The following is a 72,089-nucleotide window of genomic DNA, read 5'->3' on the forward strand; positions in this document are numbered from 1 at the left end:
TCTTCCCCCAGTTCCTAGCAAACACCAGTTTACTATCTGTCTCTATACACTTGCCTCTCCCGGACATTTCACACAAATGGAATCTTACAGTATGTGGCCTTTGGAATCGGGCTTCTTTCACTGAGCATTATGCTCTCAAGGTCCATTCACATTGTAGCTTGTATCTATTTTCCAATGGTTCAAATAGTATACCGTTTTTGGAGTATATCATTTTGTTTATCCATTCATGAGTTAATGCCTATTTGGGTTTTTGTGGCTATAATGAATAATGATGTCATGAGCATCCATGTACAAGACATATGGATGGATGTAAGTTTTAAATTCTCCTTGTTATAAACCTAGGAGAGGAATTGAGGGCTGCTTAAGTTTTTGAGGAACTGCCAAAGTGTTTAACACATCAACTGCACCATTCTACATTGCCATCAGTAATGAATGAGTTTTAATTTCTCCATATCATTGACAACTTATAATTACCTGTCTTCTTGATTGTAGCCATCCCAGAGGGTATCTTTTTGTGTGTGGTTCTGATTTACATTGCCCTGATTGAATCATGTTAAGCGTCTTTTGTGTGCTTATTAGTCATTTGTGTATCTCCCTTGGAGAAACATCTATTCAAATCCTTGCTCATTTTTAAATTGGGATGTCTTTATTTTTGAGTCATAGGAATTCTTCGTATAACTGGATACTAGACCGTTATCTACAGTGAATATTTAGAACAGTTCCATCAGCTCCCAGAAAGCGCTTGTGCCTGTTTGAGGTCAATTCCCACTCTCATCCTCAGTGCCAGGCAACCACAAGGCTTTGTGTTTTGGGAAAGCCCCTCCCTCATGAAATTGTCTCCTAAATATTGTGCAATTGAGATTTCACTCTGCCTTTTGGAAGCCCTTGGCTTAGCTTCTAGCATGCCATGTAGAGCTCTGGAGTTCAGCCAATGTCCTCGGAGAAAACCAGTCATGTATCTGGGGTGTCTCTGGTTTCCAGTGTGCCCTATGACCAAGAACCTTGTGGTTTTTCTCCAGTCGAGTTCCTCTGCATGGCCCAAACCCAAACCTCAGTTCCAGCAAATGCCCCCAGAGGAGAAAATGGCCAGATATCAGTTCACCTCAGAAAGACTTCGTCCTCTGAAATTCCAGTTCAGTTCGTCTTTACTGCTTCCATTTTCTCGTGTTTTAAATTTTTTATTTTGGTGTTTTAAGTCATTTTTCCTGGTCGTTGCAGCAGGAGTGTTGTGTTGCTGTGGCCTACTATATCCTACCCATTAATTACTGTAAGCTTCCAAGTCTTTGTATCTTCAGGCAAGTTTCCTTTCCCTCCCCCTTCCAGAAGCATTAGCTATTCGGAGACATAAATTCTTCCATATGAATTTTAAAAACCCATTTATCTAGTCTCCCCCCACCCCCAAATTGAGATTTTGTTGGACAATATATTGAATTTATCAATTACTTGAGAAAGAATTAAAATTCTTATGATTTTAAGTTGTCCATCCATGAACATGGCACACCTATCCATTGAACAGATTTCTATTAGGTCCTTTAATATTTTGTGCTTTCCTTCATAAAGGAATTATACATTCTTTGTTAGATTTAATCCTAAATACCTTACTTTTATCTTTTAAAGCCCCCTTTTTTAGGGTAATATGTTTGTTACAAATCCTAAAAGTTCAAAAATGAAAATGATACTTTCCCACCCATTTTCATCAGGTACCCAGTTTTCCTCCAGAAGAAACCAATGTTACTAGATCATCTATTAATCTTAATGTGGTAAATATTAGTCTATAGTAGTTACATTGATTTTTGTTCCTCATTCTTGTATCTAAGTAATCTGGCTGAATTTCCTTATTATTTCTAATAGTACTTTGTTTTGGATTTCTTTTATGTATATGCATTCACCTGCAAAGAACAATCATTTGGTCAATTCTCTCAGTGATTTTAATGCACTGGCTAGGATGCTGCTCAATAAAGTAGCTATGGAAAGTGGCTGGAAATAGCTGTGATAGAGGGCAATCCTGTCTTATTCCTGACTTTAATGAAAGGGCTTCTGTTTCATATTTATATATGAAATTTGCTGGAAGTTCTTGACAGATGTCTTATCAGATTTGTTAAAATTTTACCTGTTTCTATTTTGATGAGAATGAGTACCATTAAAGTTTTTATGAACTTATTTATGCACCAATTGAGACCATATGGTTTTTCTTCTTTAATGTATTGTGCGGAATCACCCACTTGTGTGGGAAAAGAAGTCTAAAATAAAACCCTTTTATCCCAAGTTATTATTTATTTTCATGAGGGGGGAGAAAAAAGAACCTTTAATGATAGTGAAAATATACTTTATTTTAATACAATAGCTGCCAGCAATATACTGGGTCCAGAGACAAAAGAAAAATACAAGCATTCTTCAATAGGCTTTCATTTGCCTTTTCAAATGATTTTAAAGGAAACGCTCCAATTCTGTTCAACATTATGACCGGGGGAGTTGAATTATTTCCCATGATAAAAATAAAAATTTGACAGTCCCAACATTTGATACTTTGTAAAGAATGGAATAAAAAAGCCCATATAGTATATAGATAATGAATGCTTCCCTCTCTTTGAATCAAATACTATTATAGCCAGTATAAGAAATTGGTTGATCAACTTGATGAAATGTGTATCAAAATGTTCATGAAAAAAAATACATATTTATCATGTTTACCTTGTAGATATTTTCTAAATGGATATTTTAAATGCTCAGAAATAAAAGTTATTTACATGCAACTCTGGAGAGACGCAAAACTCAACAGAAGTAAAACTGCCTAAATTCTAGAGTTGATTAATTTAGGGTAAGAATATGTGTCAGAAATGTTTTAATTGTATACAGATTGCCAAGGGCTTAAAGGTAAGTTGTCTAAGCCAAAGTTACCAGCTGCTAAAGTCTTATATTAATTTCATCACAAGACAACAATCCTAGTAAAAGATAACAGAGCTATACAGAAAAACTGCATTTACTTTTTCTTTTTAAAGGGAGTCAACTGAAATGGAGAACTTTCCAACTGTTGAACACGAAAACTTCACAGAGTCCCTTGGGGAACAGAGCTTCCATTCAGACTAATCTCCTTGTTGGTTTAAGTGAAGGGGGAAATGACTCAGTAGTTGCAGAAATAATAACAGATGATTTCCATTATATCAGCCCATACACACGAATTGTCGTGTAAACTTTTATCCCCAAATCTCCTAAGATTTAAGCTATCATCTCTGTACCAATATAAGATGGGGTAAAAGAGCATTTGCTGGGATCACCCTATTTACTGGCTGTTGTCCATTTGCCAATCTCAATTTCATTTAACTAACTTCCCTGATAAAAGTAATGAGGTCGTTCTACAGAGAAAAAAATCATTCTGCCTTCATCAATGTCGTAACAGTCTTACCTATTCCTTGGACATTGAGAGGGATGCATCATGGGATACATATTTTAAAGGTCGAGAACAATCATCGGATAAATTTTTCAAAGATAGAGAGTAAATATCCAAGGTAAAAATACTTCACAATTGAGTTTTAGACTGTATTTTTCATCATTCTATTCTAAGGAATGATGCTCTTTCCTCATTAGCTCTCTATTCCACACCACTGAGTCCACCATTCACTGGAAAGAACACCCCTTCTTTTGAATCTTTTAGCCGAATGCCAAGTTACCACTATTTAAAAATAGGGGAAGTGATGGTGGCTGTCTGTGTACTGGTGGCAAATGTGACACTTCTACCCAAAGAAGCTAATGCTATAGAATTTCTCAATAGATAACCTGTAGTACTTCTTCCTGGAACCAGAGAAATCAGCATCCAAAAGGTGGGTGCTCAACCTTTTGATCAGCAATAAAGAATTTTATCTCCCTGAGCCAAATGGATACAATATGGAGCTTTACTTATCTATTTGTACTAATTACCGGGAGGTTTAAAAAAAATGCAGTATGCTTATAAAAATCAGGTTGCTTCCATAAAGCCAGTGCTTACTAAATGTTAGCATGTCAAAGGGAGGAAATCATTGCCTTTTAAAGCAAAATCATTGCCTTTTAAAATTTCCAAAAACAGCCTGTGAGAAGTAGCACTTCTTAAACAAGTTAGGTAAAAAAAAAAAATTACTGAAAGTTTTCTAGTAACAACCCCATCTTTGGAGTAGTACCTAGAAAGTCCAATTGAAAAAAAATGAGTAAATACACAGCAAACTCCTTTTGTTTTCACTAAGTTCATCCTCCCTTGTTAGAGCACAAATACTTCCTGCTTTAGAACTTCAATTTAAGAAACAAACATGCAGAATGCTATTCCTCAACGTGGCTGTAGAAAAATCTAATGGAAGGGAACGCAATGGCTGATGTTAGGCAAAATTGCTGTAAATACGCACTCACCAGAACAACTGGAATTTAGTCGAAAAGGAGTGAGCCCAAAGACTAACAGTAAATGGGGGTGGGATGGGACAGCTGCTAATCTGTGTGTTTTGTCTTATTTTCAATATAGGATGGAGAATGGGTGTTTTGTGGTTTCCCACATTAAATAAGCTTTAGAAACAAAATTCTACTGGGTATTTTGACAAACCTTAATTTCTGCGTTAATTTTTACATTACTATTCATTGTACTGCTATAGCTAAGTCAACTAAGTATTAGTTTATGTAGTGTTGCTCAAAAGATCTACAAACAGCAAGATCTATGCTGACCTAAAAAGGAGCGTTTTAAAATAAAGAAAGCAATAATGTCCCAAATGAATGGCACTGGGCAAAGTACATCAGCAAACGCCACACTGAGACAGATACAGGGTGCCCGTTGGTTTAGCTTATATGGATAAAATGCTCAAAAAAGATTGAGAACATTATCCCTCCCTCTAAACTTTTAGCTTCTACATGGTGTCAGAGGTTATCATTGGTGTAAAGAATAAATGCTTTCGGGAAAAGTGAAAATCCACGTACAAAACAGAATAGCAAAATCTGTAGTGACTTTCTGCAGAGGCTCTCTCCCCTGGTGGTGCCGCCTTTAGTACATCTCCAGGATAGACTACACTGAAACAGAAGATTGTGCTACAGTAGCAATCCTTTCATATACTCTTACTAAGTATTATACAATTCCAAGAATACATAAATATCCCTTGTACCACGCATTATGCACCAGTTTGGGGCTGACTGATAAAGCCATGGTTTCTATTTTTAACAGTTAAACATTGCACCTCAACAGTCCTGCCATCTATACGCAGTGAAAGGACAAAATAGGGAGGGCTCTAGAGATAGGAAACTATCTCTAAAGTAAAAAGTTTGCGATGAACTGTCTCCAAATTAGAAGAGAGGAGGATTTGGGGTAGGGGAGGTAGGCAGGGTAAAATAATTTTAAAATAATACTGCTTAGGAGTGTATGTTTAAAGATAGCTACTGATCCATCCTTTATCCTAATCTTGAATAACTGCCATGTCAATGCAAAATAAAATTTCTATTTTATAGGAAGAGGAGCAGTCTGTTAGAAAAAGCATATTCTTAATCAGGAAGCGATGTGAAGACCTCTCTCGTAAGTGCTATTTTACTTGGTCAGTCTTTTGGCTACATCATTATATGCTATTTCAACCTCCTTATCACTGGGGCAGGTATTGGTGAACTCGTCCCTACTATAAGCATTAGTTAAGTATCTCCAGATGCCAGTCATTCTTTTTGGAATATCAAAGTTGCGATATTTTTTGGCCACCACCTGAAAGACAAAGAGATCAAAAGTTAACATTTATTTTCCATGTTTAACCAGAAACATCTCTAGATTTTAAGGAAAACTGATTTTGTCAAACTCTGAGAACTTCTATTTGAAAGAAAGCTTAATGTCCTCTATACCATTCTATCAATTTCATCAGAGAGGGGGGAGAATGAAGTTAGAAGTCACCTTCAATCTAACTAGAATCCTATATAATAAAAGGCCAATATGCAAATAGACCAAACAGTGGAACAACTGGTTGCTATGACGTGCACTGACCACCGGGGGCAGATGCTCAATGCAGGAGCTTCCCCCTGGTGGTCAGTGCACTCCCACAGGGAGAGCACCACATAGCCAGAAGCAGCGGGGGTGGTGGGAGTCTCTCCCGCCTCCACGGCAGCGCTAAGGGGCAGTGAGCCAAGCAATAAGGAGCAAGCAGGCGAGCAGTAAGGAACGAAGGGTCCCAGACTGCGAGAGGGATGTCTGACTGGAGTGGGCCTAAGCCAGCAGGCAGACATCCCCTGAGGGGTCCCGGACTGTGAGAGGGTGCAGGCCGGGCTGAGGGGAGCCCCCCACCCCCGTCTAGTGCCGAAATTTCGTGCACCGGATCTCTAGTTTGAATAATTACAAGGACTGCAAACCACACCAGAGATTCAAAAGTGTGACACTGACTGCAAACACCTGCTCTGGCCATTGGAAATCCCTGGGCAGATACATAAAACACACACACACACTATTTTAGATCTGTGTTTCTCTATCTAATCTTTACTGCACAACTAGTGTTTAATATTACTATTCTATTTAGCAGTGTCTTATACAATAAATGCTCAATAAGCATGTTTCCCTTGAACAGAAAAAGCCAGGTGCCCTAGCTGGTTTGGCTCAATGGATAGAGCGTCGGCCTGTGGACTGACAAGTCCCGGGTTCAATTCCAGCCAAGGGCATATGCCTGCATTGCTGGCTCAATCCCCAGTGGAGGGCATTCAGAAGGCAGCCAATCAATGATTCTCTCTCATCACTGATGTTTCTCTCTCTCTTTCTCTCTCCCTTTCTCTCTGAAATAAAAAAGAAAGAAAAAAAAGAAGAAAGAAAGAAAAAGCCAGGTGACCACAGAGCAGAATCTGATTACATGTCAGTTAGCAAACTCCAATCCAAAGTTACCTGTTACATCTCTGAATTTTTATGCAGTCAGAGAAAAATGTAATACTCCTCTTTCTCACACAGCTCAATTTTCAGACATAATTTCCATTTCGTTAACTCTATGATGTATAAGCCTAAGCAGCGTTGAATTACACTATTTGGGGGGGGGGGGGGGGGGGTTCCTAGTCATGTCAGAAGATCAGAGAAGTTGGCACACGAAGAAGTGCTGCCTTGGTACACAGCTGACGAGGTCGAGCGGCAATGAGACGCCACAGCCTACAGCCTACAGCCTACCTTCACGATGTGCAGTTTGGGCAGCAGGTTGCAATCAGCCAATGTCATTTCATTGCCATCCAGAAATCTGCGTGTGGAACACTTAATGTCCTCCATGCTGTTCTCATCAATTTCGTCAGGGAGGGGAGAATTCAGATACTCATCCAGCTTCTGCAGTGTCTTCAGGAGACCCCTCTCCAAGGCTGTAAGGAAGATGGGGATACTGTAAGAAGGGAGCTCACCCAAACCCCAAAGTAGAAGCATTACTCTTTCAGTCAGCAACTGTCAAATGCTCGCTCTGACACGAAGCACAAAGAACAAAACAGACAAGGGGCCTGCTCTCCTGGGATTACTTACACGGGGCAGGGGGGTGAGACAAACAAATCTGTTCAGATAAATATAAAAACAAGCATGACAGTTTCAGACAGCGGTATCTGTAAAATCTTGTTAATAGCTCAATAGCCCACATATGAACACATAGCATAGTTGATGTTTAAACTGGAAAGACTGGCCCTAGCTGGTTTGGCTCAGTGAATAGAGTGTCAGCCTGTGGACTGAAGGGTCCTGGGTTCGATTCCAGCCAAGGCACATGCCTGGGTTGCAGGCTCATTCCCCAATACGGGGTGTGCAGGAGGCAGCCCATCAGTGATTCTCATCATTGATGTTTCTATCTCTCTCTCCCTCTCCCTTCTTCTCTAAAATCAATAAAAATATATTTTAAAAAATAAACTGGAAAGATTGGTGAGAAAGAGCAAACCTACTAGTTCAATTCTAGGGAAGAAAATCCTGCTGATTTTTTACTCTCAATTTTAAGTCCTACTCGCCTAAGAATATTTGGATTTTTCACCACAAAATGTGTTGTTAAACCCCATTGCAAACAATCTGAGCAAAAAAACCTGGAGTTTTTGCACTAATATTACACAGGAAGCCAAGAACAGCGTATTGCATACTAACATGAAAAACAGAGATCAGATTAGAGCTGAACTGAGGGTGTCTCTAGACAAATAGATTAAGATGCTATAATTGTCGTGACTGAGAGAGAAGTGGGACAGAGCCAACCTTGTATATCTGGAGAGTCAAGTTAGTGGCCTTATTAGAGAGGAGGTGGGGACATCATTAGAAAGAAATATGGAATAAATATAGACAGATCATCTCTCATCCTTTCTTAACCTTCCCAATCCACCTTCACCTCCCACTCCCAGAATATATAAACTTACACAAATGATTACAGTACTTGGTTGTAAAAGAAAGTTAAATATTATGAGTTGACAACCTATTTAGCTATAAATTTGAATAAAGTTGGGTCTATTATTGAAAAAGGCAAAGTTTCCCATGCTGCCTATTACATATTTCACAGCAACATAAATATATCCTCACCCAACACTTTTTCTTCCAAAATGCTCCCACCTGCTCATCCCTTGGTCCCTTCAAGTAGTTCAGACAACAGACAATGGCCTTAACTAGATAAAAGGAATGATGGATTTTATACTGAAATAAGTCAGACAAAGACAAATGCAGAGATACCTCATCTGACTGAGTTTGCTTTACTGTGCTTCACAGATATTGTGTTCTTTACTAATTAAAGGTTTGTGGCAATTTGTGTTGAGCAAAGTTTATCAGTGACATTTTTCTTTTCTTAAAAAATATTTTTATTTATTTCAAAGAGAGGAAGGGAGAGGGAAAGAGAGAGGAACATCAATAATGACAGAGAATCCTTGATCGGCTGCTTCCTGCATATCCCCTACTGGGGATCAAGCCCGAAACCCCAGCATGTGCCCTGACCAGGAATCGAACCATGACCTGGTTAATAGGTCAACGCTCAACCACTGAGCCACACTGGCAGGGCTCAGTGCCATTTTCAACAGTGTTTGTTCACTTCGTGTCTCTCCGTTACATTTTTGGTAATTCTTGCAATATTTCAAACTTTTTCATAATTATTATATTCATTATGGTGATACCTGACCCATGATCTTTGATGTTACTATTGTAATTATTTAGGGGCACCACAAAACACCCCCATATCAAACTGAATTAATCAATCAATGTTGTGTGTGTTCTGACTGTTCCACTGACAGGCCATTCATTCCCCCATCTCTCTCCTCCTCGGGCCTCCCTATTCCCTGAGACACAACAATATTGACACAGGACAATCAAAAACTCTACAATGGCCTCTGAGTGTTCAGTGAAAGGAAGCATCACATTACTTCTCACTTTAGATCAAAAGCTACAAATGATTAAGCTCAGTGAGGAAGGCATGTTGAAAGCCAAGGTAGGCCAAAAGCCAGGCCTCTTGTGCCAAACAATTAGCCAAGCTGAGAATTCATGCAAAGGAAAATTCTTGACATTCTGCAGCCCATGGATCAAGGAGCAATTCTGACTTTCAAGTCTTATTTAAGAAATACATTTTGTAAAGCTATCACTGCCATAAATCATGCTTCCTTTGATGGATCTGGGCAAAGTCAATTGAAAACCTCTGGACAGGAGTCACCATTCTGGGTGCCATTAAGAACATTCATGAGTCATGGGAAGAGGTAAAAACATCACCATTAGCAGGTGGAAGGCGGTGGATTTCAGCCCCCCTTGCATGACACTGAGGGGGTTCAGACTTCAGTGGAGGAAGTGGCTGCAGATGTGGAGGAAACAGCAAGAGAACTAGAATTAGAAGTAGAGCCTGAAGATGTAGCTGAATCACTGCAATCTCACGATAAGCTTAAAACGGATGAGGGGTTGCTTTGAATGCATGAGCAGAAAAGTGGTTTGCTGAGATGAAATCTGCTGGTGAAGATGCTGTGAAGATTGCTGAAGTGACAACAAAGGATTTAGAATATTGCATGAACTCAGTTCAAACAGCGGCAGCAGGGTTTGAGAGCACTGACTAATTCTGAAAGAAGTTCTATTGTGGGTAATATGCTATCGATCAGCATCACATACTACAGAGAAACCGTCCATGAAAGGAAGAATCAACCAAGGAGGCAAACTTCATTGTTCTTATTTTAAGAAATTGCCACAGCGCCCCCCTCCCAACCTGCAACCACCACCACCCTGATCAGTCAGCCACCAACATGGAGTCAAGACCCTCCACTGCAAAAAGATTATGATTCATACAAGACTTGTGCCCTTACTAGATTACAGTAGGAACGTAACTTTTACATGTGCTGGGAAACCAAAAATTCATGCGACTCGATTTACTGAGACGCTCGCTTTACTGCAGTGATCTGGAACAGAACCCAGTGTCACTGAGGTACGCCTGGACCGTATGGTTTAACTTATATGTAGATCTAAAGAGCAAAACAAATGAGCAAACAAAACTCACAGAAACAGAGAATAGATGGATGGTCATCAGAGGGAAAGGAGGTTGGGGAGCGGGCAAAATTGGTGAAGGGGGAAACTAGAATTACTGTGGTGATTACAGCATATACAAAGATCAAATTGTTATGTTGTACACCTGGAAACTAATGCAATGTTACAAACCAATTTTACCACAATAAAAATAATTGGGATAATGATTATAATTGTCTAAATTTCCATGATAGCTAAAAATAACAGACTGCACACAAAAATTTTTAAATGCAAAAAAGGCAGTATCTAATCACTGAATATCTTGTAGTTTTTAATATGCTTTTAAAAAAATTTATTAGCGTGGTGACTGCCAGGCGGAGGGGGCTCAGAGGAGGGTACAGGGGGGATAGATGGTGACTGAAGGAGACTTGACTTGGTATGGTGAACACACAATACAGTGTACAGATGATGTGTTGTGTGGATGTGTGCACCTAAACCTGTATAATTTTGTTAACCAGTGTCACCCCAATCAATTCAATAGAAAGAAAAATTTATTAGTTATGTTCAGTCCTTGATACAGGTACTTTCTATTACTATTACATTTTAAAACATTTACATTTTAAACTCAGGGCTGGTTCACGTTAAACTAATAGTCCACTAAATCATGAACTTCTTCCTTGTATGATTAAATGAACAGAAGCATGGCCAGTAAGGAAGATAATACTGCCTGAATTTAAACATTGAAATAATGTCTGAAATGGACTTGAGTGGTATGGCAAGTCTGAGCAAGTTATTAATCTTCAACCTATTCTAAATTAATCCTTTTTATGAATTAATTTTCAAATGTATCCAATCCTATCTAATAATAGAGTAACATGTAAATTACCATCACTCTGCTACACCCACGATTGGGCGACGGGAGGCTGGGGGGCGGGACTCGGTGTGGCCTATCTGGCCATTGAGAGGCACGGATCCACTGCCACTGAGGGGGGCTACCCTGCTGTTGAGGTGCCTCTCAATGGCCAGATCCGCGGCCTGCCGCGGACACCCAGCTGCGCCTCTCAACGGCAGGGTAGCCCCCCTCAGCGGCCGCGGACCATCAAAAGTGGCGGAGCTGGGTGCCTGTCTGCTCCGGCACCAGCCGACAGGCACCCAGCTCCACCGCGAAAAGCGAAAGCGTGTAGGGGACCCTACACGTGCATGATTCAATCATGCACTGGGCCTCTAGTAGAAAATAAAATACCTTAAATTTCAAGGTTTATATCATATGATGCTTAGAATCCCAGATATAAGGCACGAACTAAAATTAAGATAACAAAACATTACAATTATTGTTCTTTCTATAATTTTGGACTTAGCACAGCTCCTGCAATCAAGTTCAATTGTGAAACCTGACAAGAATGTTGGGTAATTTTTCAAAGTTAAAAATGTCAGAATAAAGGATGTATTAGTGAACACAAAGAATGCTGAATTCGTTTGCTATAACTTTTATGTGGCAATATAAGGAATGGCCAACAAAATAAAGAAAAATAGAAGTATCGAAAGGCACTAAAGAGCATCATTTAATAAACAAGTTTTGAAGACAAACCATCACAAAGGAATTTGAGGTTGAGATAAAGAAAATGTAAAGATTAACCACTAGAGGGCAGTAGCTAGCCATCAGAAAGCAGCTCCTTGTCTTTTGTAATTAATAAGTAGCACTATTGTTCTCCAATACCCCTGCTGTAGTAACACTAGCATCTCTAAAAAGGTCTTTCAAAGGCTCTCAAAAAAATGAGTAAGTATAACAGAAGCCATACAGTCAGTTTTAAATTAATTATGGAAATCAAAACACCCTTTTTTGCCTAAGAGAACACAGCAAAATTTAAGATTAGCACACATGCACACACCAGGGTCAGAAGTATGGGGAAATGAATACTTTCACGTTAGTGGAAATATTAACTGGTATACGCTTTTGGAGAAGAAAGCGTTTTAACCTATTTGGAATCTAGTACAAGGCAGCATTGTTTGTTATAATGAAAAAAAAGAGAGAGAGAATCTCAATGTCTACCAACAGGGAAGTGGTTAAAAATCCATGTTATGAAATATTAAGCAGCATTTCTTAGAAAATGAAGTAAAGTTCGATATTTTAAAGAATTTCTACCACATAATATGTGAAAAAGACAACTGCATAATGTAAAATATAAATACACATTTATGTACGCTGCAAAATTACATAGAAAAAAGGATGTATACTGTTGGGGAAGAGATTATATAATGTGATTAAGGAGCACTGAAATTTTATTAAATTTATATTTATACTACTTGACCTTTTTAAATAAGCAGGTATAACTCTATTACCTGCATAATTCGAATGAGTAAACATAAGGCAGAGCCATTAAATATAACAAGACCCTAACTGTTGTAGAAAACAATACAATTCACAAAGAAGAAAACACAAATTATGAACGCTTACATGGATAAAACTATATTTTAAATCTCCTGCTAGTTTTAATAAAGGGTAATCTGACATAAACCATTTTTAAAGGCTAGGTAACACATTAGAGGAAAACAAGAGAAGTAGTGCGTATTTAAAGATGATTAAATATATAATGCAGTTTCATAGCTACAATGATTAGCAATCATCCTCTGATTCCACTTTTCCAGAGAGAAAGAGAGGAAGGGAAGGAGAATGAGTCTTGAATAAAAAGGAACTAATTAGAACCTAAAGATTCAATTCCTCCATTTAGAAATAGGAATTTGGACATTAAGGAATATGCTTCAGAGCATATAATGGCAGATTTTCATCACTAGTAAATTCAGGGAAATGAAGATTATTATAAATACCAAACAGACTAATAAATTATCTATTAGTTACATTTGGGGGCTTAATAAATTATATAAATTAACTGAGGTATAAACAGATTTGGGACAGGTTGTACCTAACCCATCCCCATAAAAGGAATTACTCATTAATCTCCTTTAATGTTTCAAAAGATTTCACAAACTCGTACTCCCAATCAACTTGGACAAGTTACCAAAAGAATTATATATTTTACCTATCAATCTCTCTATCTCTCAATCTATCTCAGGCGTCCTCAAACTACGGCCCGCGGGCCACATGCAGGTGTTTTTGCCGTTTTGTTTTTTTAATTCAAAATAAGATATGTGCAGTGTGCATAGGAATTTGTTCATAGTTTTTTTTTAAACTATAGTCCGGCCCTCCAACGGTCTGAGGGACAGTGAACTGGCCCCCTGTTTAAAAAGTTTGAGGACCCCTGATCTATCTATCATCAGTGTTTCCCTTTATTTTATTCTTTAAATCTTATGTTTACTTTGGACCCCAATCTAAAATACTGTAGCATCCAGGCATTTGATCCCTTACTTTGAATGAGGTCTTAAAATTGTCCAAAGCTTTGTAAAATATTAGAGTTTATAAAGTATTTCACAGGCTGGTAAAACTAATCAAAGACCTGCCTATTCTGACTTACCATATAACAAATCCATCTCTATGTAAGTTGTTCATTGTTTGGAGAAAAGAAGTTGAATCATTCATTTCCTATGCTTAGTTAAGGCATTTAATTGTGTGAGACAGATAATAGACTTGCAACAAATATGCATAAGGGAGACCAATTAAGATACAAAATTATTTGGAACATTGTTTTTTTTCTAAAGTCTCATGGCCGTGACAGGCCCCTGTGGGGAGAAGTTGCTTGGCAACTGGAATTCTTATTTACCAACAGGTAATTTAATATAAGGCCTTCTAAGTTATGCACAGTGTAATCCACTGTTGTTTGTTATCGGTTACAGAATTCTAAGGACAGTCAGTAAGCATAGGTGGCTACTTAAGACAGTTAACAAATTGATAGGAAAAAATAGAATACAAAGCTATACCTAAATGACTCACTCTCTGCCCTCAACCCCATCCACCAAAGCAATTTTTTTAAGCAAACACATTTTTTTCCTCTCCTCCCACCAAGTGTCAAAAGAAATTCAACCACTCCCCAGCTTCCAAAAGCCACAAAGAGAAATAAAAACATTATGATTTAACTAAGAGAGTTCAAAGAACTATGCAGCAAGAGTATCTGGGTATAAAAGACAGTTTTATGAAAAGAAAAGGTAGAACAGAACAGAAACGGTGGACAGAACGTGCTCCAGTGTAACTGTTTACTTAGTGTATAAAATGCTTAGACAGAAACATTAGTCCGAAAAAAAGCCAATTACTAAGGAGAGTTGTTCCCAAACCTCTCAAACACATTTAATAGATGTAAGCCAGGCCCGAGCACTCACCTTCTCCCTTTTCTCCTTCACTGTAGAAAAACATTTCATGCAGTGAATATTACCCCAGGAACCATTGAAATTCAATACTAATTTATAAAATGCAGCAACTTTACATTTTAATAATATTTTTTAAAAGCCTGAAGCCTGAAAAGCTTGGAAATCTGTCTAAGTGATAAGGAAATTAGCAACTGTTTCAATATTTAAAAAAATGTTATTCTTGCTTAACCAGCTCTGATCCCCCACCCCACCCCGCTTTCGTATTCTTGGCCATTTGCTGCCATAAACTCCTACCCAAAAGAACCCCTCTAGGGTATCCACAGGGTTAGGGACAAAAAAACAGCAAGAGGCAGATCACTCACTTCAGATCACCCTACACTCGGAAGTTTCTCCCCCATATTAACTTTTGTAAGGGTGTCCCTGAGCAAGAGAAATAAGATGTCAGGAATCTTGCTAACAAGTGCCCTGTTGTGTTGTTACCAAGTTTTCCTACTTTGAGAAGTCATTAGTGACACAAACAGCTTTTTATTCAAAAAGCACACAATGTATATTTTATATATTTAAATCTCACATATTCATATATTTCTTTTTTGAATAGGAAAATATATATTAAAAAAATTCAACAGCCTACAGGGGTGGGGAACCTTTATTCTGCCAACGGCCATTGGGATATTTGTAAGATTATCTTCGGGCCATACAAAATTATCAACCTAAAAAAACAGCCTGTTATATTTGGTCAAACATTTCATTAACTCACCCCTAATGCCTTGGCAGGGCCCGACCAAATGATTTCACGGGCCTTTGCCCGCAGGCAGGACGTTCCCCACCCCTGTACAACACTGGTGGAGTCCCTGACCAGGTAGCTCAGTTGGTTAAGGTGTCAGCCCGATACACCAAGGTTGCTGGTTCCATCCCCAGCCAGGGCACAACAAGAACCAACCAATGAATGCATAAATAAGTGGAGCAAAATCAAATCTATAAATAAAAACAAAAATTAAAACGATGATTAAAATCTTTAGGAGCTAGCTTTTTGGTTATTGTTGTTAAGTCTTAATTAAATACGAATGCTCTCCCTATACAGTTTGCTTAACATCCCAAAGGAAAGAAAAAGGGAAATTAGTGAATGGTGTGGCTAAACAGGTTCATTAAATGGGACCTCTTTCAGCCCAGCCGATGTGGCTCAGTTGCTTGGGCATCTCCCATGCTCTGAAGGGTTGACGATTTGATTCTGATCAGGACACATGCCTGAGTTGCAGGCTTGATCCCCATAGGGAGCAATCGGGAAGCAGCCATTCAGAGGCAGCCAACTGATTCACTTTCACATCAATGTTTCTGTTTCTCTCTCTCTCTCTCTCTCTCTCTCTAAAATTCAATTTTTAAAAAATGGAGAAAAAAACACACACACACAAAAGGACCTCTTTCAAAGAGGCTTCCCTCCGATATACCAAATATAAGTTTGGTGAATGAAATAATGAGAGAGTGTGTCCTTTTAATAAATAAAAGAAAATCACATCCCTATTACCTAAACCATTCTCACCATGAAAATATGACTTGAAATTAAAATCCTACTTTTAGGATGCAGAGAAATTTGGAAGGCTGGTGAATCTAAAGGCTCTCTTAGAGCAAATCCAAAAATTGCTCTGTAAGGGGTAATTAGCACAAAAATCCACTGAGGCTGATTTTAGAATGCTGGCACCTAACAATAAACAAGATTTAGTAATGGTTTAAATTAAGCTCCATCAATCCATTGTTTTTGATACGCCATTAGTTCTTTGCATAGCTCCCTTCACACAATATGAGAACAAATTATCTCAATAAACATTTTACCACACACCTATTATATTGCTAGGTACTGTCCCACGAGCTAGAAACACAGAAAAACAGCAATTTAAGGACTTAACCTGGTTTTCCTCAAATCTCTGATCAACTGTGAAAGCCAGTTTTTAACACATATGGGAATAATGTCTGGACTCCAAAGTATTCATTTATAATCATTCTCATAATAGGGGTTGTTGTTTTTGTGCAGTGATAATCCAAACATTCTTTTTACCTTCATTAGCCTCTGGCCTGGAATTCTTAATATATGCAGAAAACTTGGCAAAGATGTCCATTCCAGCAGTATTTGATTCTGGGTGCTTTGGCGAAAGCTTTAAGTACCTAAATGGAAAAGTGACAATGTATTATAGATCCCCTAAAGATACATTAACATAAATTCCCTCCATCAACAAACCATTGTGCTAGCAGTTCCTAGACATCTTTTAACAGTTACTATTACTCTAAGAAATACCATCATCTGTTTTCTAGGATTTTTTTTTTTATAAAGAGTAGTTACTTTTTTAAACATTTTTTAAAATGTATTTTATTGACTTTTTATAGAGAGGAAAGGAGAGGGATAAAGTCAGAAACATCGATGAGAGAGAAACATCAATCAGCTGCCTCCTGCATACTCTCCACTGGGGATGTGCCCGCAACCAAGGTACATGCCCTTGACCAGAATCAAACCCGGGACCCCCCAGTTCGCAGGCCGACGCTCTATCCACTGAGCCAAACCGGCCAGGGCTAGGATATTGTTTTAAATATATTTTTATTGATTTCAGAGAGGAAGGGAGGGGGGGAGAGAGACAGAAACATCAACGATGAGAGAGAATCACCGATTGGCTACCTCCTGCAAGCCCCACACTGGGGATCAAGCCCACACCCTGGGCATGCGCCCTGACTGGGAACTGAACCCCGACCTCCTGGTTCATAGGTCAACGCTCAACCACTGAGCCACGCCAGTCGGGCTGTTTTCTAGGATATTTTTAAGATTTTTTTTGTCCTTAGGAAACAAAGCTCTGCACGGTGTTTTTGTTCACGTATTAATATTCTTGGCAATCCAAAGGCATCCGCACTCCACCTACGTTTTACAAACTAAAACGCTGAGGAGACTGTCTACTCGTTCAGAGACTTGTGCCAAGCCAATGGCACTTTAGAAAGAGATCCCTAGGGCGGCGCTAAGGAAGCTTTCTGTGATGATGGAAATATTCTATATCTGAATTGTCCAATTCCGTATCCCATTAGTGGTATGTGGCTATTTGAACATGAATTTAGAGTAATGGCAATTAAATAAAGTCAAGAATTCACCTTCTTCCAGCTGCAGAGCTTTCTTAAATAGGAATGCTAGCCTGAAGCTTGGTGTCTGGTGCCCTGAACCAGCCCGTGCAGCAGCGCCAGAGAACCCTGACCGCAGCAGAAGCCTAGGCTGTCAGCATCTTGTTCATCCGGAGGGTTAGGGACAAAAACAGCCAGAGGCAGACCACTCACTTCAGATCGCCCTACACTCAGGATTTTCCAAAACCTCTCGTATATTACATTTTGTAAGGGGCACTGAGCAACAGAAAAATAAGATGTCAGGGATTTTGCTAGCAAGTGCTTAGTCGTGCTGTTACGAAGTTTTCCTACTTGGAGAAGTTATTAGTGATACAACAGCTTCAAAAAAAAAATGACATAAACGTGTATTTTACGTATTTCAATTTAAAACACACATACCCATATATTTTTTCCTCAAATTGGAAAGTAGATGTAAAAAAGTTTAACACTTTGCTCTTTCCTCTTGCATCAGCAGCTCCAGGGACTCAGGGCTAAGGAATTCAGACTCATAGAACCACTTTAGGAAAGGTTTATCAGCTAAAAGGCCCTCCAAAACTCCACCGGAAAATGGGCTTTCAGGCAGTAAAACTTTAGAAAAATATCTTATATTGAACTATAATTTAGATTTATTTATATATTTTAAGGTACTGTCTTATCACTTTTCTTTAAATTAAAAATGAAGATGAGGTATTTTTTAGATAGAAATTTAGTTCAATTGCAAGGTGTGGTTTCAGGTCAGTTCTTATAGTCATATTTTTTACACTTTACTATTTTGAATGCAAGAAATAATATATTTTCTAAAAATTGGACACAGTAGCCCCCAATTTGGCTTAGTGGATAGAGCATCGGCCTGCAGACTGAAGGGTCCTGGGTTCAATTCTGGTCAAGGGCACATGCCTGGGTTGCAGGCTCAATCCCCAGTAGGGGGCGTGCAGGAGGCAGCCAATCAATAATTCTCTCTCATCATTGATGTTTCTATCTCTCCCTTCCTCTCTGAAATCAATTTAAAAAATAATAAATAAATAAAAATTGGACACAGTATACTATATGGTCAAGAAGAATATAAAATATCTATGGAACATCTATATGTTCAAGCTATCTTTCTTTGTTAATATCTCTCAATTTTTAAGCTTAAAGATTTCTCTTATAAACAAAGTTATTTAAGTAAGTACTTTTAGTGAACAATTATAGTAAATTAATTCCTCCCGAGCTTTTATATATACATATATATATTACGTATTTTTGTTTTTTTCTCCTATCTATAGAAAACCTTATCCACACACACACGTTTTGTTTCCCTGCCTGAGCTGTTACAGTTAATCCCTTCTTCAACATCCCTGGGTTTCCCTTGACTACAAAAACAACCAACTTCCAACTTAAATGCTTTCACCACTGGTAACACAGTACCTTCATTGACTCATGCCAACAAAAAAATAGTGCAAGGAACCTAAGTGCCTACCCAAATACATTTATGTCCTTCTCCAGCCAAGTTTCCAAAATTAGTCTTCTTTTCCCCAACCAGTATTTAGCTGTACCAACTTTTTCTACTGAAGTAAACTTCATAATTCTCAAAATAACTTACAGGAAGGCAGGCTGACATTACAGATCGTGTATATATTCACTATTCACATATATATATATATATATATATACACACACACACACACACACACACACACACACACACACACACTTATTCTAATTATTATCTATTATGTGTCAGGCATTGTACTAAGTGTTGGGATGTAATGATGAGCATTTCTATATGAGCATACTTAGTTGAGATCTGTTTTGATGAGCACGTAAGAATGAAGGACTGTCAATCAGCATATCCTTATTCATATGGAAATAGACGCTATTAAAATTTTTTAAAAACACTGTCTCTAAAGCAGGTTAAACATGCCCTGTTTTTCCCTTCCAAGACAAACCATTAAGTTTATGTGCACACAATACTACAGCTACAAGAGACCATCTCAATGTTTCATTTTGCCTAAAAGGAATTATTTTCCAGCCCCAAAGTCACTGGATTAATTAAACGTTTTCCCAAACTAAAACAAACGTATTTCCTCTCCTCAGGTACAGTGTTGTTAAAACACAAATCAGCCCAGCTAGTGTGGCTCAGTGGTTGAGTGTTGACCTATGAACCAGGAGGTCATGGTTTGAGTCCCATCAGGGCACATGCCCAGGTTGTGGGCTCGATTCCCAATAGGGGGTATGCAGGAAGCAGCCAATCAGTGATTCTCTCTCATCACTGATGTTTCTATATCTCTCTCCCTTCCTCTCTAAAATCAGTAAAAATATATTTTAAAAACATATTAATAAAAAAACATAACACTGGATTTTATTAAGTCAATTATTATTAGTTTTAGCAGATAGCTTGATAAAACAATAATTTTCAATTATTGTAACAATCATTTTAACATTTAACAAAAGGAAGGTAACTAGTTAATAAAAGGCTATGTGTCAACCATAGAATGGACATGAGCATCCAGGGTATTTAGACTTTTAGATTAGTCCTTTACTCTGTATTAATGGTAGACTAGCTAATAATATTTCCATCATTTTAGGAAAGATTTCATATATTTTCTCCTTTCTCGTACTAATGTAAGAATAAAGTCTGGTTATACAGCTTATTAAATTATCCTTATAAATTTGTCGGCCTGTGGACTGAAAGGTCCCAGGTTCGATTCCGGTCAAGGGCATATCCACAGTAGGAGGTGTGCAGGAGGCAGCTGAATCGGTGTCTCTCTCATCCATGTTTCTAACTCTCTATCCCTCTCCTTTCCTCTCGGTAAAAAAAAAAAAAAAAAAAAATCAATAAAAAAAAATTTTTTTTTTTAAGAAAATCACAGAGGTAGAAGAAATCAGCTCAGGAAACAAGCTACAAAGGCAAAAGAAGGGCCCCTGGAACTTAAGAGACAAGGAAAATGCCCCCAAGGGAAGAGGGAGGGGACAGGTGGAGGCAAACTCTACACAGACAGCAGCACTGGGTCCTCAAGTCTTTTTTTTTTTTTTTTTTAAATATATTTTTATTGATTTCAGAGAGGAAGGGAGAGGGAGAAAGAGATAGAATCATCAATGATGAGTGAGAATCATTTGTTGGCTGCCTCCTGCATGCCCCGTACTGGAGACCAAGCCCACAACCTGGGCATGTACCCTGACTGGGAATCAGACCCTGACCTCCTGGTTCATAGGTCGACGCTCAACCACTGAACCACACCGGCCTGGCTGGGTGCTCAGTCTTGAGGGTATTTATCTGGAGGTTGCAGGGGAGGATTCCAAAAGAATATTCAGCCCCAGCTGGTTTGGCTCAGTGGATAGAGCATCAGCCTGTGGACTGAAGGGTCCCGGGTTCAATTCCAGTCAAGGGCACATGCCCAGGTTGCGGGCTCGATCCCCAGTAGGGGGCGTGCAGGAGGCAGCCGATCAATGATTCTCTCATCATTGATGTTTCTAACACTCTCTCTCCCTCTCCCTTCCTTTCTGAAATCAATAAAAATATATATATTTTTTAAAAATAATATTCATCAGCTTTCCAGGTGAATAAATTCAACTTTCATTGCCTGTATTTCTCATTTTTAAAAAAGGCTTCATAATACCTTTGAGAGCTCTTCTCCAAAAGTATCTAGCTTTCTCTATCCTTCTATCCTTTTATCAGTAAGTTAGCCAAGTGTATAGTCCTGCTTTAGTTAAAATTCCAAGTTTCAAAGCTTTTTGGGGGCAGGGGGTGGGATGGAGGAGGCAAAGTAGTTCCTTCATTCAAGCAAGGGAAACTAAAAACAAAAACTTTCTCTTATTTCTTCTATGGGTAAAGTGTTTACCCATAGAAGAAATAAGAGAAAGTTTCTTCTTAAAACCTATAGTTACACTGACCAGCAAAAGCTGCTTGATTTAAGCTTTTCGTTAGTCTGTAAATTCAAAACAACTCTAGAATAGACAGTTGCCTGTATTTATATTTGTCATGACTAAATCAGAAGTGCTCACATAAAAACACTCTGTTCTCATTATCATCAAATGCCAAAACCATTTATTAGAAATGCTAGATTTTCATCTACCAGCTTGTGGAACAATTCTGCCTTTTCGCCTCATCCTATTTGGAAACAAGAAGGCTTACAATTTTGTGAAGAGGATCAGCCAGAGTTAAGGACCTGAGGTCTACCTGCTCTAAGTGACAGTGCGCAGGATGGTGCCTGAATGCCACAGAACAGTAAAGGGAAGGGAGAGGAACGCATGCCACAGTCCAGGAACCCGCCTCCTCCTAGTCCTCCTCGCAATACAATTCTGCGTGACAGAGACCACTATGCCGCCTGCTGAGCAGTTCACATTACGGGTCGCAGCGCCCACGGAAGGGAAGGAATTCCCAACCCAAACATGCTGTTGCAATGCATATAAACAAAAGCTCCTCAGAAGTTAAACCTCACCTACTTTTTTAAAAGGACTCATTAAATTCAGTTTGACAACCACCTTCAGTCCAACCTGCTCATCAGAGGAAAGGAAATTTTCTAGGATTTCTCTTCGACCCTTCCTTTAAGCTCGAGCTAGCCTTCAATTTGGTACTCTTTAAAGCACAACCCCACTTAAAGACACATTCTACCTCTTTTATAAAAGTCAAACTCAACGAAATGAGAATCAGAAAGAAGACAATAGGAGAAACATGGGTTTTTGAAGTTACATAAACCTGGCTTTGGAAGTAAGTACGTCAGCTCTGCCACCATTAACCTTAGACAAATTGTTTGGATTACTCATCTTCAGTTTCTTCATAAAGTCTTTGAGAGGATTGAGATAATCCACAAAATAACCCATAATGCACTGTACACAAGGCACATAATGGTACTTGAATGTTAGTTAATAACAGCAGAGGTATTAGCAACATCAAAACACTCCTTTCTAAATTAAGTGAATTATAAAACTATTTCAAAACTCTCTTTAGATTATAAGCTACAACATAAAAACAAAGAAATTTCCCTTAGAGAGAATTTAGCACACTGTGAACCCTGTATAACAGAAAGATCTCCAAGTTTTAAATTAAATTATTTAAACTGAAAGAAAAGACTATCTCTGGTTAATGTATCTCTATGAATACATCCAAACAAAATGAGGCTGAAGTTTCTATATATAAAAAGCAAAGTGAAAATGTTTATTTCCAAGGTCCAATTAAAAAACTGATGTCTTACAGAGGACTGGACGTCAAGAAACCAGAATATGCTGATATTAGACCTATTATCTTAATGTCCATTTCCTCTGAGAAAAACAACAAGAAGGTCTAATAAAAATTACTTTTGTTGTTGTTGCTGTTGATGAAGAAGACTATATGAAAATATAAGAAAATGTCCATTTGACTGAAATGGTATATAAAGGTATCAGCATACTGATTTTAAAAACAACTATCTTGGGAGAATTTACACGTTAAACACTGCAGACAAAATACAGTTTTCTTCACAGCGGATGGCAAGTCATTCAAACAGTCCCTCTGTTTATAATTTAATGTTGGTACAATGATCTACAGTTACAGGAGAGGAAGATCACTTTCATTACTGTCTGAGGACAAGCAGACAAATGTGGAACTTCCCTCGGAGCTGACAGACTTTAAGAATTAAAAAGGGATCTAGTAGGTTCTATGATGCAACATTCTTTCATAAGTTATTTCTACTAAGTTGGATATATGGTCATAACAGCTCCTTACTGATATGTATAAACCTACAATTTACATTTTGCAAATACAAAGATCCTAGTTTGGATTTATTGGTATTCTGCTTATATACAAGGTCTGGAGGAAAAGTCAAGATACAGTTTTATTAGTGTTGGTCTGAAGAAACTTTACTGGGAATGGAAGGAAGGTTTGGACTCCTGATAAGTAGAGGTAAAAGAAGTTTGAAGCTCTTAGAAAAACAGGAAGGAAGGCAGAGGATAAGCTTTTATAATACAGGACTAAGAAAATGAAATTTTAAGCTAGTATAGAGGCCAATGCTGCTAAACAGAGGCCAATTCTGTTCACAATGGAAGATGGGTTAGATACCTCAGGTCTCCAAAAGAAACACTATTGATACAAAATTAATCTTCTGCCTAGAATGATTGCCACTCCTTCCCTCACCTGCTGAATGCCACTTTTTTAAAATTAAAGTTTAATTCAAGTCATCTCTAAAGCCTTTCCCGATTGCACTCACTTTCTTTCCTTTTTGCCATTTAATCATTTATTTTTCAGTTACAGTTGATCCACTCACTTTCCCAAACCACCACCAGCACTACCACCATCCATATTTGTGCTGCAGGAACTAGGTCTTATTCACTATTGTGTCCACAGGGTTTTGTTGCCCAATAACTGTTTGCACAGTGAGTGAATGAATGAATATTGAGTCATTAGTTATTTTGGAAACCTCTGACTCAATAATCCCATTTCTGGGAAATGTATCTGGATATAGAAGATAAATGAGGGTAACTAGCAAGAAAAGGGGGGGGGGGGGGGGGGAGCTGGTTCAGTTTTGAAGATAATGAAACTGGAAAAGCCTAAAAGAATTCAGTAATGCTTTAAACCTATGCCAAGATTACAGTATGATGCAAAACTGCCTATCTGAAACTTAGCTAGTTGTCATGAGAGTTCATCTAGTCTACAACTGTACTTTACATTATAGGAAACAGAACTATAAAACTGTTAACCATGTAGGACCTGGGGATCTAGAACAAACACCTCAAAGAAGTACATAAATACAAAATTAATTCCAGGGACACAGTCTAAAAAGTCAATTCCCTTGGGTGGTAGCTTCAGAACGTTCCCTTTGAAATGACCTGGTAAGAAATCCCCAGCAACCTGCACCACACACCTGCTTATACACCCAGGCTGGGCTCAGTTTAAATCTGTCTTTCCCCTCTTTTCTCCTCCCTAAACTTCTCTTTCAACTTGGAACCAATATCCCTCAAATAACCAGTCTTTCCTGACCTATCTCACATGCCCCAAACCTACTTACACCATGACATCTACAGCTTCCTACCTAATTCTGACATCTGTGTAGAATTAATTATAATAAATGAAGAGAAGTCCTAGTCATTCCAACTTAACACTGTGAGAATTTAACTCAAGTACCAGTCAAGACAAAGCTTTAAAGAGATGGAAGAATTTCCATGCATTTTTCTTTGATACTCACTTGGGAGGGCATAAGACTTCTTCAAGAAATTCTTCAATCTTATTTACATCCGTTTTGACTTCATTGTTGAAAGTTATAAATGGTGGATGGGTCCCAGGAGCCAAGTTCTGCAGGTCTACAGGCTTCCTGTTAAGCAAAAACAGTGGTCAAAATTGGACAGAAGGTGTATCAAGTCATCAAGCAAAGAGAATCTAAGATTCTTCAACTTCTAGTTCTCACCTGGCACTCTGAGGCCTCAGGTGTTTTGTTTGACCCACAAAGGCTCATTTTACAGATGCTTTCCAAACACTTAACATTTCAGGAACTGCAGTGTGAGATAAATGAAACTGAACTGATAGGCAGTGGCTAAAAATGTATAAATCTTTGGTTTATATCATGAAAGGCCTTCAATAAATATTCCACAATTCAGTCAAACTCATTCAAACGTTTGCCTTGAGTGACATATCTAGGAAAAGCAAAGTACACAGAATTCATGCTTCAGATAAGAGCAAAAAATATACTTCAATGTTTGTGGGATTTTTTTCCGTTCTTTTTTTAATGTTTTATTGGTTTTAGAGAGGAAGGGAGAGTGGGGAAGAGAGGAAGAGAAACATAGATGTGAGAGAGAAACATCGATTGGGTGCCTCACACATGTACCCGGCTGGGGATCAAACCCGCAACCTGGATATGTGCCCTGACTGGGAATCAACCAGCAACCTTTTGGTACAGTGGATGATGCTCAAACAACTGAGCCACACCAGCCAGGGCTGGATTTTTTTTTTTTTTTAATGTTTCTTATCAAGTAGACCTTTTTTTTTTTTTAATAGTAGGAATATTTTAGATAAAAAAATATATTCTGTTCTCTCCCATTTTGTTCCCAGGTGAAGAAAAGGAAATAAAGAGAAACAAACCATAAACAGAGAGAGAACGAAAGAAATGAAAAGGAGGAACCTTACAGGAGCTAATACTTTAAGCAACTTAAGAGGCTTAACGTCGATTAAAATTTAATTGGGTACACTTGCAACAACTGGGGGACGTGGGGCTGGTGGCTCGGTTCCAGCTGCCTAGTTTAAGAGGAGTGCAGCATAGCCACAGGACACCGAAGCTGATTCTTAAAGATGACCTGTCTGCAATTAGTTGACTCACTAAATGGAGAAAAAAATACTAAGTATGTAGAACTTCCCCTTTCCTTTTGAAGGTGCTGAGTTTCAAGGCATAGTATTAATTCACACAAGTCAAGAGAATAATGGATACTACAAAGCAAACGAGCAAAAACAAGTTAACATCACAAATCCTTTATTTATTTCGATTTATTCCCTATTACTTATTCTTCACTAGCTTTGCTACTTTCTAATAGTAAAGCCACTAACAGTGGATTGTGGACTCACCAACACACACACCAGATCTTAGTTACCAAGCATTTATCTATTTGTGCCAGTTCAGTCAGTTAAAGGATTTTATTTATTTTGATCAATGTGATATACTGCTGATCTTTTTGTCTACTTTAATGTTGGTTTGTGGCGCAATTGTTTTAAAACAAAACAGCACCCATGAAAAGGTTTCAAATACAGCTTCTATGATTCTTAACAGATTTTATTAGCACAGTTTACAAGTAGTTTATATTAGTAACAGAGTTAGAAAAATATTCACTAACATATTTCTAATTCAGCTCTTAGTGGCCTCAACAGTGTTTATCATCTTTGAAATTATCTTGAAAAACAACATAAAGCCACGTGGCAGCCAAGTTCTCCCGCTCTGTCTGACTATCTCTATGTGTTCCTCTCTTTCACACACACACACATGTGCGCACGGGATATACATGATTCAGGATGCATTGGAGAGACATACATCTTGAATTGTTAGAATTAACAGGGCTTTCTTAACTCAAATCAAATTTACAAAGGGGAAGAATGGAGTTGTCCTTTCCTGACTGGCCAGCAGTAAGAAATGGATGATCTCTAAACGGCTGGCCTGTTCCATCCCATTTAGTCTCTGTGTGTCTCAGTCACACGGCTGTTTCTGAAGAACTACCTGGAAATCAAACTGACCTCTCAACTTGCTGAAAGCTGTTTTCAGAAAGTTAGAACCACAGAGACATGATAATGAAAACAAACTATGTAAGGAATCTATTTTGAAATCAGATTTTGTTCTAAGTTTATAACGGACCTTGAAGATATGCAGAACTATTATTTTATCATTTCATTTGTAACATCTTAAACTATTACTAAATTGTGAAAGGTTAAACTACCATAATCTTCTAAACCAGTGGTCGGCAAACTTCAGCTCGCGAGCCACATGCGGCTCTTTGGCCCCTTTTGTTTTTAGCAAAGGCCAGCTTAGGAGTACCCTAATTAAGTTAATAACAATGTACCTACCTATACAATTTAAGTTTAAAAAATTGGGCTCTCAAAAGAAATTTCAAACATTATACTGTTGATATTTGGCTCTGTTGACTAATGAGTTTGCCGACCACTGTTCTAAACCTTTATGCCATTATTATGGCAACTTACATGTGGGTGTGACTCACATAATATGTTACAATTTGGTATGTTGACATTTAAAACAAGAAAATCAGTAATGACATTGCAAAGGAGGAAATAGTTTCAGTGTTTAAGGTGGGGATGAGGAAATGGAAACATGTATTTCTCAGACTTTAAAAAAAGTGGCCTCCAATTTACTTTCTCTTCTCAGAAAATACCATGGAGGGGGATTTTTACTCATTAGTAAAATAGCAGATGTCACTTCTTTTACAATAAAGTTAATTTCTTACAAGTTATCATTTCTACTCTCATTTCTCAAAACCAGAGTTTACCCCAACAAATATGTGACAAAATATGGCCACATCCAGCTATTGCCAAGTCAGTGTCTCAATTTCTTTCTCTTTTTTTCTTTCTCTGCCTCTCCCTGTTCTCATACCTTCTTCTTTCTCTTCCTTGCCTACATCTCAGGTTTATCTGTGCTCTAAAGATGCTAATCTCTGACTTAGGAACTTCTGGGCATAATGAAGATAGTGTAAGTCTTCAAACAAAGATCTTGGTCGCTGCCAGGAACCTGTCAGCCAGAAAGACCCTGTAGTAGCAGTGTTATTTAAAAATAATAATAATTACGTTCAGTAGCAGGTCTGAAAATGGTTTAATGAGAGTAGTAAGAAGTACCCTGAACAATGGTTAGCACATAATTAACTGAAGAAATGTTAGTTAATAATTCCCTTCCTTTTTCCTGAATTTAAAAATGAGACAACTGACCTCCCAGATGAGACGCTTGCCCAAGGTCCCAGGGCTCTCTCCAAACACAACCAGGTCTCTACCCCTGATACTTGCTACTATGCACGGTTGCTCCCCTTTGACAACATGTGATAACATCTCTAAACATTCGCCCCAAATTTTAATATTTTCACTTATTTATCTGAAGTTTTTGTTCAAATGGTGGTTGATGTAAAACCCAAATTTTTCCTGAAGCTTGGGCACTGTTTTGAATCCCAAAGTTCTGTAATGCAATTGTAGCATGAACAGAAAATTAGGTTTAAAAATGAGTCCCACTAAAGCATTAAGGCAGCACGGGCAGGCGAGCGATGGAAGATTGTTCCAAGTTTCACAGGGCACATGAATACCACCAGCACAGTCATTAACACCAATTGAGATTCAAAGAGAACGTGTCACTCTGTGCCAGAACTGGCTTGATTTTTATGGATGAAATGTCATGTAACAATAATTTTTCAGAGCACAGAGTGGGTTTTTAAATAGCTCTCAGGAAAGTTCTATTGCTCACCACGTTTCACTGAGGAATTAGGCAATGAATCAGAAAAAAGCAGGAAAATAAGCACTATAGGCATTTTCTCCCACACAGCTTCCTATAATCAGTCCTAGTTAAGACTATATTATGAAAGGTACTTTTCACTACAGGATGCTGTATTCCTCTGTGACAATTTAATTTTACAGTTTTTTTTGAGCCAATGTTCACTTTCTCTTTGAAATCTAACTAAAGACTATAAATGAGTAAACTCATAGAAAAGGATTGGAAGGATAAAGACCAACTCTAAATATATATTTTTTTTATTTTTTATTTTTATTTCATAGAGGAAGGGAGAAGGATAGCCAGATAGAAACATCAATGATGAGAGAGAATCATTGATCGGTTGCCTCCTGCAATCCCCACCCCCACCCCCCCCCCCACTGGGGATTGAGCCAGCAACCCAGGTATGTGCATTTGGCTGGAATCGAACCGATGCTCTATCCACTGAGCCTAACAGGCTAGGGCAAGACCAACTCTAAATGTAATGATATCTGTGAAGAGGAAGTTGATGACTAGGGGTGGAGGGACTCATTATCATGTACTGCTTGTATATTTTCAATTGCCCTTAAGAACCATTTTTAAATATATATATTTATACTATATATATACTATAGACCTAAGATTTCTAAAGAAAACTAAAAAATATAGGCTCTCATGTTAGTGTACTCGGTTGATTTTACAAAAAACCCTAGGAAATAAAATACCTTCCTTTGAGTGGTAGTATTTTCTAACAGGAGGCCCTGAATTTTTCATTGTACTTCCTATGTGTCACTTCCGTGAGGGGAGAGGGAGGAGGAGGGGGATAGGAGGGGGAGAGGGAGAGGAGAGAGGGAAGAGGGGAGAGGGGAGAGGGGAGAGGGGAGAGGGGAGAGGGGAGAGGGGAGAGGGGAGAGGGAGATATCTATGTGAGAAACATCAATTAGTGGCCTTCCCATACAAGCCCAGATGGGGATTGAACCCATAACCTGGATATGTGCCCTAACGGGGAATTGAACCCACCACCTTTCCATGTATAGGACGATGCTCCCAACAAGTGAGCCACACTGGGGGCCCATGTGTCACTTTTGACATGTAGGGTACATTACACTTAAACATATGCTCAAGTATCAACCAACTTACAGGAATAATGCCTTTAAAAAAGTTTGTAAATGAAAAGTGAAACCAATGACTTTGAAATAGCCGTTATGTGTTAACGTCCTTTCCTGAACCAGACGGTCATCGTTCATGGCACCATGACTGGTATGCACCACAATCGAGCACTGTGTTGAGCTGTTGAAAGGATTTCTGGAAGCATGGCAGTCAACTCACTTGCTCCAACCCAAAAATGGAATAGGAGAAATACATGTATTTTAAGACACAGTCAGGGCGTGTGCCTGGCAGCATGGTCTATTTTTAGAAGTTATATTGGGAAACTTCTTTGCAAATGCATGTAGGAAAAAAACAGTAATCGAAGGATAACTCCATGAATTATTTCATTCTTACAATAGCTCTGTCCCATACGAGCTAGGTCTTCCAAAGAACCTGTAGTTTTAACTTACTATCCCCAAAGGCCTTCTCTACATTCATAACCATAACTAATGTGGTTCCTGGAAGATTTCATGGCTTATTTTCAATAAATAAATTCTAAGTCTGCATATTTTCAAGTAAGTGCACTAGCAGTAAGTAAGGAATAAACTGTAAGGAGCTGACAGGTGTCCCATGGAATGCTAACCTAGAACTGGGAGTAAGTTCACAGCTCTCACAAAACGCTCTCTGTGATGCCCAGAGGGATAACACAGAGGAATTCTGCCATCCTTTAAGTGATAGCCTGTCCATAGTTTTTTCTTGAACACTGTTCATGACTGATATGCTTAAAAATAAGCAGCAAACCATGTTGTGTCAAGAGGAACACATTTCCATTTCCATTGCTGAGTCCTACATTGTCTATTGGTATAACTGTTCCTAACCCTTGATTTAAATCTTTTTTCTTTTAAGTATGAATGTTCTTCACCTAAAAAGACCTTACTGCCCTAGCCAGTTTGGCTCACTGGATAGAGCGTCGGCCTGCGGACTGAAGGGAGTGTGCAGGAGGCAGCTAATCGATGCTTCTCTCTCATCAATGTTTCTAACTCTCTCTCCCTCTCCCTTCCTCTCTGTAAAAAATCAATAAAATATATTAAAAAAAAAAAAAAAAAAAAAAAAGACCTTACTATCTCTAAGGGTTCTTCTCAGCCTTCTCCCTCTCCACTAGGCTCTACGGCAAAAGTTAGAAACAAGCCTTCAACTAGCAAGAACCATCACAGCCAGGGATAATTGCTCTTATTTTACAATAATACTTAACCAAATATGGTGGAAATTGTATTATTAAAAAATCCCATTTTATTTCCTGGAAAGGAGGTTAAATAAAATAGACCAAACTGTATTTATCCTCCTAAAATCTGATATTCTTGCCTTTAAGGATCTGGATTATATAGGCCCCGTGTTTAGCAAACTTGAGATCAAGAAGCTGTCAGCTTAGAAAGTTCTTCACAGACCCATGTTTATACAGGAATGGCAAAGATTCCACTGCATCCACACCAAAACTTCGCTCCTGGTGCTGTTCGTGAAATGTAAGGTAAACATACAACGAGTTCCTAAAAAGACTGAGTGGCCACATGCAATTTACTGCATTGTGAATTACCATAATACCTAATACAAGTTAAATTTGTCCACACATCAGCTGAACTTTAATACAATATATTTTCTTTAGAGAACATATGGCGAGCAAAGTGAGGGACAGGGAGGGGATCAAACTGAAAAAAGTAATCTATATATACTCAGACAACCGAAACCACGTCTTACCTTTTCAGGTCAACCGTTGTGACACTAAATACTACTCCTTTGAGCCAAAGAATCATGAAGAGCCTCTGGGAAAAGGGGCAGTTTCCTATGCTTTCACCATCGCTGCCAGCCTGGGAAACAGAAACCAACATTAAAAAACAAGGTCAAAGTGATGACACTCAAAATAATAGACCTTTTTCTGAGCTTTAATCAAGAGTACAAGAAATGTTGCACTATGGAGGAAGGGTAGAAATTCGGGTCTTTATTATTTTGCTCTTTCATTTGCCTTTTTCTCTTTTTAAAAATGGCCAGTCTAGTATAGACTGTCCAAGAGAACTTTCAGCAATGATAGGAATTATCTCTATTACCTTGTCCAATATGGTAATCATTTGTGACATGTGGCTAAATGAGTACTTGAAATGTGGCTAGTTCAACTGACCTAAATTTTTATTTACTTTTAATCAATTTAAATGGTCAGATCACATGTGGGTAATAGGACAGCACAGGTCTAATTAGTCCCTAGGGGATACATATATCCTTGCCCCAGGGCAAAGACAAAGTCTATCATGGGTTTTATAAAATGCAACTCATGTATTGTTCTGAGATAACATTCTTTACAGGGCAACCAACATACAAAGGGAAACTTGTAGGTGTGTCCAAAGAGTTAAATTACCTGCCAGCCTCCCCCCATTCTAAAAAATATTCATTATAAAAATTACATATCCTGTTTACACATTCCTTCAGGGAGAGAAGAAAAGAACAAAGCTTTACAATAAGCCATTTGTAATCCAATTAATGAATGCAGCAGTTGACTTCACGGAGTTCAACAATGAAGTAGAATTTTCCTAAAAATCAGAGTGGAACAAATCTTTAATTCCATCACGTGGGCCCCAAGTTTAAAAAGAAGGAAGGAGGGGGAATGGGAAGTGGGGGTTGGAGAGAGCCAGCTGCTGGCAGAGAACATTCTGACACTTGCTAGGGCCCAACACAGCCCTTTTCACCATGAGACCCATGGAGAAAGCCAGAAATAACTTCCAACAAGTCATTTAAGGATGCGGGTAAGAGTACTGTTCATTATCCTGAAGTAACTCTCAAAAAAACTCATATCCAGTTAAGTCATTAATTCCTAACTAATGGTGAAATGGGGAGTGAGGGGGAAGGCAGGAGGATGTAAAAAGATAAAAGCAGTTAGCTGATTACCCATAATATAACCAGCAAAACACACAGGCACAGAAGGACCCCAGAACCCTACCCTAACCACACTGTATGGGATAGTTACAACTGAGCTTGGAGGGAAAAAATTTATCATTCTTTATCAGAAACAAAATTGTAGCCAGAATGAATCTTATTAATTTCTAATACTGCAACTTACACAAAATTTACTTCCTAAAGAAGTTCTAGTTCTTAAACTTTAGAGTGATTGAGAATAACCTAGAGAAAACACTTAAAATGAAGATTTCTGTGCCTTACATCCAGAGATTCTGCTTCAGAAGAATTCCCAGGGTGAGGCCCAGGACACCCAAGGAGATCACAAAGTAAGGCATCTCCTGGACACAATGAGGAACACTGGTGTGAAAAGGTTAGGACAGTATTCCTTTATTTTATTTTATTTTTATTATTCTTTTGATTTCAGAGAGGAAGGAGAGGGAGAGAGAGGTATAGAAACATCAATGATGGGAGAGAATCATCGATCAGCTGCCTCCTGCATGCCCCCCACTGGGATTCGAGCCTGTAACACAGGCATGTGTCCTGACTGGGAATCGAACCATGACCTCTTGGTTCATAGGTCGACGCTCAACCACAGAGCCATGCCGGCTGGGCAATATTCCTGCTTTAGAGCACAAGTCAGTTTTTCAGGACTAAGTCATCCTATTATATAACAAACTGAAAATCAAAGTTGCTTTTTTGAAGGTGCTCACCATCCAAACACATGGAGCAATGAAAGCATAAATGAGTTTATTACAGATCAGAAAAAGTTAACACACTACTTTTCTAAATAGCTTGGTGATTAATATTTTCACACAAGGTTGTGTCTATTTAGATAACCCACTTTTATCATTGTTTTGCTTTTGTTTTTCTCCAAGTTTTAACACGGTTACCAGCAGAAGCATAAATACAAGAAAAAGGATACCAAATTTGAGACTTACTGAAAAAGCAGAAAAGTTTAGTAAACAAAGTGTAAGTCTGACTAAGGTCTTCATCCTTTATCATTTACTTAATCTATAAAATTAACTACAACTTCCCAAACTGCCTACCACAGCAGTGTTAAAATAATTAAATTGGGCCCTGGCGGGTGTGGCTCAGTTGGTTGAGCTTCATCCGTGCACAGAAAGGTACAGTAACATAAGTCCTATTATTCATTCAAAATATTTACTGAGCCCTAGCTGGTTTGGCTCAGTGAACAGAGCATCGGCCCATGGACTTAAGGGTCCCAGGTTCGATTCCAATCAAGTACACGTACCTTGGTTGCAGGATCAAACCCGCAGCCTTTTGGTGTATCAGGCAACCCTCCAATCAACGGAGCCACCCAGCCAGGGCTACATAATTCCATTTAGAGGAAATGGCCAAAATAGGCAAATCCATAGAGACAGAAAGTAAATTAGAGGTTGCCTAGGGCTTATAGGGGGGGGAGAGGGGGCGGGGGGGGAGAGAAAGAGAGTTAGGGAGTAACTGCTAACAGGTACAAAGTTTCTTTCTGGAATGATAAAAATGTTCTAAAATTAGACTGTGGTGATGGTTGAACAACTCTGTGAATAGACTAAAAACAACTGAATTGTATACTTTAAATGAGTTCAGTGTATGGTCTATATGAATTATACCTCAACAAAGCTGATTTCAAAATATATAGACACTAATTACAAGTATAAATATACATATACTGGACAAGATTTTAATTTAGACTATATAGTTTTAAAATTATAATTTCATCTTATAAAAAATTAATGTCTATAATTTTTCTTAAAAATCAGAAAACCCAAATAATCAAAGCAAAAACTTGAATAATCCCACTGACACAGAAATAATCACCGGTTTCCAGATAAAAGATGAATTAGCATTCATTTGGGTTTTGTTCTTATAAAGGGGGCAGTTTTGACTACCGTGCTGTCTGGCGTTCCTCCCACACTATTATTCCTCGCCCTCCTCCATCAGGACCTGTGTCGTAATTCTGGAATTGCCTAATACCACTATTTCATCAGAAACTGCTGGATTAACTCCTACATTGCAGAAAAGGGGTCAGTGGTAGATGCCATAAATATTTTAATGTTTTACTAATTCAAAGTTAAGGAACTGCTCACTTAGAAAACCCAGCTTAAGCAGTTTATAGAAAGTCAGATCTTAAAACACCCAAGAAGATCTTCAACTTCATTCCTCTCTATTTCTTTTTTTTTTATGGGACTGGGGTGATGGGTGAGGGGTGATGATGACTAGGGGAAAGAGAGGCTGCCTCTGAAGGTAAGAATGGGCTCCTGACCATTAAATCGTTTCCTTTGACACATTTTCTAGGAAAGGTATAAAATAATGTGTTGCCAAAAAAAAAAAATGCACTCAAAATTTAAAGACCTCATTTAACCTTTAGTGTGGATTCTATCTAATTAGCTATCTAAATACACAAAAGGGCTTGCTTTGATTTAGATTAACTTAAAAGTCACAAAACAACATGATAAATGGGTAGCCACCTGGCTTCCATTATCTATTTCTTTGGTTTTTGCTACACACATGCTGAAACCAAGGTCTAGAGTCTAAAGGTTTGTTTAATAAGCTGTTATCCTTCTACAGGGTCTGCAGAGTACGTGGGAAATAACAAGGTTTAGAATCAGACAAACCTGGAGTTGAATCCTGACTTCACTACTTATTAGCTATGTAATCTTCATTTTAACATTACTTAACATCTGTGAAACTTGACTTCATACACCTTTTATTATGGGGATCAAACTAGTGAAGGTACACACACGGTTCCTGGCACATGGTAAGAGTTTAGTAAATGTTACCTAACTTTAAAGATACTTCTTGCACAGAAAGAACTCAAGGCCTAACAACCTGCTCTTCAGTTGAAGCCCTTACTTATCTGAAATAATCTACTAAAATCTATAGTTATTGCTAAAGTCATCAAGATTCAAAGTTGCTTGGATACTATTGAAGGAAATAGCTAAAATACACAATTTAGCCAATTTTTTAAGTTAAATGTCATGGTCTAGAAAATAACTTTTTAAAAGCTCCTTCTTCCTCCCACAACTATCCATCGTTAAATCTGTTGAATAAAAGACATAATTCATCTTCCAGTAGTTTAAAAGATTATGTTTTGGTTTCCTTTAGTAAATGACCAAATTATGATTCAACTAGTGGCCTGGTACACAAAATTCATGCACATTAAAAGGGGATTAAAGGAAATATTTTAATATTGCTATTTGTCCTTTCTCTATAATAGAAGTGTCAGAGATGAAAGAAAATTAGTAAAATGTATATGAAAATCTTCCTCCTGCCAGAGTCAAGTCCCCACCCACCCACAGTGCCTCAAAATTGCACAAGACTCAGACCCAGCCGGCCCCACCCCCATTGGGCGAGATCCAGACCCAGCCGGCCCCACCCTTGTCAAGCCCCGCTGGGTGGGGGGGCGCAGCCTCAGGTTCCCCCCCAACCCCCCGTCAAGCCCCACTGGGTAGGGGGCGCAGCCTCAGGTCCCCCAACCCGGTGCCGGGGTTGGGGGCACGGCCCGAGGTCCCCCAGCCTGGGCCAGGGGGCGCGACTTGAGGTCCCCCATCAAGCCCTGCCAGGAGGGGGACGCGGCCTGAGATTGCCCATCAAGTCCCGCCTGGCGCTGGGGTGGGGGGCATGGCCTGAGGTCCCCTGTCAAGCCCCACCGGGCGGGGGGTGCAGCCTCAGGTCCCCTGCCCCGGCCCAGCGCCACGCAGCCTCAGGTTACCGCTGATTACTTGTTAAGGCTCGTTATGGGAACTCGGCCTCCACTGTGGGTGCAGCCATTTGTGTTATGGAAACCTCCGCCTCCGCTGTGGGTGCCGTCATCTTTGTGACAGTGTGACAGTCAATTTGCATATTCCCTCTTTATTAGATAGGATAACCTAACGTAACCAATAGTTTAATTTTTTTAAAGAAAGCCTGTATGTGTACAAAAATATTCACAAATGAGTTTTTGCCAAATTCTCTCTCCTCCTTTCCTAGAATAACTTCCCCAACAATGTTCTTGAGGACCCATACCACTATTCCATTATCCCTTCCATAAATCTGAACACTTACGTGACTAAAATCACATTCTCCTCCATCTGAAATGCCCACTGGTATACCTGTCCTTCAGGTCAAGTTCAAGTCTCATCCCCAAGAATCACTGCAGCCCAAATCAATTACCTGTCCTCTCAACTTCGATTCCAGCTTCTCAAACTCTGACGTCAACAAAAATCACCAGAGGATCTTGTTAGAATGCTGGTTCTGATTCAGTAGATCTGTGGTGGGGCCCAAGATTCTACATCTCTTACAGACTCCCAGGGAATAGCACTCCTATGCCACTTATTTAACAATCATGACTTGCCTTGTGCTTTCTTAAAGTGTTACTGTGTATTATTACTTTACTATTCATATCTCTGCACTGCATCTCCTGAGCTACACTATAAACTCCTGAGGTGTCATCTTCTTAAAAAATCTTTTCATAGGACAACGTCTGCTGCAGTTGCTTTACTATTCATCAGCTTTCTATTGATTGCTAACAATAAAAGCCTTTGAGTTACAAAGACCGTGTTCCAGGTTATCAGTATAGAAGAACCTTAAATCTTTCTGGTTAATAATTCTCTCAAATTTTTAAATTAGGCCTCAAAATCACTTTGGGACAGAGCTAACAAACCACAGAAGCCACTACAGCAAACTCTGATAGTTGCCTACCCAACATCCATTCTCTCTTTTTTTTTTTCCCTGATATAACTTCTATTTTTGATCAGGCATCCATTCTTCCCCAATGGACAAGGAGATGATGGCCCAATGCCCCCAATTCGAGGGGTAAATCTTGATTGAGTCTAAGCCAGTCATGACAATTCCATTCCTCTTGCCAGTGACTTAGGAGTAATCACGGGGCTCTGCTTGTCCTGCAAAAAGGTCTCTCACTCTTAAGACAAAAATCACAGGAAGAGAAAACCCTGGGATGTGAGAGCTATGGCTGCTGTGGCCAGCTTGATAGTAGCCTGAGGATACAACCAACACTAAAAGAAGACAAAGCCAAGAGAATCACAAAGACGGAAGCCAGTCCTCCTACTACACTTCTTTCTTACATACATTTCCTTCATGGTTAAAGACAATTTGAGGTGATGTTTGCTGTTACTCACAATCATAAGCACCCAAAGTAATATCACCACTTATCTCCAATGAAGACTAGCAAGAATGAAATACTTAACTGTGGTAAGAAATGAAAAAGAAAACTCCAATATTTGAAGTTGAAGGAGATACAGCCATTCCAGGGCTCTGGTTGGCTTACAACTAATTCTGTTTTCCATGGGCTGTCACGTAGACTTTGATCTGGGATTTCAGTGGTCTGGTTAGCATTTGCCACTGAAGCTCAAGCTATGGGCTCTCTTCTCCTTCACAGAACATCTTATAGAACACCTCCTTGCCCGGGACCCGGAGGTATTTATTCAACATGCCACACATACTTACTATCTCCCAAGCACTGGAAGAAACAGATAATTAATATATCTAGTTAAAAATTATAAACTGCAATAAGGGCCTAAAGGGAACCAAAGTACTGAGAGAGAGGACAAGGAGTACCGACTTTAGATAACATGGTCATAAAAGATCTTACACCTAAAGAATGAGAAAGAGCCGATGCAACTAGACCACAGTGAGTACGAGAGAAAAGTGGTACTGGCAGGAGCCAGACCAAGAAAGACTTTCTAGACCAAATTAAGGAGTTTGAATTTGATGCTTACAGGGGAACAATTTATTCATTCATTGGAAAAACGTTTACCAGGTACCTACTGTATAGAAAGAAGTCATTGAACACAATGATTAACAGCAAGGACTCTGGGAGCAGAGTGCCTGGTTTAATACAGGGGTTCTTCTACTTAACCACTTGTGTGATGTTGGGCATATTACTTAACATCTCTGCGACTCAGTTTCCTTACACGTAAAATGGGGAATAATATCTACATCACAGAGATATTATTAGCCTAAATGAGTTAATATATGAAAATCTCTTAAAATAAAGCCCAGCATGTGGTAAGTGCTCAGTAACAAAGTATATGCCAAGTAAAAAACATATTCCTGACTTCATGGAGCTTGGGGGGAAGGGGGTACTACAGAATGGGGTAATGGGATACCACTGAAGGGTTTTGGTGGGTGGGGACGTGAGCATACAATCCAATTTCCATTTTCAGACAATAAATAACACTTGCTACCATATGGAAAACAGGTTGGGGGCAAGGAGCTGATGAAGAACGGAAGCTGGGAGACCTACTGCAGCAGTCACAGAGAAATGTGGCCTGGATTAGATAGAGGCAATGGAGGTGGAAAAAAAATGCATAGATTAAACTGAATTCGGAAGGTATAACCCTAAAGACTTGTGGATGGTTTGGATGTGAGAAGTGAGGGAAAGAAAGAAATCAAATAACTCTTAGATTTCTGGTTTGAACAACTTGTTAGAGGAAAGCCTCAAGACAGGGGTGAGTGTGTCTACACTTTGTTGCAAGTTAAAAAGAAAACCCACACCTCTGGACTGTTTTGTCTTCTTTATTTAAGAAACAAATTTAAAGAAAATATTCCAAATGTTTACTCATGATAATCTTCTTGTCCCTAATCACTGCCAAAACAGTCAACTGCTTAAATACAACAGACCTGCTTTTTCCTTCATATTGCTTTAAAAAAATGCTGAATGCAAAATAGTCAAAAACCACTAACTGAACTAGCAATGACAGTTAAAAAAGATCCTACGGAGTACTTTTGTCTGCTACATAGCTGAAGCATATGCTGAAAATGAAAACAACGGCTCTATCTGTATTAAAATCAAACCTGAAATGTTTCAGCAGGAATACTTTATTAAAACAAAGTGTCAGATATACAATGACCAGACTTTCCGTCTAAGCACAACAGAACCATAATGAAAAAAGTTCTGAGAAGTTTCCATTCCCCCCTCAAAAACCTAAAACAAGAGGAGCAAAAACGACTCTTCAGAGCAAATTATAAGCCATACAATTAAAAATACTGAATGACAGCCCTGTCCCAATGGCTCACTTGGTTGGAGTGTCGTCCCGTACACCAAAGGGTTGAGGGGTCTATTCTGGGTCAGGGCACATACCTAAGTTTCTCTCTTATATAAATGTTTCTCTCTCCCTTCCTCTCTAAAAAATCCATGAAAATGTATCTTCAGGTGAGGATTAAAAATAAAAATACTGAATGACAAGGGAAAAAGATGGCCAGCCCTGACCGGTGTGGCTCAGTTGGTTGGGCTTCCTCCCATGCACTGAAAGGTTGTTGGTTAGATTCCCCGTCAGGGGATATGCCTGAGTTGCGGGCTCAATCCTGGGAGGTGCAGGAGGCAGCCCATCGATGTTTTGCTCTCTAAAAATCAATTTTAAGAAAAAGATGGCCAAAGGTATATAACCTTTCTCCTGACTGGATCAACCCTGAATCTACTCCCTATAAGACTCAATTACAGTAAGTGAATGTTGCCAAAATTGCCTGGAAACTAGTTAATAGCTACCGGCTAACTTAAAGTTTGTCACGTGATATGTACTGTATGAAAGTGATTCATATATATTATTCCTCACAATAATCATATGAAGTAAGTTTGTCGTTTTCCTCATATTTCAGATAAGGAAACAGATTTAGAGAAACCAAGTAACTCGCCACAGGCCATACAATGAGGAGTGGCAGAACTGAAATCTGAACCCTGGGTCCGTGCTACCTACCACTTTTACAGTTTCTTACACCGAGGTAAGAAAGAGTTGCAGGAATCTCACAGGCTTAGCTTCATGATTCATATGGTACAACCACCATCTCACTCATAAGGACATCACCCATCAAGTAAGATAAATTACCTGAACTACAACCACCATAATGTAACCCACAGATGTTATTTTAAATTTTCTAGTAGCTCTATTTTTTAAAAAAGAAACAGGCAAAATTAATTTAAATAATTTTTAATTTAATTTAATATTATCTAAAATATCATTTCAACATGTAATCAACAAAAAATGTTATTACATTCTTTTCTTGTAGTAAACCTTTGAAATCTGGTGTATATTTTAGACTTATAGTACACTTCAATTCAAGCTAGACACATTTCAAGCTCTCAATAGCCACATGTGGCTAGTGGCTATCATATTAAACATGAGGAAAAAAAACTCTGAAAAACCATTGTATAACCAATGGTCATGTACTTGACCCATCAACTCAACATTCAAGCTCTCAGAAATTATTTATTCTTATTTCAAACAAATTTTAACAAGTTTGCTTATCTGGCTTAGCCAACCACAACAGATTACAATAGAAAATTAAAGGAAATGGGCTGCATCAATAGAACTAAGTCGGCAAAGGAAAAAATAGAAAACACATCTAAACATACACGCACCCATGCACACACACAAAGGAGATCTAGACTCAGAAAGCATAACAACAGAGGCCACTGCAGCAGAAAGGCAAAAGTAGTCGTACCCAGCCCACGAGCTCCGAGGCAATTGCTGCATGACTGAGTTAGTGTTCAGAATGCTGACATTAACTGGCAGTTAAATTCAGCACTTTAAGAAGTCATGGAAACATTAATATATTTTAGAAACATTTTCTTTTAAAATCAATTTGAGAACTCTGTGCTATTTTTGAAATTTTTCTATAAATATAAAACTATTCTAAAATTATAAAGTTAATTTTAAAAAATCAATTTCAGCCCAGGCCAGTTTGGCTCAGTGGCTAGAGCGTTGGCCTACGGACTGAGGAGTCCCGGGTTCAATTCTGGTCGAGGGCACATGCCCAGGTTGTGGGCTCGATCCCCAGTTTGGGGTGTGCAGGAGGCAGCTGATCAATGGCTCCTCTCTCATCATTGATGTTTCTCTCTCTCCCCCCCTCTTCCTTCCTCTCTGAAATCAATTTTTTTAAAAAAATCAATTGTAGGCTTCGAGTATGACCACGTAGGTCCCACAGGATCAACCCTCTGCCCCACAGCAGTGACAGCTTCCAGACAAAAATAGCCCACTTGACAGCACTGGAGAATGAACAAAAAGCAGGCAGATGTGGGAGGGGACGCTTGGAAAAAAGGAAATAGAGTAGACAAGTTGCCCCAACGTTTTTCTTTTAACCTTGTGCCATGCGGGGCAGCTAAAACTCCAATGGAAAATTCACAATGTTGCTGGCTTGAAGAACCAAAGGACAGAGTTAAGAGCCACCATCACCACTGGAAAATAAGGTAGAACACCATCAAAAAGACAGCCAGAGAGAGGGAGTCCTAAAATCTGAAGTTGGAGGTTAGCTGAAAATCAAGTGAAATCAAGACAATTTCAGATAAAACTCAGTAGAATTTAACTGCTTGACATTTAAAGGAGTTAATTTCAGGAATGAAGAAAACCAATGTGTTCATTATATTAAGGCATGATTCTGCTATTAAAAATAAACATGTGCCCTTTAAAATTACTTACTCTCACTTTGGTCACATACAGAAAAATTTTTACCTCAAATTTTTTCACTAAGCCTTATTCTTTAAACATCTTCTCACCAAAGATAAATTCACTGCCAGCCTTCCCTTGTCTATCAGCAGAAGCCACATACATTGTGGGTGGGTAAAATTCTCACGTAAGTCAAAATCCAGCAGCCCACTTTCCCTAAAAGCAGTTTAAAAATACACATGCATAGTACAAACTAGACTCAGAAAAAGAGTCCTGGGAGTGAGAGAAAACAATTAAGTGTTCAAAAATACTCTTCCCAGACCTGTGCTGTGGCAGCTACCTAACTTTAATGGGTAAGGGCTATTTCTCTTTATAAGCAAGTTCCCAGACCTAGAAATTCCACAAAGAATTCAGCAGTAGAGTAAACAAATCCGTTTGTCCTTTCATAAAAAAAAAAATCTAAATTCTCCAGAAAGTTGTTTGTTTTTAAGAGTTTACACTTTTGGTAAACAAAAGAAAAGAAAGAATTCAGAGGCTAGCCCTGGGCAGTGTGGTGCAATGGTTACAGCCATTCCACACACACCCAAGGGTCATGGGTTCATATCCCAGTCAGGGGCATGCACCTGAGTTGAGGGGTTCGCTCCCGCCCCCAGTGGGGGCACATGCAGGAGGCAACCAGTCAATGTGTCTCTCTCACATAGATGTCTCTCTCTCTTGCTTTCTCCTCTCCCCCCACCTCCTTTCACTATCAATTAACAAAACAAAGAATTCAGAGGATAAATGAGATATGTAAGGGACTTTAAGAACAGAATTGCATTATATTATTCTGTACAAAAATATTGGCTATAAAGGTACACATCACAGTATTGTTTGTTAAATTTTGGACCTCTAAATGACTACAAACAGTGGATTAATAACGATAACAATGAACAATGAAAAACTGCAGTCATGAAAATGCTATAGAATGTTTTAATATAAAATATGAGCACTCAATAAACATGAATCTTTCACTGGTATTTTATTTTGAATTATCCATGTTTAAAATTCTCATTAAAATATATTACAAAGTTTGTTCTTTTAAATTATATACTCAGCAATACATTGAAACTGAAAAGTTAACATTCAGAATCCTTGCCTCTCTTTTTAGCTGGCCTAAAATAAATTTAAAATATCTTAACAGTACTAGATACCTTGCTTACTATTAAAATTTTTGCTTATCGTTTCCATGCACAGATGCCTTAAATATGATAAAGGCAAATTCTAACTGAGAATAGTTCTGTATCTTTTTTACTTTACACAACAAACAAAACCTTCCCTTTATCTTTCAGGTTGTTCATTTGGAAACTATATTTTCTACTGAAAATATTCACTCTTGAAATAGTTTTCACCTTTCTGGCAAATTGCTCCCATTGTCACTGAGAATTTTTAGTGGCTCCATTTATATGTGTTATCTAATAAACTGCTGCTAATTATGAGAATTTAATTATCTGGATCTGACTCTGAAATCTCAACTTTCTGTCTCAGCCTAAACACCTACTTTAGCATATAAAATGAATCTGGATTAGATTGAACATCACATCACTCCTAAGACACACACACACACACTTTACAGACGAGAATTTGAACCTCATATTCCATTATGTAATTTGAAGATTCTAGACCTCTAAACCAATCTATTAAGTTTAGATCAATGGCTATCAGTCTAGTAAGCAAATTATATGTCTTAAATTCAACAACGGAATATTATTTTTATCTCTGGTATAAGACAACACCAGAAACAGACAATACTCTCTTCTACATGCTTTTATCCCCAGACTATGCATACCAATTTTCTCAAAAACAAACACTAAGAGATATTTACTGAATTAATGAGTTATTTCCTATAATAACAAGATTTATGTTAGGTGGGAGATATAAAAGATAAAGAAAATAGTCCTGATCCCTGATTTCCTGGAATTCACAGTCTTGCCTAGAACACAGAGGATGAAAAATAATTCAGAGGAGTGGCAGAACATGCAAACGCACAAAGTGCTCCAGACAAATAGTAGGAGGATTAGCTCTCCTGAGGGCCAGGGAAGGGTTTGGAAGATGTTTGAACTCAATTTAGGAAGGCAACTTTTTAATTATGTTCCAAATGTTTCTAGTAAAATATGTCATAAAAGTATATCATTCTCCTCAGAAGCATAGCACGCTTCTAAGTGCCTGAATGTTTTCGGCACACACAAAAGCTGAAAACAGTTATTTTAACAATGCTTTTGGGGGCTTTTAAAAGTCCTTATTTGAGAACATGAGTTTTGGCCATAAACAGGAGACTGATTCCTTCATTCTGTTCTATAGTATCTATAACCAATCAAGCAGAAGAATCCTATTGCCACTTGACCACACTGAGATCTGACCTAAAACTGAATAAACCAAGAAAACACGAAGTAAAACATGTTTTTTTACACTAGACAACAAGAGTCTAGCCTCACAGTAAAAATATGTGAAAAAGACTTAGGGATAAAAATAACTAAAAAAAGAACTGATGATACGAAAATAACCATAGGTAAAAAAAAAAAAAACACAAAAAAAAGCCTAAAGAAACATTACGATCTGCTTCAAAAAGAGGAATAAGCAAGTGGTTATACACAAAGCAGGGTGTTTTTTGTTTTTTAGAAAGATCCCTTGTAAATAAATGGTTTGGGTTTTTTGAGGGACAATGGGAAGCAGACCACAGGACTCAACAGTTTGGTAACTGTTTAAGTAGCCAAAAGTTAAATAAAAAGAACAAACAAACAAAAACACCCAGATCCCAAAGCACTGGCTGATCTCATTAGCTCTGCTTAAGAAACTTTATAGATGTGACTTCACTCCTGGATTACACGTCTATATTTAGTTTATACCTAATATGGATAAAGTCCCGAACTAACAGCCATTTCCTCTCTCCACAAAAAGAAACTTCCTTGCTTTTTTTCTATCAACAATGCGAAGATTAGTAGTGTAGGCTCCTCTAAAGGGAGAGGTTACACACACACACACACACACACACACACACACACACACACAATTAACAATTTAGTCCTTTTTTTTTTTTTTAACTTCGACTGCTCTGACACTTATAAATTGGAAAAAAAATTCTAAAATCAAATGTGATGGTCAAGTTCCTTAACAAGTTTATAAATAACGCTTTTTAAAGACTTTATAAAATACTAATTAACCAGGCCCAAAAATGCAGAGAGGTGAGGTAATGGAAATTTTACAGTTTCCTTTCCAATGTAACCAAAAACTGTAAGCAACCAAACTCACTTAAAGAGCCATCAAGACTCACTGGTTGTTAGCATGTTTTAGAAGTATACTTAAACAATCTGATTTATTTATTTATTTTGCAGGATGACTGAAAAGAGCAAATAGTAACTCTGGTAGCTAAAATTCAACTTTCAAATAGAGAAAAAGAATATAAACAAGATAAAACGACAACTCTTAGTGGTTAAGAGTTAGGCTCCAAGTCACAAAGACCTTGGTGCAAATTCCAATACTGCTACTGACTAGCCCACGACTACACACAAGCAAGGACCTCTCCGAGCTTCAATGTAGTGTTGGCAGCACCTATTTCAGAGTTTATATGAGGATTAAATTAGCTAACATATGTAAAGGCTTGGCACATATGTTTTGGTGCCTGGACCATAATGTGCACTTACTACTATCTATTATCTTATGATTATTATTCTAACTTTAACAGAAAAGCAAAAAACCTACTGTTCATTTTTATATATCAGTATACTCTATCTTACATAGGAATAATTAAGTAGTTTCAAAAAGCTTACAAAATTATTATAAAATGAAGGCTTTTAAAGTCACCTTCTGGTCCTAGCCGGTTTGGGTCAGTGGATAGAGCATCAGCCTGAAGAGTCCCAGGTTCGATTACAGTCAAGGGCACATGCCCGGGTTATGGGCTCGATCCCCAGTAGGGAGCATGCAGGAGGCACCCTATCAATGATTCTCTCTCATCCATTATTGATGTCTATCTTCCTCTCCCTTCCTCTCTGAAATCAATAAAAATATATTAAAAAAGAGCCCTAGCTGGTTTGGCTCAGGGGATAGAGCGTCAGCCTGCGGACAGAAGGGCCCTGCATTTGATTCCAGTCAAGAGCACATGCCCGAAGAGGGGAAAAAAGCACACGCCTGGATTATGGGCTCGATCCCCAGTGCGGGGCATGCAGGAGCAGCCAATCAATGATTCTATGACATCATTGATGTTTCTCTCTCTCTCTCTCTCCCTTCCTCTCTGAAATCAACAAAAATATTTTTTTAAAAAACCAGTAAAATGTAGTAGCACAGGGAAATAAGTGAAATATATATGTCAAAATTCGTAATTCAAAAGGACTTCTGCAAAACCACTAGATCCCATCTACATGCCATAGATCAGGGGTCCTCAAACTTTTTAAACAGGGGCCAGTTCACTGTCCCCCAGACCGTTGGAGGGCCGGACTATAGTTTAAAATAAACTATGAACAAATTCCTATGCACACCGCACATATCTTATTTTGAAGTAAAAAAAACAAAACGGCAAAAACACTCGCATGTGGCCCGCGGGGCGTAGTTTGAGGACGCCTGCCATAGACTATACTTTACTTCTTTTGTGCTCTCAAAAAGTCAGGGGATGGTGGGGGGGAGGAGGAGTTGGAAAGAAAGGAGACAAGGAAAACATTCTACTGAAATGAACTCTCAGCTTTAGCTGCAAGTCCAGAAAGAGTTGCTGAGGCAGATGGTCTAAGACGGCAGAGTCCAATCTAACTATCCTTTAGTTACCTAGTATGTGTCGGCTGGATTATGGTTCACTGAAGTTAATTCAGGGATAAATTCAAGTCTAATCTTGGACATTTTTTGCACTAAACCTGCTCTTCTGATTAAAAATGGAAACCCCACCTATTTGTAGGGACAGCCTGGCAGATGCTTCTCTTAGTAACATCCTGGAGATTGAAACCACATAAATTGAATATATAAAGTAGTGTGGGCCAATACAATCTTAACTCAGCATTCCAAAAGGCCCATGGAAGAATAATAAGACAATGCTCACTATGTGTCAAACGCTAAGAACTTTTCTCAGATTAACTCTTTTATCTTTACAAAAGCCCACGAGGTAGATACGATTACCCCAGTGGAGACACTAAAGCAGCTAGTGCAGTGGTCGGCAAACTGTGGCTAGCGAGCCACATGCGGCTCTTTGGCCCCTTGAGTTTTTAGCAGAGGCCAGCTTAGGAGTACCCTAATTAAGTTAATAACAATGTACCTACCTATATAGTTTAAGTTTAAAAAATTTGGCTCTCAAAATAAATTTCAATCGTTGTACTGTTGATATTTGGCTCTGTTGACTAATGAGTTTGCCGACCACTGAGCTAGTGAAAGGTAGAACTAGGATTGAAACACTGTACATGGCTCCAGACACCATGCTCTTAATCACTACACTATGACAACATAACACTAATATCCACTCTTCCAAATGACAACTCAATTGCCTTCTTGAAATATTAATTCTAACCATCTTCAACTCTGAAATAGGCTACTACTTAGTGCCTTACATGGGGAACACAAATGATATTTCAAGTCAACAACCATTCCCTGGGTGTGACTTCTGAACCTTTTTACAAGCAATACCAAAGCAACCCCATCATGAAGCATAGGGGTCCCTGCTGAGTCTTCAGGACAAAGACTGCAAGTCTTTATCCTAGCGGCAGTCAAGACACATACGTGGGGCCAGATCATAGTTGTGGATTCTCCATTTGATCTCTTTTGCAAGGGGGAAAAAAAGTAAATCTGTTCATTTCAATCTAAAATAAGAGTAGTTTTGAGGCACTAAATCAAAACAGCAAATATGAACTGAACCCAATGACTTGCATTATACTCTCAGCCTATTTCTCTGGCTTCTTGTGTGCATATTTCTATGAATTTAATAAGCATTTGCTTTTCCCAAAATGTTTCTTCTTTTCCCACCAGCCTCCTCTGGAACCAGTCCTGTGCAGAGGGGGTGGGGGAAGCTTCTGGATACTCCTTCAGCAAACATTTTATTAAAGAGCAATCAAATGAATTAATACATAGCAAGCACCCCATAAATGTTTATGTTATTTTAATTAACTATGAAATACTCTTCTATACATTTCTTCTATCTTCTCCATTTGGGAAATGCAACAAAAATATAAGTCGGTGGGAATAAGCATCAATTCTAAATATATGTACACACACCAGATCTCCCAGCCAGTGAATTATGACGCGTGGAAAATATCTTCCCTTCTAACATGATGGCGTATAGTGTTTCTTCCAAAATTATAGTTCTTATGGCTCATACTTTAAAAAAAAAATGACTTCCCTTGACATATATCCCCTTCCAGCTACCAGCCTGTCTCTTCTAATTAGCCAAGTCTCCTGTTCGAGTTGGTTTTGCACAGCGACTCGCTTACTTCCTACTCACTCTTCCACACACTCTACTATGGCTTTGCCCGCACCTCTCCAAAGCTATTAGTAGTAAGGTTACCAATGCTTCCAGGCCGATAAATCATCTTACTTGACACAACTGGTCACTCCTTCCTTCTTAAAACCCTCTCCTAGCTTCTTTGGCACTTCACTCTTTAAGTTTTCATCTTCCCATTCATTACTGCTCTATTGCAATTCCTCCTTGTTCTCCTTTGTCAGCTTCTCCTCCATTACCCAACCCCTAAGTATTGAAAGTTCCTCAGAATTTGGTCCTGGGCATTCTCCCTCCTCTTCACGCATCCACATTTTAAATACTATATATCAAGTCCCAAATTTCTTTCTGTGCGTAAGATCTGTATATCCAACTTTCTAGTAGATATCACTGGACATCTCCGTCATGTCAAACTCAAGTCAAAAACTGAAAATTCTCTCCTCCCCCTCCATATTAATAAAAGGTATCTTCATCAACCAGTGATTCTAATTAGAAACCTAAGTCATTTCTCACACTGCTCTCTCAAACAACTCCTTCTCCAATATCTTCCTAGTGACTCCACCTTCAAAATTTACCTCAAATCCATTCTCTTCTCTCCATCATCACCCTAATCCAAGCCACCATCATCTTTATTGATTGCAATGGCGTCCAACTAGTTTTCAATGTTTCTATTCTTGCCTCTCTTTAATTCATTTTCCAGAGTGGTCAGACTACTCATCTTAAAATGCAAATCAAGCCATGACACTCCCTTCCCTAAACCCTGTTGAGAAATGCTCTTTATACTAAGGATAAAATTCACATGACATACAAGGACCTCCATGATGCAGCCCACCTATTTACTCACTTTTGTTCTCTATTCCAGGCACACCCTCAATTTGTTGAATTTATCTCCAGCTTTATACATGCCCATTCCTCCAGCCTGGAATGCTCTACCCCTCATTTTTCTGTTACTCAGCCCCCCACAGAGCTCCCATCTAAATTGAGATTCCTCTCATTCTTTCTCAAGATGCCTGGTTCTTGTCCTTAATGTAATTAATTATATACTGTCCTTACGTATTTCTTTAAATAAGCCTCTCCTACTAAACAGGTTCCAGGAGTTCTTTTTTCTTCCCCTTGTCCCCCCAAAAAATTTGCACCAAGGTAAAGCAAAGCTCTAGTTGATAGGAATGTGTTATTTAGGTGTTCGTAGTACTGGCTTCACTACATGCTCACTGGACAGTAGTGCAACCCCAGGAAAAACAGTTTCATGCATTAACACATTCAAATTTAACATGTCAAAAACTAAACTTCTGATCCCCCCGCCCCCCTGCCATCAAAACTAGTTCTTCCTAATCTTCCCATCTCAGTTAATGGCAATTCCATTATTCTCATTGTTAAGAACAAAAAATCGTTTCTATTAAGATCCCTATACTGAAATCAACTGTTTCCAGGCAAGATTGTATCTTACATACTCCAACTATAAAATAATCATCTCTTACCTACTACATAGCTATTAAAGGGGACAATTAATACTAAAAAATAATTTGTATTTTCAGAACAGATTTCTCCTATAGAGCATAAAAGGGCATATCTTCAAACCACTTAATAAATATCTATAATATGAGCAATTCTAGGTGTTGGCAGATTTCACAACATAAAAGCTTGCTTTCTTCCAGCAAAGATTAAACAGGGCCCAGCCGGCGTGGTTGAGCATCGACCTATGAACTGGGAGGTCACGGTTCGATTCCTGGTCAGGGCACATACCTGGGTTGCGGGTTCAATCCCCAGTGTGGGGCGTGTAGGAGGCAGCCGATCAATGATTCTCTCTCATCACTGATGTTTCTTTCTCTCTCCTACCTTCCTCTCTGAAATCAATAAAAATATTTTAAAAAAACCATTATTGCCAGTTTATAAAGAAAACAAGGACATATAACAAAATAGTAACAGCAGCCACTTCTAGAAAGGTTTTAAGTGATTTTTATTTTATTTGTGCTTTTCTGTTTTCTACAGTAAACGTGTAACTTTTATAATTGAAAAACAACATTTTTAAAAGAGCATAATACCTTCAACTGAATATACCAGGAAGCAAAAAGGAAACAAAATTCTTTTTCAAATTTAGGGCCAATATTTAAACTAAGACTAAGGTTAGCTACTACTTACGCTAAGCCTTTTTTTTTTTAATGTATTTGTAATCAAGGCTCCTGCTGACAATTACAAAATGTAAATGACGGCTGTTATTGAGGATTAGCAACAATTTCTATATGATTTCATGAAGAATCAACAACCCCTAATTTTTAAGCCAAAATTTTAGATTCCTATGTTAACTAAAATATGCCATGACCTAGAATAATATAAAACTTCACAGTCTTCATAAGTTTATGTCTGAAAATTTTTTTTAATATATTTTATTGGTTTTTACAGAGAGGAAGGGAGAGGAATAGAGTCAGAAACATCTATGAGAGAGAAACATAGATCATCTGCCTCCTGCACACCTCCTACTGGGGATGTGCCCGCAACCAAGGTACATGCCCTTGACCGGAATCGAACCTGGGACCCTTCAGTCCGCAGGCTGACGCTCTATTCACTGAGCCAAACCGGTTAGGACTGTCTGAAATTTTTTTTAATTATTTTTTTTAATTTATTGGTTTCAGAGAGGGAGGGAGGGAAAGGAACAACAATTTTATTGTTCCACTTATTTATGCATTCATTGGTTAATTCTTGTATGTGCCCTGATTGGGGGAGCAGGGAGGATCGAACCTGCAAACTTGGCATATCAAGACAATACTTGAACCAACTGAGCAACCCCGCCAGGGCTAAAAATTTTTCAATTTAGTGTTGGATATATGTATGTTCAAAGCCAAATTTTCATTTAAATAGCAAGCTTCTTTTTCTTTTTATTTGAGAGAGAGAAACATTGACATGAGACAGCTACATGGATGGGAGGGGATCAAATCCACAACCTAATCCTGTGCTCTGACTGGGAATCAAACCGAGATCTTCTGATGCATGGGATGATGCTCCAAACAGCTGCAAACACCAGCCAGGGCACCGCCTTCTTTTTCTCTCGATTAGTCTATGTAGTCTGGCCTCACAGCTACCACTCTTCCATTTTCCCAAGTAGCACAACAGACTAATTTGGCTGTCTTTAGTTTTTAATGAACTTTCACCCTGGTAATCTACCATCTGGTCTCCATGTCCAAAATAAAGTAACTAAAGGAGGAATAAAGTAGTTTTAAAGGAGGAAAACATGCACAGAACTCACATAGCTTTAAAAGTTAATTACCTCTGCTCTCAATGAATTGTTTGATATTGTATTCTCCAATGTTTGCTCAGATTCTTTTTTTTCTTCTCTCACACATCCAATAAATAGTTATGCTAGATGGTGGTAAATTTCAATACTTAGATTATTACAGATAACTGACATTTTTATAGTTCTATTATAATGAAAACTAAATCTTTTTCATAAAAAGGAATTATTTCACAAGTAAAGTTAGAAGTAATAATTTTATTACCAAAAAAAGGGGGGGAATCTATTGAGACAAAATATGTTTGACGAACATGGCCCTGCTTCTAATATCGTTACTTCTTCAAAACATTACCGTTAAAATTTAAGGTCCTCTTAGTAAATCTTTGGCATAACTATCAGATATAGTCTTATTTATCTACACTAAGTTGTTATTTTCATAAATTTAGACTAATACAGTTTCCTGGTTTTATATTTTAAATAAAGGAAAGTAACAAACCAAATAAGGCGAATGGATATTCTTTGTACCAATACTTGGTACTGAGCACTGAGGGATAAAAGCCAAGTCTCAAAAAAAGGACAACAGGATTAAAAGTTCCAAGAGAGCCTTGGCCAGTGTGGCTCAGTTGGTTGAGCATCGTCCCAACAAAAGGTGGCCAGTTCAATTCCTGGTCAGGGCACATGCCCAGGTTGTGGGCTCAAGACAGCTGATTGATGTTTCTCTCTCTCTCTCTTCCTCTCTCTCTAAAATCAATAAAAACATATTTAAAAAAATAAAGGTTCCAAGAGAATTCACAAACCGATGCCCTAAATTAAATTTAGATTTCTGTTAAATCATACTTGGATGATTTGTAATCATGGCCTAAATGTCATTTTCCTCCAGAAACTCCCTTTCCACTCTCTACAACAGCCTCTAAAACAGGCACACCCATCCCAACTTACTCCCTTACTTGATCAAAATCTTAATTCCTGTCTTAATCACACTAGCCATCCTGCCTAACACATTTCCCTTTTATGGACTCACTGATTCCCTATTTAGGAGACACCAGTGAGCCTCCACACTCTAATGAAACAGGAAGCGGGAAAATCTTGCTCATCATCCTTTAACTTACTTCCAAGCACCTCTGCAAGCATCCCTCCAAACCACATGTGACTTTCAGTGACAGCCAGGTCCTCCATATTGCCTCTTTTCTAATATTCTTCACACTGCATTAGGTTTTTTGTGTGTTCAGTCCCCTTGGCTCAGAAGTCTCCTGTATCTTTTCCATTTGGGGTCCCTTTCTCTCAAATGTTTTATATTTAACTGGAATTATCACCTTTATTAAGAGTAGCAATGTTAGATTTTTTTAAAATATATTTTTATTGATTTCATAGAGGAAGACATAGAAACATCAATGATGAGAGAGAATCATTGATTGGCTGCCTCCTGCACGTCCCCTACTGGGGAACGAGCCAGGAACCCAGGCATGTGCCCTAGCCCGGAATCAAGCCTGGGACCCTTGAGTCCACAGGCTGATGCTCTATACACTGAGCCAAACCGGCTAGGGCAGCAATGTTAGATCTTCAGTAACATCTTAGACAAAACTTAGCAAGAACACTTCACTTTTTTACATTCATTTTTATCTCCTGAATTTTCCCTTCTGAAATCCTCAAATGAATGATAAACCAATTACATCCAAGCTAGCACTCTATTGATGTTGAGTTAGTTTTTGTTCAATTATTAGAACAAAGTTCTCAGCATCATTTCCTATAGAAAATTTATTTCATTTGTCCATGCTTTTAGAGGTTTGAAGCCTGCTCTTGAAACAAAATATAAAGAACTCCCACTTTATACTGGCAAAACAGCTAAGAGTTTGCCCACCTGTATGATCCATTCACACCTTCCCAAATCCACTGGGAAGTTGTTGAATATATAGTTGTTGAACAGGGAAGAGTTCGGAAAATAAACGAGGCTAGCAAATTGTATTAGCAAAAATCTAAGTTAGGTTTTAAAAGTCTCATAGTCAACTTTTAAATAATTTGTCTCCCTGGCACTATGGACTTAATTTATTCCTGGATCCTTCTTCTTTCAAGTTTCAATCTATTGTTTCCTGCGTAAGGAGTTTACAGATGATGTCATAACTAACACTGCCATTCTTGGCTATTCCCAATCCACCTACTTCACTCACTTTTTCAAGATCAAGTTCAAACTTACTTTCATCTTTCTGAACCATCTCCTAGCCCAACTTAATGTGAACCACACTTGACTCCAAACCATCTTGTATTGTTTTCTTTCCAATAAAATGTATATACCTAAAGATAGGAAATATATAATAGCTTCTTATAACTCCCACAGTACTTAACACAGTATTAAACACTTAGCTCATGCCAGTAAAAGTCACAGATAATCAGATGGAAGTAACTTTAGTGATCATCTAGCCCAAACCCTTCTATACCTTACTTATATGAATTATGCTTGACAATCAGAATGCCACCATCTACTGTTTTTAGAAAACTGGTTCTTAATCCTTGGATTAGGAATCTGTAGTGGGGAAAAAACTCACACAGAATCTTCTAAGTAATTTCAAGGATTTACAGAGTCCCTGAATCCTACTACAGTAATGAAGCCCACATTATTTTGTAATCCTCACCTGAAGATATTTTTTTTTTTTTTGAGAGAGAGAGAGAAAGAGAGGGAGAGGGACAGAGAATCATCGATGTTTGAGAGAAACATCAATAGGATGCCTCCCATAGCACCCCAACCTGATCAAACCTGCAGCCTAGGAATGTGCCCTGACCTGGAATTTAACCCAAAACCTTTTTGTTGTATGGGATGTGACTCAACCAACTGAACAACCTGGCCAGGTGAAGGCCACACTTAAGAATAATATACTGTCTGCCCTGGCCAGTTTGTTGAGTGGTTAGAGCGTCAACCCTGGGACTGAAGGGTCATGGGTTCCATTACTGGTCAAGGGCACGAATCTTGGTTGCAGATCGGGGCACGTGCGGGAGGCAACCAATCTATGTGTCTCTCTCTTACATCGATGTTTCTCTGTCTCTCCCTGTCCCTTCCACTCTCTAAAAACCAATGGAAAAACGTCCTCGGGTGAGGATTAACAGGAAAAAAAAACACAGATTACTAGTTAATCCCAAATAAACACAGATTACTAGTTAATCCCTTAAGGAACCCTTTAAAATTGTCATTATTATATCCTGATATTAGAGATCAGGAAAATAAGGCACTGAGTACTTATAAAATTTGCCTGACACTCCTGGAAGCCAGATCCAAGCCAAGCAGTCTTGCCCCAGGGTCCAAGCACATTAGAAACCCTGCCAAAAATCTATAAGAAACAGCCATTCTTATGTGTTAAGCCACTCTGCACAAGATTTCTTCCTTTCTTCTTTCCTTCCTTTCCTTCCCTTCCTTCCTTCCTTCCTTTCTTTTTAACCACCACCACCCCAATTCCTTACTATCTAATAGGAGGATCTGTAACTAAATATGTACATACAAAATGACAGTTTGGCTCAGTGGATAGAGCATCAGACTGCAGCCTGAAGGGTACCAGGTTCAAAATAACACACAATTAGCATTGACTTGCTTACTGTGTACTATTCACTGTTCTGTGCCATATATATTCACTAATTTAATCCCATGAGTTTGGTCTATTAAGAACTCAACTGTGCAGATGAGGCACGAAAGGCTTAAGCAACATGTCCTGAAACACACAATAAGTGAACAAATTGGATTAGAAACCCAGATGGCAGTCAGATAAGACCTTGCTAAAGAGTTTGAACTTCACCCTCTTGGTCGGTAGATCCCAACTGGGACTGGTGTTACCAAAATATAAACGCCTACCACGTCCCTCGGGGTGGTGGAAGTGGGCATCCTCACTGCTGAGGATGACTGCCTTTGTAAGCCTCTCTACTGCTGGGAAGGTTCCTGTCCTAACAGTGTTGAGGTAAACACACAAAAATAGACAACTGCTGATATACAGGGGATGGGGAGTCACTGGGCTCATGGGCAAAAGATTCCAAAAACAATATTCCCCAGGAAGGGAAATGCAGCTTTGCGTCCAGTCACACTAGTTGGGAAGATCCTAGCCTGTTTCTCTTAAATTTAAAGCTACCTAAATTTAGGTAGGCTCAATGTTTTTCACTGGGGCTTTAAGTTTAGATAATAGTTTTCATTTATTTTTTGTATTGATTTCAGAGAAGAAGGGAGAGGGAGAGATAGAAACATCAACAATGAGAGAATCATTGACTGGCTGCCTCCTGCATGCCCCTTACTGGGGACTGAGACTGCAACCCAGGCATGTACCCTTGACCGGAATTGAACCCTAGACCCTTCAGTCCGCAGTCCCCGCACTCTATCCTCTGAGCCAAACCGGCTAGGGCTAGGTAACAGTTTTCTGCTACAGAAACCTTTTGGCAGAATAATTAATACGGTTTAAAATACCACTTTGGACAACCATGGCCTCTGCCCCCTCACTGCTTTCAAAATAACTCTATTTACAAAGGTATTTTCCCCCGTTTGCATTTCCCGCACATAGGTTTTGAGAAGAAATGAAACATACTCTTTACCACAATTTATCTGCCCCCCTACCTTTTTTCTCCTTTGCAACAACTCTCCTGGTTTACATCAGTACTAAGGGCAACAGAAAACATTTCGCCTTTTACTTCGGAAACGAAAGTAAGTCTCAGAGAGGGAAAACAACTTGCCCAGAGAAACCAAGCCAGTGAGTCAAGAAATGTGACTTGAGCCCTAGCTGGTTTGGCTCAGTGGATAGAGCGTCGGCCTGACGACCAAAGGGTCCCAGGTTCGATCCCGGTCAGGGGCACATAACTTGGTTGCAATCTCCTTGGGCCCTGGCCGTTTCTCTCTGTCTTTCCCTCTCTCTTCCACTCTCCCTAAAAATCAATGGAAAAAAATCCTTGGGTGAGGATTAACAAAAAAAAAAAAGAAGAAGAAGAAGAAGAAATGTGACTTGAACCCTGATTCTCTGCCACTAAGGCCAGTGAGAAAGGCTTACAACTAGTGATAAACAGGATGCTTTTAGCTGGTTCACAAACTTTTTTATCTTTATAATATAATCATCACACCTAATCCATAGTTTCACAGGAATTATCACTTAAGGATAAGCTGTTTTTTAAAAAGTGAGTTGTAGAGCCCTGGCCAAGTGGCTCAGTTGGTTAGAGTGTCATCCTGTACACCAAAAGTTGCAGGTTCGATTCCCAGTCAGAGCATATACCTAGGTTGAGGGTTTGATCCCCAATCAGGGCACCTGCAGAAGGCAACCAATCGATGGTTCTCTCTTCCACCCATGTTTCTCTCTCGCCCCCTTCCTCTCTCTCTAAAATCAAAAGACATATCCTCAGGTGAGGATTTTTTAAAAAGTGAATTGTATTTAGTAAACAATAATATCATAATACTGATCTAACACAAATACGGAAAGCTAGGAAGGGGTATGCAAATGACTCAAATTTGGGAAACAAGGCATCATGTTCCTCTCCTTTTTTTTTAAATATTTTTATTGGTATCAGAGAGGAAGAGGGAGAGAGAAATAGAAACATCAATGATGAGAATCATTGATCAGCTGCCTCCTACACGACCCCTACTGGGGATCAAGCCCACAATCGGGGCATATGCCCTGACCAGGAATCAAACTATGACCTCCTGGTTCACAGGTCAAGGCTCAACCACTGAGCAACACCAGCCGGGCCTCTCCTTCTAATTTAATGGTTAAATTAATAGTAAGCAGGGCCCTGGCCAGAGTGGCTCAGTTTACTGGGCACTGTCCCATGCACGGAGAGGTTGCTGGTTCAGTCCATTCAGGGCACATGCCCCATTTCGGCTCAATCCCAGGTAGGGGGCATGCAGGAAGCAGCTGATTGATGTTTCTCTCCCCCCGCCCCTTCCTTTCTCTCTAAAAATCAATAAAAATATAAAAGAAAATAGTAAGCAGAGCATTAAGCATTGCTCTCTTCCTCTCTAAATTATACACCTTGCCCTAGCCGGTTTGGCTCAGTGGATAGAACATTGGCCTGCAGACTCAAGGGTCCCAGGTTCGATTCTGGTCAGGGGCATGTGCCTTGGTTGCGGGCACATCCCCGGTGGGGAGTGTGCAGGAGGCAGCTGATTGACGTTTCTCTCTCATTGATGTTTCTAACTCTCTCTCTCCCTTTCTCTCTGTAAAAGATTAATAAAATTTAAAAATAAATAAATTATACACCTTATTTTTCTTGTCTTACTAGTATTGTATTGACTAGGACCGCCAATAAAATACTGAAAAGAAACCATTACTGATAGTATCCTTATAGATTCTAAATTTAATGCTACTTCAAAAGTTTCACCATTAAGGATAACATTTTTTTTTAGATTTTTAGTAGATATACTGTTTTTGAGTTTATGGAAATTCCTTCCTATTCCTAGCTCAGTAAAAAAATTTAACACTAATCTCTGACCCCCACCCCCCTTCTCAATGCTGCCTTCCACTCTTTCTCTTATTTCAGCTTCCTTCCTACATTCTCTGCACCTCTGAATACTCTTATCTGCCACCCAAAGTAACTGAGACTCTTTTAAGATATTCTGGGGTTTCTATACCTATCTCCTGTTTCAGTTAATCTTTCTAAAACTGGTAACCTAAACAAAATCCTAAAACAGACACTGTTCCGATCACTTGCAGATCAGTTCTTCTCTCCATGCCTCAAACACACCCTTCCGCGTCTTCCCTTCGTTAAAATAAAAACGCAGGAAAAAATGAACAAAATTGTTCTGGATTCCTGTTAACATTCCTTCCCAGCCCAGCTTTGAATGAGTCTGCTGAAGTAAGTGACTAAGAGAATCTAGAGGAGTTTTAAGAATTTTTTAAATATATTTTTATTGATTTAAGAGAGGAAGGAGAGGGAGATAGAAACCTCGATGAGAGAGTATCATGGATCAGCTGCCTCCTGCACCCGGCTTACAGAAGTTTTGAGGAAGGCAGCTGGATCCAGATGTTTCTAACTTCTCCTCTCTCCTTTGCTCACATGAAAAATATTAAAGAAAACAAAGAAAGGGGCAGGGGTGGCATTGGTGAGCAAATAAGGTGATTCCAGGATGTAAGAGTTAAGGAGACCAGAGGGGGGAATCGACCCTTTAAAGCCCAAGCAAGTTATGAGTCCTTTCCCTCCTCGGTTTGTCTTTCCAAACAAAAGAGCACAACCTTCCCCGGAGGCAGCGACGCCGAGGGGAGCAGCCAAAATGTTGCATCAGACGAAACATTCCGCGTCTGAGAAACAAGAAAACCAGATGGTGGTAAAATACCCAAAGCAGGAAAACCCAAGCTGGGAATCTCGGGCTTTTCCGGAAGCCAGGAATGTCTGCTCTTTTTTTAAAAAAAGGAAGGAATTAAGATCGCATGGGAAATTGAAGTTAGTGTCACACCCGCGGGGAGGAGAGGAATGTTCTTTCGGAAAGCGCCCGAGAAGTTCCGTTCATCGCACCCCTGGCTCGAGGCTTCTGCTGGGGGGAGCGGGGGGTCGGGGCCCCGCGCGAGGCGGAGGCCGGTGACCGGACGCACCCCCGCCCTGGCCCCGGGGGCTCGGGGGCCCGACGGGGAGCAGCCAGTCCCACCCGGACGCGGGACCACGGTCTGGCGACCGCCGGCACCGGAGAGGCTGGAGGCGGGGACGACCGGCCCCGAGTGCTCGTTTTCGGGGGTCCGGGTCCCCCTCTGGCTCCCGGGACCGACCTCGGCGGCGGGAAGGAGCGGGCGAGCCCGACACAAAGGGCGGGGGCGCGAGCGGCGCTGCCCCTCAGCCCCGGGTGCCGGGCGCCACGGGGAGCGCCTCGGGGTGCGGGGGCTCAAGACGCCGCCCGGGGACCCCGCCCCCGGCAGCCCCGCGGGCGCTGGGGACTCGGCGGGGCGGACGGCAGGCAAGCGCTCACCTTGACGAAGAGCTCAATGAGGGGCTCTTTGTCCTCCTCCTTCAGCCCGTTTAGCGGCATCGACAACGCCATGGCCGGCTCGACGAGACTCCGCGGACAACGGTAGCGGCGGCTGCCTCTGCTCCGGGGATGCTCGGCGTGGGCTCCCGCCGCGCGGCGCCTTCCTGGACGGTCCGGGCGGAGAGCTCGCCTCAGCCTCTGCCGCTCAGCACCACCCCACGCCTCGCGCGCGACTCCGGGGCGGCCGCAGCCCGAGCGGCTTCTAGCCACGGGGGGCGGGGCCTGTTAGGGCGGAGGGGCGGGGCCTGTTAGGGCGGAGGGGGCGGGGCCTGTTGGGGCGTGGCCTCGTTGGGAGCGGGCCCAGGCCGGAGTCTCGGAACTCGCTGGAGGAAATGGGACTGCCGGGCCCCGGGGCGTGGCCTCGGGTGAGGGAGACCGACAAGGGGGCGTGGCCCAGGCTCGGGGGCGTGGCCTAGACGCCGGCTGTGAGCGGGTCTCCGAACCACCCATCCCAGGGCGGGGGCCGGAGCCTCAGCCTGAGCCTGACACCGCCTCCCGCCGCTGCGCGGGCGCGGCCACGCAGCTGCTCCTGGCGGTGCGCCAGGTGACCTCATGCCTCCTGTCCGCCTGGGAGGCGAGAAGGCGCTTCCTGCCATCTCCCTAGCTGCAGCCTCAGGATTCCTTGCCCTTCCCCGGAGCGGCCACTTCCCCAGCTCCCTCTGTTAGATGGAGCTGCCTTTTCCAGGACAACTTTTTGAAAGTTTTCATCCCCTTGGAAACACTTTTTTGTCCCTCCTCTGACGTCTTTGTTTCTCCTGTCACATTTTGGGAGCCAGCCTAGCACCCAGGTGAATCCAATGAACACTCACGTTTGCCAGGCCCTACTGTGTTCCAGGCCCCGGGGGATAAACAGTAGGGACAGGATTCCTCTCCTCCCAGAACTTAGTCTTGAACTGCAACCCCAGAGTCTGCAGGCCACGAAGGACTCCCAAACCATGTCCATGCTGTTCCTCCTGCCTAGAAGGATTTCTCCCCCCATCCGCCTGGCAAACCTGAGTGCGCATCAGCTCCGCCTGGGTGCTACTCCCAGCCCTGCGTTATCCACCTCTGATTCCCCTCCAGAGAAGGGAGAGATTCACATTTTAACAAGCACCAGGACAATTTTGATGTAGGGATCCTCAAACCAGAAATACTGCACTGAGGACAGGGCTGTGATACTTGAAGCCAGCCACCCAGTAGCACCCAGTCCAGGCTTGCTGCTGTTGAATACCTGGACAAATGTCAACCCCTCTGGAAACAGTTAACGTGTTCCCTCTTCTGACTTCCTGTAATGTTTGACTCACAGCTACTCCTCCCTAATTCCCTGGTTAGGTGAAATGATGAGTCCTGGAAAGGCCACACATAGATTTGTCTCCACATCCTTAGAGCACAGCAGTAAGTTTCACAGGCGATTTAATTTTTGAACAAATTACATGTATGCCTAAAAATACAGTGAAACCTACAGCTTCTTCCTCTCCCAGACCAAAGCAAGTTGCTCGAATATTCTTGTAGGGACTCTGATAACGAGACAGCGGACTCCAGAGGTTAGGAGCGCATGCTCTAGAGCAGGGGTCCTCAAACTTTTTAAACAGGGGGCCAGTTCACGGTCCCTCAGACCGTTGGAGGGCCGGACTATAGTTTAAAAAAAAACTATGAACAAATTCCTATGCACACTGCACATGTCTTATTTTGAAGTAAAAAAAACAAAAAACAAAAAAAAACGGCAAAAACACCTGCATGTGGCCCGCGGGCCGTAGTTTGAGGACGCCTGGTCTAGAGTCAGACTGTCCTGAAACTTCAAGGTGTCTACACCCCTAAGCCTCGATTTCATTCCCCCGAAGGCAAGGACGACTGGTCCTGGTGTCCTGTTCCCAGTGGTGGCTATTATCACTGCACTGGGCTTTCTGTTGCCCCTGTTCACCCCTGCAGGCCGGCATGGCATCATGTTCAACTCCCTCTGTGACCAGCTTAACTATGGAAAAGACAGGAACCCCGGGAGGCTGCCCCCTGCATGGGGACATGAGCCAAAAACAAACTGAGCGCCCGGCTGGACTCTGAACTGAACCCAGTGTTGGTTTTTCACGGAATCACGAGCTGTACCAAAGTTCCCTTCCAGCCTCCCCCCTCCGCTGCCAGAAAAGGAACCCAAATGGTGGACCAGGGCAAAGCAGATCCAAGATCTACACCTGCACGATCAAATGGGATCTCAGAGAAGGCCCCCACTGGCCCTGAGGGAAGGACTGTTGCAAGGCTGGTTTCAGAGGTGTGTCTGAGGGCTTATCAAATTCCGTTTGAATCCGAGAATATTCGCCGTGGTGACGACCAGGGCCTGGAAGACTGAGCAGACTGCGGATTTTATTTTTAGGCCTCGTTGACTAAACTCGGACCTTGGCTGGGAGGAAGCCAGGAGCATTGTCCTCCACGGAGCCCTGAGGTGGCGGTCATCTCCCAGGCTCAGACCCAGAGGCTCTGCTTAGAAACCTGGTCGCTGTCACACCAACATTTCCCAGTTTCCACCCCGGTGTGGCTCACTCACATGGACGGTCAGAGCTGGTCGGGGGAAGGTGGACAGAGGGAGAGAATGTTTATGCAGCGGAGGGTCCATAAGCACACTGCCTTCAAGTCTCACCTTTGAACTTTGAGGAGCATGCATATTTTGCATTCTATACTCGTGGTTTGTAGAACACACACACACTGATCTTGAAGACGGGTGGAGACGTGCTCTCCTCCCTCCCCGCCCCCCCCCTTCTGACCTTATCTCTTATTACTCCCCGCTTTGCTCTCCACCCCAGGCAGGTAGCCTCCTGGCTATTTCCTGAGCATGTCAAACACGCCCTCGCCTCCGGGCCTGTGCAGGGCTCTTATCCCTCCACAGAACATTCTTTCCCCAGAATTCCTTCAGTTCCCACTCCCTGGCCTCCTTCGGGTCTTGGCTCAAATGCCACCTTCTGGGAGCCTCCCGGAAGCTTCTCCTGATGACACACTCCGCTCCTCCCACTCCAGAATCTGCGGTGCGGCTGGCCGACCGTCTCACCCACTTTCCGCAATTGAGGCAGCAGAGTCAAGTACTATGTACGGCGGACTCTGGGGTCAGACTGCCTGGGTTCCGAGCCTGCCTCTGTCATTTGCCAGCTCAGATCACTTTGTAACCTCTCTGTGCTTCAGTTTCTCCTCGGTAAAATGGGTCTAAAAATACACCTGTTTAATAAGATCCTTGATAAGTAAATTTGGAAAGGTGCAGGGCATGAGGTAAGTGCTCGGTAGAGACTGGCTATAGCTATTATATCCAATTGTCCACAGTCTCAACCACTGAGCTCCCACGATGCCTGCCAGACACCTAGCTGGGTGCTTTTATGTCCAATCACATTTATTCCTCAGGGTGTTTCAGTGGTTGTCATTGTCCCCATTTAACAATTAAGGAAATTGAGGGTCAGAAAAGGTAAGTACAAGTTATTCAGCTGAGAAGACGGTGGAACTGAGATTCAAACCCACATCTCTTCACTGCTCTATATACTAAGGGGGTGTGGGAAAAGGTGGGCTTCTACCCATCCTTCAAGGCCCAGCTCATAGCCGCCTGCTCCAAGGAGCTTCTTTCTGCCAATGCTTTGGTCTGAACTCTCTGTCACCCATCACAGCAGTCAGGGTGATGTTGCAGTTGCCAATGTGGGCTTCCCTAGCAATCTGCCTGTTGTTTAAAAATACGTTTTTATTGATTAGAGAGAGAGAGGGAAACATTGATGAGAGAGAAACATGGATTGGCTGCCTCCCACAGGCCCCGGGATTGAGCCCGCAACCTGGGCATGTGCCCTGACCAGAATATAACCAGTGACCTCTCAGTGCATGGGAAGACGCTCAACCAACTGAGCCGCACTGGCCAGGGCAATCTGCCTGACTGTGAATTCCAGTTGGGCAGTTTGAATTCCTAACTCAAGCAAGTTTCCTCATCACTACAATAGAATATAACAGAACCTAACTCATAAAGTTGCTGTGAGGACTAAAAGAGATAATCCATGTAATGCATTTAATAAATGTTAGCTATTATTACTATTCTTTTTTTTAAGTATGGAACACTTCATGAATTTGCGTGTCATCCTTGCGCAGGGGCCATGCTAATCTTCTCTGTATCGTTCCAATCTTAGTATATGTGCTGCTGAAGCGAGCACTATTATTACTATTCTTATCGATGTCTTCTTTCTTGGTATGCTGTGAGATTCTCAGAGTGCAAGGAACCTTGTTATATCCACCTTCACTTGAGCAAAATATTTAACTTCCCAGCTGTGTGATTTTGAGCAAGTTACCTTCTCTATACCTCAGTTTCCTCATATAAAGTGATGGTAATTAGCCCGGCCGGCATGGCTCAGTGGTTGAAAGTCAACCTCTGAACCAGAAGGGTCACGGTTTGATTCCCTCTCCCTTCCTCTCTGAAATCAATTTTAAAAAAATTTTTTTAATAAATAAAAGTAAGATGATGGTAATTACAATAGGTACCTCATAGGGTTGTTATGGAGATCAAGCAGGTTAATAAATGTAAAGCACTTTGCACACTGCCTGGCATGTGCCGAGTGTTCAATCAACCCTAGTTATTATTTACATTCTCCTATGCCTAAATCAGTGCCTGTGACATAATAAGATAATAACAATCAGAGTGAAAGAACAAATTTTTTAAATTTCAAACGTTGCCTTTTAATCTCCCACTTTCCAAATTTTCTATTGTTTTTTTTCTCTCACTGCGCTTATAACAGGTGCTCTACTCATCTTTGGCGATGTCGGTGAACCCAACTATGGAAAATCCTAATGCAGCTTTGAACTTCAACAATGTCCCCATGATGTATAGTAGGTCCTGTAAAACCTTGCTAGTTGTGACTTACACTTTTAGCCAAAGTCTAACCTGAATGCTGTGTCCACAGAAGCACCAGCCTTTCCTGACTCTTTGTAGATCCAGGTTCCCCTAGAGCGGGGTGGGGAAGCTTGCTTCTGGCAAGGGCCATGTGGATATTTATAACATCATTCGTGGGCCATACAGAACCATCAACTTAAAAACTAGCCTGCTATGTTTGGCCAAACATTTAATTAACTCACCCCCAATGCCTTGGCAGGACCTGACCAAATGATTTCACGGCCTTATATGGCCCGCAGGCCGGATGTTCCCCACCCCTGCGCTGGAGGAAGCAAAGTCACCCAACAAACACAGGCGCTGGAGACAATCAGTTCAGCTCTTCCAGGCTCTTGGAACAGAGTTCCAGGACTGAGTTGTTCTTCTTGGCCACAAGCCCCAGTAGATGGACCTTCTTTGAGAGGAGGACCATCCAAGTACCATTTGTAACAAGGATACAGTGGAGAAAACTGAGGCTCAGGGAAGTTAGGCAGTTTGCCTAGGGTCACACAGCTGATAAGCGGCAGAGCCAATAATCAAACCCAAATCTCTTTATCCATGTTGCCCATGCCCTGCCAGCCACCTGCTCCTAACACTGCCTCAGAGAGTTCTTTTGAGTGTTAAGGAAGATAATACAGCCTGGCCAGCGTGGCTCAGTGGTTGAGCATCCACCTTTGAAGCAGGAGCTCTCTGTTCGATTCGCCTTCAGGGCACATGCCCGGGTTGCAGGCTCGTGCAAGAGGCAGCGGATCAATGATTCTCTCTCATCATTGATGTTTCTATCTCTCTCTCCCTCTCCCTTCTTCTCTAAAATCAACAAAACTATATTTTTTTTTAAAAAGAAAGATAATACATAAAGTTGTTGACACAGTGTAGGCATTGAAAACGTCACCTTCTGCGTCTGCGCAAACCCCTTCCCAACTCCTCTCACTTGCCTCATATCCCGAGGTCAGAAGGTTTTTGCATAACAGGCCTGGGTTCAGTTCAAATTTCAACTCTGTCGCTTACTAGCTTTGGCAAATCATTTCACCTTACTGAGCCTCAGTTTCTCCTTCTGTCAAGTGGAGGAATAATGTCTCTCTCAGAGGCTTCTGTTGAGTCAGGGAAAGAAGAGAAAGTTTGAGAGATCATTGTTTACATTTTTTAAAATTATTAACAAAGCATCGGTGGGCACAGGATCTATTAGGTTGGCAATCTTCAACTTTAGTTGCAAGGAAAAACAACTGGAAATCTATTACTAATAATAAGAAACTTCATGAAAGTGACTACAATTAATATAATTTTTTTAGAAACCAGTGTCTTCCTTTATACGAAGCTACATTTGTTAGAAATTGTAATGGAAGAAAATATCTCATTTATTAAAAGCAACCAAAAATATAAAAAATACCAGAGAAATAGAAAAGCATCTTAATAATATGTGCAATTTCCATTTGAAAAAAATGTTAATGCTTTTGAGAACTATAAACAGGGTATCCAAAAATGTACACATGTTTTAACAGCTGATTGCTCAATTTTGAAAATGAAACGTATTTTAATAAACAATGCCTTTATAATTATTCAAAGTATGTGTGGACATTCTTGGGACACCCTACAAATATGTATATATATTCACAAAAAGACTTTGAACATGTTTTGATAAAGACAAGTGAAGTAAAAACAAAAATAAATGAATGGGACTACATCAAACTAAAAAGCTTCTATGCAACAAACAAACAAACAAAACAACCCTCAACAAAACAAAAAGGCAACCAACTAAATTGAATAATATATTTACAAAAGATACCCACAATAAGGGGCTAATATCGAAAATATATAAAGAACTTATACATCTCAACAACAAAAAAGCAAACAATCCAATTAAAAAATGGGCAGAGGACCTGAATAGACACTTTTCAAGGAAAACATACAGATGGTCAACAGATATATGAAAAGATGCTCAACTTCACTATTTATAAGGGAAATGCAAATCAAAACCACAATGAGATATCACCTCACATATGTCAGAATGGCTATTATCAATAAGACCAGAAATAACGAGTATTGGAGAGGATGTGAAGAAAAGGGAACTCTCATACATTGGTGGCAGAAATGTAAATTGGTGCAGCCACTATAGAAAACACAATGGAGGTTTCTCAAAATGTTTAAGAATAGAACTACCATATGATCCAGCAATCCCGCTTCTGGGTATCTATCAGAAAATTTGCAAACACTTATTCGTAAAGATATTTGCACTCCTATGTTCATTGCAGCATTATTCATGGTGGCCAAGACATGGAAACAACCTGAGTGGCCTTGGATGGATGATTGATGTGGTATATATATATATATATGAATACTACTACTCTACCATAAAAAAAGATGAAATCTTGCCATTTGCAAAACATGGATGGATCTTAAGAAATAAGTCAGACAGAAAAGGACAAGAACCACATGATTTCACTCATACTGGGATATAAAACAAAAAGCAACAAATGAACAAACAAAAAAGCAAACAAACTCATAGATACAGACAACAAAATGGTGGTTACCAGAGGGAATAGGGGGTGGGGAAAGGATGAAGATGGTAAAGGAGGTCAAATACCAAGTGATGGAAGGACACTAGGCTTTGAGTGATGAGAATACAATGTAGTATATGAATTTCTATATACCGTATTTTCCGGCGTATAAGACGACTTTTTAACCCAGGAAAATCTTCTATACTCCCAGTTGTCTTATACGCTGGAAAATATGGTATATAAAAGCCTAAGCGACCATTACAACCGAATGACCAGAACCACTGGTCGACCAGTCGCTATGACGCACACTGACCACCAAGGGGCAGACGCTCAACGCAGGAGCTGTCCCCTGGTGGTCAGTGCGTTCCCACAGCCAACCTCCCGTGGCTCCCCTACCCCTTGCTGCCAGCCGGCCCCCCAGATAGGCCCCAATCAGGGGGCTGGCCAGGCAACCTTCGGGGTCCCACCCCCAATAGGCCTCAATCGCCAGCCAGGCCGAGGGACCGCACCTGTGCACGAATTCGTGCACCAGGCCTCTAGTTGTATTATAAAGTTGTACTCCTAAAATTTATAGTTTTAACCAGTGTACTCAAATAAATTTAATTTAAAAAAATAATTAATAAATGTAATACAAAATTGCCCAACCCGGTTTGGTTCAGTGGATAGAGTGTCATCCCGGGGGCTGAAGGGTCCTGGGTTCGATTCCGGTCCAGGGCACGTACCTTGGTTGCAGGTTCCCCAGCCCTGGTTGGGGTGCATGCAGGAGGCAACCAATCTATGTGTCTCTCTCACATTGCTGTTTCTCTCTGTCTTTCCCTCTCCCTTCCACTCTCTCTAAAAATCAATGGAAAAATATCTTCGGTAAGGATTAATAAATAAATACAATGCAAAATTTAAAAATAAAAAAAAATCAATAAAACAATTTTAAACAAACATAAAACAGATTGAAGGAAGAAAAAAAGACGTGTGTCCAGCCCTAGCCAGTTTGGCTCAGTGGATAGAGTGTCAGCCTTTGGACTGAAGGGTACCAGGTTTGATTCCGGTCAAGGGCACATGCCCAGGTTGTGGGCTTGATCCCATTGTGGGGCGTGCAGGAGGCAGCTAACCAGTGATTCTCTCTCATCGTTGATGTTTCTATCTCTCTCCCTCTCCCTTCCTCTCTGAAATCAATTAAAAAAAAATGTATATTTTTTAAAAAAGAAGTGTGCCCAACATGGGACTAGGACAAAAAAGAAAGAAAATGCTTTGATAAACTAAGAGGCATAATCTATTCTGAGGATAAGGAGACTCAAAATTATCAGGTTATGTGGTCTTTCTATATTAATATAAAATTTCTTGGATACTCCTATATCATCTTGGCATGCCTGTATATCATTTGCATTTCTTTCTGGAAAGGTGCACAAGAAATTGGTAACAGTATTTACCCTCAAAGAGAGGAACTGGTCACTGGGGACAGAGGTGTACATTTGCTTACTAGATACTCTTTTGTTTCAGAACTCAAAAATTTTGTTCTATTGGTATGTATTACCTAGCCAAAAATTGATTTTAAAAATAATAAGAAAAAAAACAAAACAGTTAAAAGCATTCAGAGGGCAATTAGGTCTAAGCTGGTGGACAGCCACCTTTCCAGGTCTGCCTTTATGGATATGTAGGGAGCTCCGTGACCTGGGCAGGGCTCATCCTCCGTGCCATCTTGGCTCCCCCCACCCTGTTCCATGGTTGGGTGGGAGCAAAGAAACCCGTGTCTCCCTGCTTTTCATCTCACTCCTTTCCACTGCATCCAGCTGCTTCCCGAGAGGACTGGTCTTGGGGATGGTGACCAGCCCCTGTGACAGGCGCTCTCTCTCTCTCTCTCTCTCTCTCTCTCTCTCTCTCTCTCACACACACACACACACACACACACACACACACACACACACACACTATTAAAACAATTTGGGTGCAATGCAGATCTGTTCCCCTGGGAGCAGAAACTCTACCCTCAGCCCCTTTCTGCCCTGCTCGCCTGGAGACGGTCTCGTCTTGGGAAAGTTACAGGTTTCATTTTGTCACTTGGAAGCGGCCACAGCCAGGCAGGGCACCCGAGTTGACTGGGAGCCAGGCCTTAATTGGATTAGGTCCCTGTGGAGGCCATTAGCCTCTTGCTGCAGCTTGGCAGAGAGGAAATACTTCCTCCGCCATCCCAATCCCACTCTCACACACCCCAGCCAAGATCCTCCATGGCCTACTACCCGAATAAGGTACTGTATTAAGTTTCTAATTATTATTATTCTCCCTTCCATTTGAACAGCTTTTTACTTTTTCCAGACACCAGCAAATACTGTATTGTGAGTAGGCTCATTTGGTCTCTTTATTCACTCATGCCACAAATTTTTACTGAGGGTCTACTATGTGCCAGGCACTGTTCCAGACCCAGGACGGACAGCATCTTGACTTTCACAAAGAATGCATCTATTTGAGAAGTTAGATGATAAGCCAATACCCAGCCCCACTTGCCTATGTCAGAAGGTATTGAAAGCTACGAAGAAGAATAAAGCACAGGAAGGGAATGGAGAGGGACATTGGGGCCCAGAGTAGGAACAGTCTCTGATAAGATGACATTTGAGTAAAGACCTAAGAACCTGAAGATGCTATCTCGGGAAATAGTGCTCTAGGCAGAGAGAACAGCAAGTGCAGAAGCACTGAGGCAGGAGTTTCCTGGGTGTGTTGGAGAAAAGTGAAGAGAAATCAAAGATCCACAGTTTGGCGAGTTGTTTGCTGAGACATCCTGCCGCCAGCTCAGTGACTCTCACCCTTTCCTCTGCCTGGTGAACACTGAAGGGTGGCAGAGGGTTTAGGAACATTTCTTCAGCCCTGGCTGGGTAGCTCAGCTGGTTAGAGCACCGTCCCAAGATTTCAGGTTTGATTCCCCATTAGGGCACATACCAGAATCAACCAATGAGTGGAACAGTCCATTGATCTCTCTCTCTCTCTCTCTCTCTCTCTCTCTCTCTCTCTCTCTCTCTCGCTCTCTCTCTCTCCCCTAACCCCCCAAAAAAGAAGCAATGAATAAAAAAATTTTTTAAAAAAGGAAGAAAAGAGTCCTTGCCAGTTTGTCTCAGTGGATAGAGCATCAGTGCACTGAAGGGTCCTGGGTTTGATTCTGGTCAGGGCACATGCCCGGGTTGTGGGCTTGATCCCCAGGGTGGGGCATGCAGGAGGCAGTCGATCAATGATTCTCTCTCATCATTGATGTTTCTATCTCTCTCCCCCTCTCCCTTCCTCTCTGAAATCAATAAAAAATATATTAAAAGAAAGAAAAGAAAAACTTCTTTAGCTGGATAACAGAAACTTTCCTATGATTATAAATAACCCATTCCCAAAAGAAAAAGATGACATTTAGGAGGATATCCATAAAGGCAAAAGAATAAAAAACATATCTCTTTAAAAGTACTAATCATTAGAAGAGAGAACTGAAGTCTGTTCACTGAATACTGTGCTTGTAACTCTCTACATAGTGATCCCATATGTGAGGAAACTGTGGCTCAGGGAAGATGTATGGCTTGTTTAGCCTTTTGCACTCGGATGTCGAGTGTGACGGTTATTGAATGTATCAATAATTTGAAATATAAAAAAATCCAAATAAATAAGTTTGTATGAAAAGAAACTCCAGTTTTTTATTCTACTGCCGCGCTTTGTAAAATCTGGGCTATTTAAAAATTAAATCCCGAGTAGAATAAAGGAATCGAGAAAAAAGCAAGTGAGTGCAAAGGGTTAAGACCACACAGCCAGGGGTTTAAACTCAGGTCCAGTCATAGGCCTGACTCCCCTCTAATCATAAGCATTGTGAGGGCAGGCCCATGTCCATCTTTACCTTTGTTTTTTGTTTTTTTTTAATATGTTTTATTGATTTTTTGCAGAGAGGAAAGGAGAGGGATAGAGAGTTAGAAACATTGATGAGAGAGAAACATCTATCAGCTGCCTCCTGCACACCCCCTACTGGGGATGTGTCCGCAACCAAGGTACATGCCCTTGACCGGAATCGAACCCGGGACCCTTCGGTCCGCAGGCCGACACTCTATCCACTGAGCCAAACCGGCTAGGGCCATCTTTACCTTTGTATGACCGGCACTTAGCACAGGGCCTGGCACAAAGCTGATAGTTCAAAAATTGTTGACTAAATGGTTGAAGATATCTTCAAATCCTGTTCTGATTCTGATACACCACTTTGCTTTCCCGGAAAAACAATCTATCCAATCATTGAAATATTCTATTAAAAATGATTGTTTGCTTAAATAAAACACAGCTCATCTACATAATGAAATAATACACGGTCGTCAAAAAAGGCGAGGCAGGTTGCTGAGAATGGAGCTGCTAATGAGGTAGGAACTAGTGGATCAGCAATCGGGATGATGGCACTGTGTCTGGTGGCCTCCATGCGGTGCCACTCACTGCTCACTTGGCCCACATCCCCACTCCCACCTCCACCCCAGCTCCAACTTCCTAGCAAACCTAATGCAGCGGCCTGGAGGCTCAGAAATAACAACGACGACCTCCACCACCAGCAGCAGTACTATTATTATGATTACTAGAGCTTACATGATTATTAGAGGTGTATTGAAGGAACCCTTAATATGTACCTGATAAGGTACATCACCTATACAACCTCATTTAATATGTACAACCTAAGTTGAGTAGTATTATTGCTTCGCATTTTGCAGAGGAGAAAACTGAGGCTTAGAGAGATTAACTCACATGCCCAAATCAAGTATCTGGTAAAGTGATCCCACTTCTAGGACTATATTCCAAGAAACCAGAAACACCAATCAGAAAGGATATATGCACCCCTATGTTCATAGCAGCACAATTCACCATAGCTAAGATTTGGAAACAGCCTAAGTGCCCATCAGCAGATGAGTGGATTAAAAAACTGTGGTACATCTACACAATGGAATAATACACTGCGGTAAAAAAGGAGTTCTTACCATTTGCAACAACATGGATGGAGATGGAGAGCATTATGCTAAGTGAAATAAGCCAGGCAGAGAAAGATAAATATCACATGATCTCACT

The 72,089-nt window shown here is 40.3% G+C and overlaps 1 protein-coding gene across 1 annotated transcript; it reads right to left on the bottom strand.

The window, feature by feature from the left end:
• Positions 1-2,304: 2,304 nt before the first annotated feature.
• Positions 2,305-59,886, bottom strand: CLIC4 (chloride intracellular channel 4). The gene is made up of 6 exons (XM_079777217.1): positions 59,631-59,886; positions 31,495-31,604; positions 24,904-25,029; positions 16,686-16,792; positions 7,121-7,302; positions 2,305-5,692 (listed from the first exon to the last, which is right to left on the bottom strand). The coding sequence occupies exons 1-6, from the start codon at positions 59,700-59,702 to the stop codon at positions 5,528-5,530; spliced, it is 762 nt and encodes a 253-aa protein (XP_079633343.1). The 5' UTR covers positions 59,703-59,886; the 3' UTR covers positions 2,305-5,527.
• Between the last annotated feature and the right edge of the window lie 12,203 nt (positions 59,887-72,089).

This window comes from Cnephaeus nilssonii, assembly GCF_951640355.1.
Source record: "Cnephaeus nilssonii genome assembly, chromosome: 7".
Taxonomy (NCBI): Eukaryota; Metazoa; Chordata; class Mammalia; order Chiroptera; family Vespertilionidae; genus Cnephaeus; species Cnephaeus nilssonii.

Excerpts from the sequence above, each read along its gene's own strand:
- CLIC4 (XM_079777217.1), bottom strand. The coding sequence starts at position 59,702 with ATGGCGTTGTCGATGCCGCTAAACGGGCTGAAGGAGGAGGACAAAGAG. Across the intron at positions 31,605-59,630 it reads TCATTGAGCTCTTCGTCAAG|GCTGGCAGCGATGGTGAAAG; the intron begins GTGAGCGCTTGC and ends TCTGTTTCCCAG. Across the intron at positions 5,693-7,120 it reads CCAAACTGCACATCGTGAAG|GTGGTGGCCAAAAAATATCG; the intron begins GTAGGCTGTAGG and ends TTTGTCTTTCAG.